General features: G+C 37.6%; 1 protein-coding gene across 1 annotated transcript; it reads right to left on the bottom strand.

Moving 5' to 3' along the window:
• Window positions 1-46,249: 46,249 nt before the first annotated feature.
• On the bottom strand, window positions 46,250-46,906 carry LOC129243520 (IQ motif and SEC7 domain-containing protein 2-like). Its single transcript, XM_054880591.1, has one exon. It carries the CDS (start codon window positions 46,904-46,906, stop codon window positions 46,250-46,252), a length of 657 nt encoding a protein of 218 aa, XP_054736566.1.
• Window positions 46,907-72,089: the final 25,183 nt, after the last annotated feature.

Here is a 72,089-nt window from a genome sequence, read left to right as displayed (position 1 = left end):
AAAATATATGGGCAATACTTTCTCAATCGGGTTTCAAAAACAGAAGATAGTTTGACAGCGCTAAAAGCCTTAAAAGTGCGATGGTTGTCGGATGGTCAAAAATTTAACAAAATTTATAAAAAGTACATTTTACTACTGATCTTAGTCCAGTCAATGTCGAACTATTATAACTCCACCTATTAAATACCAGTATCTGAACTAGAATGTTTACCTCCTAGTTTATGTTTTCCCTGCAGAGTATGTGCCTATATATGTGCGAGTGTTTGTGTATGCCTGCTAATCTGACTTAAGTTTAGTAAATCAAAAACACCTGTTGTTGGCTGAAATGTGTTCAAACCATTCAAAGTTAGTTGCCTCATTTCACAGACTAACCACAAAAACAAACACTAGTTACAACAACTAGCAATACAGCTATTTACTATACATACATACATATATACAAGACTATCAAACAGCTATGCTTTTCAAGTTAACTGTATACTTAACCCAAACACTCCTGATGAAACTCAACGTACGGATGCACGAACAGTTGGCGAAAGGCGAAAGACCTTTGAGTTGTTTTACTTGCTAACAGCAAAAATCAAAGCGAAAGGTACAGAAAAGGCGCATAATAGTTAGGATTCAACAACAAGAGCGCGCCGCCAGCCCAGCAAAATAACAAAAAGGTGTCAAAATGTTGGTCGTGTTACACCAACAGTTGTGTTGTAGTTGTTGAACTTTGGAGTGAATGGAAAACAGGAAAGGAAAAATGAACGAAACTGCTTTGGATAGGTTAGACTTGGGGAAAGGATTTTGCTTGGCGGACTGGTTGTCAAGTTGGCAGTCTAATAGGCTAAAACACTAAGCTGCAGCTCTCAAAGCAGTCGTTCTATACTTGCGATATAAACAAAGGGTATTTGTATGTGAAGGAAAATTAACTGGAGGCATTTCATGGATGCAAAGCAGGCTGCACATTTATGCTGGTAATTGCAGTTGAGTTTTTTAACGCAACAATAAAAACTGTAAACGAGAAAGAGAAGTTGCACGTGAAGGTGGCATAGAAACAAAAGGAAGGTGGTTTTACTACATTTGTAGGCCTTTTCATTGAAGTAATCGTGAGTAAAATTGAGTATTGAAATCATAGTTTGGAGTGACAGTTCTTTGCAGTTATTTGTGGTTTTCGTAACACAAAATAGTAGAACTAATATATATACACTATATAACATAGGAGGGCCATTCCAACTCTCCCTGAATATTTTAATTGAAAATTTTGTTGTAATTCGGTAATTTTGTTGCACGTGGTATGAATTTGAAGTGCGACAAGTGGTTTTGCAAACTTAATTTGTTTTTTGGTTTTTAAGTTATGGCTTTAAACTTTTACATAGTCTTTTGGTTAGTGAATTTTATCTCGTAATCTACTGTTCCAATAAACACATTTGTTAACGAGAATTGAAGGGAATGAATTAAGGTCTTATAATATATTTTTTTAAGATTTTCATTATATTATTTAATAATTTTTTTTTAAGATTTTAGTTATATTTTTGTGAAGGTTTTAACTATATTTTTAATACATTTTTTTAAGATTTTAAATTTATTTTTTAATGTATTTTTCTAAGATTTTATTTATATTTTTTAAGATTTTATTTATATATTTTAATATTTAAGTTATTAAAAAGAATTTTGTTTTTTAATATAGCTTTTAACAAAATTTTTAATATATTTTTTAAAATTTCATTATATTTTTTTAAAATTTTAATTATACTTTTCTAAGATTTTAATTATATTTTTGTAAGATTTTAATTATATTTTTTTAAGATTTTCATTATATTTTTTAAGATTTTTTTTTATATTTTTCTTATATTTTATAAAATTTTTAATACATTTTTTAAGATTTTAATCATATTTTCTTTATATATATTTTTTGAAGATTTTAGTTATATTTTTAATATATTTTAGGATTTTGTTATATTTGCGGTATACACTTTTTTTAAGATTTCAAGCATATTTTAAATATATTTTTATAAATTTTAATTATATTTTTTAAGATTTTCTTTATATTTTTATTATATTTTTTAATATTTATTATATTTTATTTTATTTTTTTAAATTTTATTTATTTATTTATTTTAAGACTTTTATTATATTTTTTAAGATTTTGTTTATATTTTTATTATATATTTTAAGATTTGTTATATTTTTTTAAGATTTTAGTTATACCTTTTAACACATTTTTGATAAAAAAATTAAATTATTTCAAAAAACTCTTTACTATATTTGTCCTAAATATTAAAACAAAAGTGTAATTTTTAGAATGTGTAAACATTTATTAGAAATAATTTTTTTGAGAAACTATATTTTGTTCTAAAAAGTTAAAAAAATGTATAAAAATGTTCAAAAGAACCGAAAATACTTTCACTTTAAATAACTCTGTATTAAGAATTTAATAATTAAAAAAAAATTTTAAATATATTTTATCCAAAAATGTATACAAATTTTCAAAAGAACGGATGAAACAAATTTTTAGGAAAAAATAAAAAAAAAACGGTAAAAGAAAAATTTTTAGGAAAAAATAAAAAAAAACGGTAAAAGAAAAGATTTTAGAAACATTTTTTTCACTTTTTTTTTAAACTAATATATGTATAAAATTGTTAAAAATGCCGAAGAAAAAAGTTAAAAAAATTTTTTTTTTAACTATATTTGGTCCTAAAATGTAAAAAAAAATGTTTAAAAACGAAAAGAAGAACCGAAGAAATTTTCACTTTAAATAACTCTGTACTAAAATTAAAAAATAAAAAACCAAAAATTATTTTAGCTATATATTATCTTTAAAAAAAATAAAAATTTGTACAAATATTCAAAAGAACGGATGAAAAAATTTTGAGAAAAATAAAATGTATTTTTAAATAATTTTTAATTTTGAAAACTTTTAAAAACAATTTTTTTTTCACTATGTCTTGACCTAAAAAGTAAAAAAAAATAAAAGAATTTGCAAAAAAGCGGAAGAAAAAATATTTTTAGAAGCATGTTTTTTAACTATGATATATTCTGTCCTAAAAAGCAAAAAAAATGTATACAAGTTTTCAAAGGAACGCATGAAAAAAATGCTTAGACGAAATAGAAAAAAAGCGGAAAAGAAAAATTGTTAGAAACATTTATTTTGTTCACTTTTTTTAATGTATACAAATTGTCAAAAGAGTCGAAAAAAAAAATTTTAAAAAATATTTTTTAACTATTTTTGGTCCCAAAAAATCAAAAAGAAAATTTGTAAAAAAGTTCCAAAAACCGGAGAAACTTTCACACTAAATAAATCTGTTCTAAAAATTTCAAATTTTGTTAAATACAAATCTAAAAATTAAGATGTTTTTTCACAGTTTTTCTAATTTTATTTCTTACTAGTGTACCCGGCGCGCGTTGCTACGCCAACTACTAAAATAAATTTAAGAAACATAACTTTAAAGAAAAATCAGTACACAAACATTCCATTCATTCTAAACCATTTTATTGGTTTTGCTTATTTCGTAAATTTTGTGACATTACAAAGTTTAGTTTGAATTCGATGTTTATTGAAGTGCGTGGGATACACAAAATTTCTTGTTTTTCCATCTGGTGCATAGACGAATGAATCAGAAGGTTTTCCGACACATGAGCAAGCTACATAGAGCTGGCCATGTGAGAAGCGTGGCTTCTCCAAATTTAATCAACACACTTGTAACGATTGTCCTTGTGCTTTGTTAATAGTCATTGCGAAAGCGAGTCGCACCGGGAACTGTAAACATTTGAATTCGAATGGCATATCTGTCGGAATCATTGGGATATGTGGCAACAGTACGTCTTCACCTTTGAATTTTCCAGCTAAAATTGTTGCCTCGACAACATTATTCATCATTTTCTTGACTGAGAGTCCGTTACAAACTCGTGGTGGATTTATGTTTCGAAGAAGAATGATGGGTACGCCAATTTTCAATGTAAGAACGTGCGGTGGCAAATCAAGCGAATTCAAGAATTCAGTTGAAAACCTCGTCTTGATGCTCCACTGTATCGATGAACTTATATGTTGTCGTTTCACTGGGTATTCCATGCTGAATGGTGAAGTTGATGATATTGGCATCGATGTTTTTGGCTGCTAATATAGCACGCGCCCTGAGCCACTGATGGTTCTTGTAAAGCGTTTTTCAGTAAGAGCGCTTCAACTTTTTTTTTGAATAAAACACAAACGGTTTGACTTTTTTAACTAATTTTTTTTTATTATCGAGTTTGAACATATACATTTAAGTATGAAATTCGATTTCTTTTGCATGACCACCGCGTGCACGTTTTACGAAGTCCAATCGTTGAACCCAATTTTCGACCACTCTTTTGCATAAATCGGCCGAAATTCCAGCAATTTCGCGTTCAATATTGGCTCTGCGCTCACAAATCGTCACCCCAAAAAAAATAATCTAGAGGCGTCAAATCACACGAGCGCGGCGGCCATTCGACCGGTCCATTTCTGGAAATAATGCGCTCATCGAACTTACTCTTCAACAAATCAATTGTAGCGTGTGCTGTGTGGCTTGTGGCCCCGTCCTGTTGAAACCACATGTCGCCTAAGTCCATACCATTCAATTGCGGTCAAAAATAATCGTTTATTATGTCGCGGTATCGATTTCCATTCACAGTAACGTGGCGATCGTTCTCGTCAACGAAAAAATATTGGCCAATTACGCCGCCGGCATGTAAACCGCACCAAACAGTGATTTTTTCGAGATGCAATGGTGCCTCATGAATCACGTGTGGATTGCTTTCTGCCCAGTAACGCATATTTTGCTTGTTGACAAAGCCATTGAGCCAAAAGTGAGCTTCATCACTGAAGATGATTTTTTGGAAAAAATCTGGATCATTATTTTTTTCTGGACGATTATTTTCATAAAAAATTTGCACGATTTGCAATCGTTGCTCAAGTATGCAGCGTTCCAAGATGAAATGTATACTAATGAAGTTTACAAATGACAAGTGAAAAATAAAAAATATTGCGTCGTTCGCCCTCCCTATCGGAAAAAAGTTGAAGCGCACCTATTGAAAAACGCTATAGTTTTGTGCAATGTTTAGGAAAACTTTTTGCACCAATTCCTCGATCTTACAGAAGTTTACTGGCAGGGTGATGCATTGTGTAGATTCATCAATTCCATTCCAAAGTTTTTGCTGATGTTGCATGTTGGTGGCTCAGTGTTTTGCAAATTCAACGGCAGTTTCAATGCTGAATGCGCTGTTCGGCCACCATCCAAAAGAGTTGCCCCAATTCCAGATAATGCAATAGCCAGTGCAATATTATTTTGTGATCGTATGGTTGCCAAAATTAGTGTAAGAAGAAAAGAATTAGTCTAGGAAAAATAGTCCACCACTTTGTTCTGTGATTGCATGCATAAATCTGTCAAACGCAAAGCGTTGTTCTGGAGTCAACTTTGTTCTAACGAATGTCCCCAGTTCGTCAGAATCATAGTGTGTTTCTCCTCTGTGTAAAAATACATGGTCATACTAATTTTTATGACAATCGGTTGAACAGAGCAGAAGTTGCTACCCTACAGCGCCACCTGGTGGCGAGTGGTATCAATGAGAAACCTTCTCCGTGGAAAAATACATATATATATCAATTTTTATAATAATCGGTCCAGTAGTTTTTGAGTTTATCGATGTCATACAGACAAACATTCATTTTTACATACCTATATATAAGCTCAAGCCTACAAATAAGTAAATTTGTATAAAAATCGATGTGAAAATATCCAAAATATTTGGCTCACTTTACACGAAATCACTCCGCTATTGCACGCAAAGGCTGATTGTAGTGCGACGATTGTCTCGAATGTGTTAATCAAATGAATTACTTAATTTTGAACAAAAAAAAATGGAAAAATCAAAACAAATAGTTAACGTAACCTAAGGCGCTGAAATAAAAAACACCAAACTACTAAATATAAAGAAAAGTGTTTGCCAGGATACGGAAATAATCACTGACACCCGCGCGCGCAACTACACTTTGCTGCCAATACAATAAATTTAATATTCACCACAAGGTAACGCATGTCACATGCAAGCAACTCCATTAATTTTCAGGTCGCTGTAAATGAGTTCACCTATCGCATTTCCAGGTTAGCTGCTCTACATAATTGCGAAGTATATAATTATTCTCATAATACAGGGTAGTGCGCGTCCCTTTTTCTAAGTTCAAATTCAAGTAGTGTAGTGGTGGATACCGTAACTTGACACTTCCTTATGGGAGCACACGGAAAGCAAATGAATTTTTTATAAAAATTCCACTATCGCAGCTGTAGAGATGAGAAAGAGTTGAGAATCTTGAATACTACTCGTACCACTGCCATGTCGCTGCTCTCGCTAAAAACGCTATCTTAACAAATATTTCTTTTTCATAAACGAAACGCCTTGATAGTTACTATATGGCGAAATACTGGGATAGAATTAATGCCTACGAACAATAAGGTTCTGTTTCACCATTATACCGACCGAGAATATTCTTAACTTTATAATTCTTTTTTTTTAATTTTTCTAGTGTATTAAGTTATGTTCATACGAATTTCAGACGAATGCGAAGTCATTTTACTAAATCGTAGAATTTCTACTCAAACATAGAGGCCAGCGAACTATGATAGCTGACAACTGTTTTTTTGTCGGGTCAACTAGAAAGTGCAGAATACAGGCACAATTAGGTCCCTTTTCATTAATTAATTAAGTCCCTTCACAATTAATTTCCTTTTAATTTTCTTTAAATCTACCCCATCTCCGCAGAAATCTGAGTAGATATTGTGATACCAAGGAGCCAAGTCGTCCACTGTCTCATCCTTCCCTTCACAAGCTGGTCAGAGTGCACTGTCTGAGACGCCTACCTTTTCCATGTGCTTCGCCCGCAGAAAGTGGCCCGTCATCAGTCCAACCAGCTGTCTGCAGTCCCTTCTGCTTAATGATAAGAGGATTTGCGACAGTCGATCAGACATGACAGGTAATATCAGTTTATCCATCTGTAGCCTCTCTCAGGTGTTCTGCTATCAGCCACCGTCTTCCTCCGCTTAAGTCGAGAGCGAGACATTTTGGGAGCGCCGGTGCCCACTGAGGACTCGGTGGCTTCTGTGGGTGTCACTTCCGCCGATCGAGGCCTTTGGAAGACACAGGCACATAAGGGCCGACAGACCCGCTTGGGGATTTCTGCCGAATGAGCTTCCCCAGCCGCATTCTCCTTTCCCTGCTGGCCACGCTCTTCGAATTCCCGGCTTCTTTGGGAGGCCGTGATGCCACCGCAGTGACATCACAACTCAGGCCCTCCGAAACCGGGAAACGTTTTTCAGTCTCTGAAGAAGAGGAGATTGCGATAGCAGCAGCCGTCTCCTCCAGAATGAGCTTTCGCTCATAGAGCTGAGAGACTTGGGTAATGATTGGGGCCATCAGAATCCCGGGGCATGGGGAATCCCAAAGCGGGTGGATTGCCTTTTGTGTGGGTTCGACCTGGACTAATCAATCCTTCGTTTTCCATTACCTTTTCGGTTTTTGTTAGGGACTCCTCCCTAGCCAGTTTGGTTAGCGGATGGTACCCTGATTCTATGCCAATTTTGAATCATCAACCCACCAGTTGGGTTAGGTAACTGGGGGGGCCACTATTGTGATGCCAGCGCTTCCCTATTCACCACCTGGAACGCGCCCGACGGGAGATCAGGCAACTCCTCACAGCGTATGACAATACGAAACACTGTTAAAAAAGAAACGCGAACGTGACAGACCCTGTATTATCTGTTTCCGCTAAGCGCATGTCAGCAACATGCACGGTATTTGTTTTGCATTAACAAAATGAGCAGATAAATTAAAACTGAATTTAACGCATATCCATGTCATGGCTTATAAAGTGTAGATTGCTATCAACTGCCCGGGGGATTTACTAAATATATTATTGCACGTGAGTGGATTAGTATTTGTTAGTTCTAGTTATGCGCAATTTCATGATATTCAAAATAATATCCAAAACGACTGACTAATAAATGTCTGCCTATTTGACAGATATTATGAGGACGCATAATAGAAAAATCTATCGACGGCGGCAAAATTAATTACATAATTAAAAATCACTCATACGTCGCGCAGGGGCAAAACGAGCTTACAATTTCAAATGCAATATTTTGTATACAAAATCCTGGTGGCTGAAATTGTGTATTGTAAAAGTTTGTATTGACAAAATTGTGAGACCTATACGAATGGTGGCTGCCGTATCTGAATGGGTTGATGCGCAACTATCGCTGGTGCGAAACACCAATTGAAGGAAAAGGCTTTGCCAATGGCGGTTACGCCTCGGCTGCCATGAAAACGGAGACAACGTAAAATCCTGTGTCCTCCAAAGGTCCAAACTAAATTTGTATGCGGAATTTTTATACCCAGAAAATTATTTTTACATTACTTGAGAGACAAGATGTTGAGGCAATGTCATCATCATCATCATCAGGCAGCGTTAGAGCTCATCGTGAGGTTTATCTTATTTCACAATTTTCTATCAAGCATTACAATTTTTGGATCTTTCCCCCAGTTGTTTACGTGCATCTTTTTCACATCAATGATGTCTTGGTCCAGCCACCGCACTTCAAGGCATCCTTGTGCTTTCGAAACAAGCGTCAATGGTTTTTGTAGGCGGTTATTGCTCTTGCGTTCAATATGACCCAATCAACGTGGTCATTCATCCTCTTCTTAATGTGATTAATAACATATTTTCCTTTGTATCTTTGAAGCGTCAGCCGACGTTGAATGGGTAATATATAACCTTAGAAGTAGTCGAAAAACTGACCACGAAGGTCTCGCCTTAAAATTGCTTCATAGCATCTCGCCCGCCAGCGAGCAACACGCGGTCATAAGCAGTGCCTTTTTGTACCGAATCGTCACGGGACATGAGAAATGGTGCCAGTGCATCGGAATGGAGCTAAGAAACGAGCGGGTGACTCCAGAAGATACGCCAAAGACGAGAGTCAAGCCGGATCTTCAACCAAAGAAAATATTTAAATGTGTTTGGTGGGACTGGGAGCCAACGAGGAGCTCTACATTTCCCAGCTATACCACGTGAATGAGGCTATTCGCCTGAATAGATCTGATCGACATTGCATAACTTTACTCCTTCACGACGACGCCAGGCCCCATGTTGCACAAGTCGCCAAAGTCGTACACCAAGAGCTCAAATGGGAGGTCCAAATTATTTGATAAAACCTCCGGACCTTGCGGCGACCAATAACCAACTTTTCCGCTCACTGTCAAACCATATGAAGAGTATTACCTTAGATAACAGAGACCACCTTAAAAACTGGCTCAACAATTTCTTTGTCACCAGACCAGGCGATTTTTGGCGGAACGGCATCAGTAAATTGGTCGAGAGGTGGGAAGTGGTTATAAACAGCGACGGTGAATATAGAATTGATTATTTATTGATACTCGTATATTTACAGTTTTTGTTTAGTAAGAGTCTTCGGTAAAAACACTATTCCCTAACCCAATACTTTTACGTGGGCAGGTGTAAATTGCTCGGCTTGCAGAGTTTGGTAGATAAAGGAATAAATTTTTCAGTTTTATTTGTATGTAATCTTGTAAGTTCTAATATTGTTTTTTTCCTTGTTCACTCATCTCGGGATGATCGAGTCTCGACAAGACTCTGCCTTGGGTTGGTTTCGTAAATCTGTTTTGACTTCAGGCAGAGTAGCTGATTAGCCTGCCGCTGCCAGTTCTAAGTGGTGGGAATGCCACCTGTCGTTGCTTAGGAACAACGTCTTCTTGCTGCTTGGAGCGCTATCTGTGTTTCACATTTTTCTGGCAGAAGGATTGCACAGATGGTTGATGACTTCGCTACATTTTTTGGTGTGTCAGCGCTTTTACCGCGGTTGCCGGCTTATTCTTCCTGGCGCCACTGATGCAATGTGTTTGCTTGTTTTAGCAGCCACAATGCAAATAATGCGCTGACTATTGTGCGAGAGTAAGGGTGGAAAGGGTAAGTTTTTGGGTTTGAAGCACGAGATTTTTTGTTTTGTTTTTTGTTTTTAGTAACAGGTACAATAGGTAAATTTGGAAAAGTACAAGGACCGTGCGTTACATGGAATTCGAAATCACAACCTCAAGGTGGCAGGTTAGTGCACTTACGCTAGACTACCGAGGCCACCTAAGTTCTATGTTAATATTAACTGTTCACAATTCTCTGATATAGTTAAGCTTGAAACCCCATACCGCGAATTAAGTAGAAATCGTTTGTTCTTTGAAAAGGTACGCACGACTAATTATGAATTTAATGAGCCAAACATAAGATGCATTCGCATTTGCAATGAGTCTGCTAAAGATCTAGGCTTCGAAAAAGGTAACTTTAAGTTACATTTGTAAGAAATTGTAACTAATGTTTAGTCTGTAAGAGTAAACAGCCGACAATAGAGAGTTAAAGAAATTTCCCGGTGTGGTACAAAGTCTTAACATAATTTCGGAAATACAGAATTGTGACCCCCAGGCTGTTTAGAAATAATTTCAAAGTTTTTCAGAAATATTAAGAAGAAAAAGAAGAAATATTTAGAAGAAGAAAGAATTTGTTAAAGCAGGATTTAGCGCCGCTCTCAACAAACATTAAAGTCCTGAAAGGAAAAATTTCTTGCTTTTGTATAGCGCAGCACTTCGGGCTGCACGTGGTCTAATCAGTCGAGTATTATCGAGTAAAGTAAACTTATTCTCAGTTTCGCCGATGGTTTGACGAATAGTGTGTTCGATAGGATGGTTGTGTACACCATAACTTGGCCTGAGCGCGCGATGAACACTTTTCACAGATCGTCGATTTTCGCAGTCTTTCCATGATTAAATGTGAATGACTACTGAATAAAATTATGTATTTAGTGCGACAGTAGTCACGGGGGATTTGTCAAGAAAACGCTGTTGAAAAAAGTACCTCCAATCTGCTCACCTTTTATTTTTATTAATTCAACATTTAGCCGTTATTCCTATGCCGAGGCCATTTACTATAGAAGTCAGTCATAACCTAATATGAATGTCCCCAAAAATAATTTTTTTTTTAATTATTCTCATCGAAATTCTTTGTCGACTTACTTTAGAGCTAAATATAAAAGAATCTGCTCGTAGCATATTTATTGATAAATTGCATTGCTTTAGATATTCACAGCGCCAACTTTCTGTCGGTGCTTCATTAACTAAAAATCTGTTTTTTTTTTTTTATCAAGATCATAGTTTTGTATCATATCGTTTGAACAGTGCTGGACAAACTGTGAGTATTTGTTATTGTTATGTATAAATGTGCGTTATGCAAATTTAATGAAGTAATGAATGACAGGCATGACGGCCAAGACACAAAATCAGACCCTCTTTCAATAAAAATCATATGAAAGGCATCTAAAATATTTCGAAAATTTCCGCCATTAGAAAATCACTTCTCGTTGACACAATCTGAAGGTCACCTGCGGACAATCTTAGTTTAGATTTGCATTAACCCGCAAAATATGTCCACCAGCGAACTCTGTCGCCCCTGCCCAAAAGTAACCTCCTTCTGACACGCTTGCATCAACTGAGTGCTGCCACATGTAACACCTGCACGTACGCATAAATATTATATGAGTCCTGAAAAATCAACCCTAATCACGCCATTCATATATTATAATCCATTTATCAGCCATATCAAACTTGCTTCATGATTCCATGATTTATTTATAAATTTATATATTCGACGGAACAGAGGTTACAATTGAATTCAATCAAAACCACCACGCAAACTCCATTAGTAAATTAAGGAAACATTTTAAAATTTTAAATTCCAACAATATTCTATGACAGTTAAAAAATTGTTTAGTGCATTTTCAGGATTTTATTCGCAGCAAATCGATCGCATTGAATGACACACACACAAATACAATAAGACTTTCAAAAATTGAATTATTTTATTTTTGCCATACTGGCAGTGAGCCTGCAATCCAACGCGCATGCCAGTCGAGTTTCCATCAGCATTTTACCTCCGCACATACCGCCGTTCAAATTAAATATGATTTTATTGAGTTTTTCAGCTTTTGAACGGCTTTGGCAGGCTTTCTAATGGAAAGCAAACAAAAACGGATACTTGCGCGGATAAATCACGAAATGTTGTTGAAAAAGTAATTGTATCTGCTGAAGGTATACCAAAATCGAGTAAGCGTATTATGCCTACTAATTCTTAGATGCGTGTGTGTGTGTGTGCGTGTAAAGGATAGCGGGAATATGCGGCATGAGCGCGGTGCAAAATAAATTGGTGTTTAAAGAATGGTTGGTTGATTGAGGGACGATAAGGTTTTTGTATTTACTTCTGTTTTTTTTACTTGAAAACAAAACTAGAACTACTACAAAAACAAATTTTTTACCACTTATTTTTTGCCGAGTTATGTTAGGGATACTGCAACCGAAACATAACCAAGTATGTAATTAAATTCAATTTTTCTAACATTTTTTTAAATATGAATAAAAAATTGAATTAACTTAAATCCCCTTAAAAATTTGTTTACAAATACAAAACTGCGTGTCTAACTCATAGCATTTAGGAATTTTGGATAATTTTGCGTGGTCAATCACTAACAATCGGGCCTTCAACAAAACATACTTGCTTTTTTTATTATTCAATTAGAAAATCAAAATTTTATATCAAGAAAAATATCAGAGGGCTTTTTTCGTACATACAGTCTGTTACATTATCAGAGCATCCTGTTTAATTTTCTATGCCATAGAGGGCACCTCAGTCCTTCACGTTTTTTGCAAAAAGTCAGCTGTCTGTCAAATTTAGTCTTCAACTGAGTGGTTTTTCGAAATGAGTGCTGTTTACGTCTCTCGCTTTGAGGCAATTTTTCTATGTTTGCACGAAAAAAGACCCAAATTAAGGCAAACTGCTGCTGCGAAATATATGGGAAAGTTGAAGAAGTTCGTTAGCAAGTGGATAAATCGCTATAAAAAGGTCAGTAACGTTGATGACTTTCCTGATCCCGGAAGTGCAAGCAAAGTCCCAAAAACAGACGAAAAAAAGGATTCTGGCATTGTTTTGGAAAGATCCAACTTTGACTTTACGTGGAGCTGCTGTAAAATTGAAAGCAAAACGTGTTGTCAAATCTTACGAAACGATTCGAAGGCACTTGCTTGCCAATAAACTGAAATATCGCAGTACTTTGAAAAAAGCAATGTTGAGTGCAAAACACGTTGAAAAGCGAGTGGAATGGGCGAAGGATAACTTCGAATGCGATTGGAGCAGCGTAATTTTTTCTGATGAATCCTCCTCCTGGGCATTTCCGAGCATCAAACACGTCTGGACAACCTCCACCAGTCAAGGCGCATGTTTGAGAACAATGAAAGCTGGGTGTTTCAAAAGGGCAACGATCCGAAATATGGAGTCGAGCGTGTAGCGAGTGGAAGGCGCAAAACGGAGTTGTCACTTTGGATTGGCCATCTCAGTCACCGGATGCAAGTCCCATAGAAAATGTGTGGTCTCTGATGAAAAAAATCGTATTACAATTTTGGGGATTCTAGATTATTAAATTTTGTACGGGCTTATATCACGGCCTCGATAGTCTGCGTAAGTGTACCAGCCGGCCATCACAGAGGTTGTGGGTTACATCCCACGTAAAGCACGGCCTTCGCACTTTTCCAAATTTACATACTTTCCCTATTTCTAAAAACAAACAAAAAATCTCATTCCTCAACCCCAAAAACGTATCCATTCCATTCTTACTCCCGCACAATACAATAGTCTGCCTATTATTTGTATTGTGATTGGTAAAAAAAGCAAAAAAAAAAAAAAACAAAGAAAAACACCCAGCTACACATTGCATCTGTGGCGCCAGCAAGAGGAAGCGGGCAACCGCGGTAAGAGCGCTGACACGCCAAAAAATTTAGCGAAGTCCTCAACCATCTGTGCAATCCTTCTGCCAGAAAAATGTGAAACACAGATGGCGCTCCAAGTAGCAAGAAGGCGTTGTTCCTAAGCAACTACAGATGGGCATTCCCACTACTTAGGACTGGTAGCGGTAGACTAATCACCTACCTTGTCAGAAATCAAAACTGATTAACGCAACCAACGCAAGACAACTCTTGTTGCGGCTGTATACTTCCGAGTGGAGTGAACAAGGAAAAAAAGATATCGAAAAAAAGTAAAAGAAGATTTATAAAGTATTTTTTTTTAATGTTAAAATAAAGCAAATCAGATTTTTTTTTATATCTAAGAGAAGTATTAAAACATGCCTTATTTGTTGTTTCTTTATTCTTTTGCAAATCGAAGTATTTCGAATTGTGACTGTTTCGAGAAAATTAGACTTTTTTTCTTTCTCTTTTCTCTTTCCCTTAAAAATTTTGAGGATTTAGAAAGTTTTGAATATCTTATGGGTTTTATATCTTTATTATGGAAAAACATGTATTCAAATTTAAGGAATTTCAAGATTTTTGAATTTTGTATGTGCTTATTATCAAAAAAAAGTATTAGATTAGGATTCAATTATTTATTAATTTTTCTTTTAATTTTAAAATAAAAGATACCAGAATTGTTTTCATATTTTTTCTTTTCTTATTCTTTTGCAAATTGAAGGAATTAAAAATTGTGAGGAGTTTGATGTAATTTGACTTTTTTCTCTTTTCTTCCTCCTTTTTTGGATTTCTTATTTGTTTTCAGGCAAGAAAAGAGAATACTAGTTTTTTTAATATTTTAAGTATTTTTTATTCAAAAAAATAAAAGAAATGAAATTTATAAAAATCCTAAATGGAACCGAAGTTTTTTCACATAACAAGCAATATACGAATATTACCGAATGATTTTTTTTTTTTTTTAAGTTTTAAAAAAAATTTTTTTTTTTTAATATAAAAGAAAAATAATTTAGAGAAACGTTAAATAGAACCGAAGTTGTTTCACATAAAAAACACTATACAAATATTACCGAATGATTTTCTTCCACAAAATTTTTTTTTTTTTTAAGTATTCTTTATTCAAAAAAGAGGATGTCTGTAAAGTCGGTTTACTGAAGATAGTTTAACGTGACAACGTCATCAGAAAACACTGATGGAATGGTTTCATTTTTCAAAAGATAGATAGATATTTTGTATGGATATAGAGAAGGAGGTAAATGGAATCGCAATGGAATAGGTCAAGTTATATTTGCACAAACGTGAAAAATTACGAAAAATTTATCAAATTCATGAAAGATATGTTCAATTTCGATTGTGCATCAGAAGTTAATAAGTCAACAACACTAAGAGGCAACATCATCGATTTGCCTATTTCAATACACTTTACACTCGAAACACTCCCTTTCATTTCCTACTTTTCCTATCATCGTCCTATTCTCAAGAGAGAAATGGTTCATTACCATGCACACAGGAAGAAGGCATATGAAAATACAATAATCCTTCAATAAGATGTGAAGCTATACGTCAGATCGCTTAATGACATACCGCGTTGAAGCGTCAGTCCAAGCAGATTTTTACCATGGAACAGTACACGCCACGCGAGCGCTCTCAAATTGTGGAAATTTACATTCAACAAAAGAAGTCAATTGTGAAAAGAAGAAGAAGAACATTGTGATGGCAATTATTCGTCGAAAGCGTATGAGGCAGTTCTGGTTTCAACAAGACGGCGCTCCACCACACACAGTTCGCACCACAATCGATTTTTTGAAGAAATTGTTTCCTCGTCGTTTGATGTCGAAAAATGGCGATTTTGACTGGCCACCGCGTTCGCCCGATTTAACGCCACCTGACTTCTTGTGGATTTATTTAAAATCAAAGGTTTATATTAATAAACCAAAGACAACAGAAGAGCTCAAGAACAACATCCATGAGGAAATAGCCGCTATTCCAGCCGAAATGTTAGCTAAAACAATGGAAAATGCTGCAAAACGGGCGCAATAACCCGTACAGGCTCAAGGCGACCATTTGAGAGATATCATATTTAAAAAGTGATGTCAACAAATCTACTTGAACCAAATAAAATGATTATTATCGTCAACATCAAAAAAATTGTGTTTTTCTTTGATCTAAAAAAAAACACATGGGTCCGTCGAATATGGGCAACCCAGTATATGCTCACTCAAGTAGGAGGGAGGCAGATGTCGAACGTTACCGAATGCGGGGGCCGATTGTGCCTCTTTGTCGGTCGTTCCGCGCTCTCGCTTGTAGTTCAAGCAAGGGTACGACGCATTTTTTGGTGCATGTAGCCGGCTGACATCGAATTATAAGACGTTATCCCGTCAAAAGTATTTTTTATTCAAAAAGATAAAATTTATAAAAATGTTAAATAGAATTGAGTTTTTTTAACATAAAAAATAATCTTCGAACATTTGAATAAATCACAAAATTAAAGTTGTTTTTTTTTCAAAATTTTTCCAGTTTGCGTCTTATTATCATATAATAAAACCTACAAATAAGCCAGCTTTTAGAAGTATTGACGACAATCTCCAAAGTACTTGAATCACTTGATTTGGAAGTACTTACTTTATAATAATTTTTGGCAGAATTTTCCATTCCACAGCTTGACGTGAAAGAAAATAATTAATTAATTCTCTAATTTATTATAGTCCCAAATCCATTGCACGCTACCCAATTGAGTGAAGTACATCTTCAGAAGCAACAGCGTGGCATAGCAGAGCTGCGGGCCAAACAACACACTTGACCGGTCATTGTTAGCAACCAAAAGGAGCAATCAATCATAATTTGTAAATGTCATTTCGTTGTTTTGATGATGATAACTGATGATGTAGTTTTACTGCAGTGAATACGACAGCCCTCATCCTTAACACATGCGTCTAAGGACATTACTTGTATGTATGTAAATTAAGAAGAAAACAAAAAACTACTCTTCATAACTGCTTGCCGGGAACTCTCTAGGGAAGTATCACTATCGCTACCTGTCTGCCACACTCTTCGACTACATGCGCTGGGTGCGTAGGTTAACAAATTCGTTGCGAAAGCTTAGCATTTATCTGTTGCTACGTTTTGTTAGGCAATTCGCATATTTGTGTCCTTTGTGAGCCCATTCAAGTATTGTAGCAGCAGGTAATGACTGCCCCAACAAAGAATGTCACTTTTCACTTCTGCTTTTCCGCTTTGCTGCCCTTCTGCTCCTCTGCTTCAGTAGCATGTACTGCTTTGTAGGCTGAAGTTGGTTGATTGCTTAACTGACTTATCGGCAGGATTGACATCATTGTCAGCACAATGTAGACGTATCACTGTCGAAATTATTCAACGCGTTGACAAATGAATGCCAAATGATGTTAACGACATAAGCAGGACAGGTGGATAGGTGGAAAATAATGTCTAATAATGTAGAGCAGAAAGGTTTTGCTGTTAAAATGAAAATTTTGTTCCGGGAGTCTATCAGCAGTGCAATGAAAACTTAAGAATTTCAGTGAAAGACTATGTTTTTTGTATAGAAAATTTTAGGACAAGAACTCCTTTTGGTAAATTCAGCCTGAAATATTGTCAAATTAAGAGTACAAAGAGAACTAGCAGTTAGTTTTGTTAGTTAAACTTTGAAATTTTGAAAATATATTTTGAAGTGGTTAAGGTAGTGTAGGAGCTTCAAAAATTGATTGGTTTTTTTGCCTGAAGAATATTCTTATATGAGTACCTTAAAAATTATACACTTAAATGCTTTATTTGGTAAACATTAATTTTGAATTTTGGTGCGCAGTGTATCGAGTTGGATGCGTATCGTACCGAACATTTTAAACCCGCTTTTTCTCGAAACTATAGTTTTTATGTAAGTCCACGGGACTCATAACCCGTACAAATCTTGAGAAATTGACTTAAGGGGTTCCATAGATTTCGTGGGTTCAAAAAATCAATCCTGTTTTGGCTTATTAATTTCTACAACACCTAAAGAATATTATCCTAAATTTTCAAGTCGATTTGAATAATAGTTTCGGAGATACAGCCTTTGGAAGGTTTGCGCTCCAATCCACTTATGTTTTCGAAAACTACTCAGCCGATTTGATGAAATTTTACACAGGTGTTCGAGATTCAATTTACTCGTGCTTGGACGAAGGATTTTGTTTTTTTTTTTCTCAATTACAACTATTTAAAAAAACACAAAATGTCAAGCAAATTTGACCGAAATTTTCATTTTTTTGGAAAAATGTTTACTTTTTTTTTCTTTCCTTCCTTCAAACACGAGTTTATGGTCTTACCTCAAAAACTTATTTTTGTTTTTTCATTTTTGATGATCCTGTCAAGAGTTATGCTGACAACGCGGACGCACCTTGTTTTCGAGGGGTCACCGTAAATGACGTCACAATGGAGGAAATTTAATTGTATTTGCTTTTTTGAAAACTTCAGAAATTATTCTTTAAATATGTATCTATAGACAGAAACAAGTTTGAATTAAATGAAAAGTTTTTTACATAGAAAAAAAAAATATTGAAAATTGGCCTATTTTTACCCGCCGAAACCCATGTGACCCCTTAAGTATTTAATTGCATATTCGTAATTATATTTTAAATAGAAGTAAAAGGGGTAAAAAAAAAAAATTTTAAAAAGTTAAAATATAATTTTGAAAAAATTAAAAAATAATTTTGAAAAAATAAAAAACAAAAATTTGAAAAAATTAAAAAAAAAGTTGTGAAAGCATTAAAAATAAAAATGTGTATAGTTAATTTTTTTTTCTCTCTTAACTTTTTTTTTTGGTAATACTTCAGATAATATAATACTTCATTTGAAAAATTAAAAAAAAAAATTGAAAGAATTAAAAAAAAAATTTTAATTAAAGTTAAAAAAAAAAATTATTTAAAATTAAAAAAAAAATAATTAAAGAAAGTTTTGAAAGCGCTTAAAATAAAAATTTGCATAGTTCAATTTTTTTTCTTCTTAACATTTTTTTTTGGAAAAACTTCAAATAATGTAGAACGGCAGAATTGCGGCATTATTCAGAAGAGAAATTTTTTCCTTATATCTCTCATTATAATTACACTCATAATTATATTTTAAATAGAAGTAAAAGTGACAAATTATGAAAAAAACAAATTTCGAAAAAATAAAAAAAAAAAATTTTTTTTAATTAAAATCAAAAAATGTTTTTTTAATATATTATTTTTATTAAAAACTAAAATTTTTTTTACATATAAAGAAAATTTTCTATCAGCATAAAAAAAATGTGTACGTAAAAAATATTTTTTTTTTTTAATTTTTACGTAAAAAATAATTTTTCTTTTTTTTTTTTACTTAAAAAATAATTTTTTTAAATTAAAAAAAAGTTGAAAACATTAAAAATAAAAATTTGTTTAGTTAAAATTTTTTTCCTTCTTTACTTTTTTTTTAAGCATCAGCTAATTTACAACGGCAGAATTACGGTGCTATTCAGAAGAGACATTCTTTTCTTATAACCTTATAATTACACTTATAATTATATTTTGAATAGAAGTAATAAGGGACAAATCATAAAAAATTAAAAAAAAATTTTGAAAAAATAAAAAAAAATCTATTCGGTAGTACCCGAGTAGAAATTGTTCCCCGAGCATTTTGTTGCACTCCTTGACTGGGAGCATTTGTGCCTCGTTATGTAGATGTTGTGCTGGGGATATCAGGAGCCATCCCGTGCCTATACTGATTTCAGTGTTTTGGCATGTCTGGAGCTTAGTCCACTGCGAATCACTTGTTCCAGGCGACCAGACAGGCGCAGCATAATTCAGAACGGCCCACACTGGGGATTTAGCGGAAAAAAGTCAAATTTGCAACACACCACCTACGCAATGTTTAATGGTATTTCTAAATTCCAGAATAGAACCAACAGTAAAATCAAAAAGAATTACTAAACTCCGACTTACAGTTTTTTTTTTATAGATATGTCAAAAGAATAATTTTTTTTATAGTATTGAACTGACTAAGAAAAAACTTCAAAGCCCAAGGTGGTTTTTTTTCCTTTTGCTTGAGCCGACTTCCAATTTTTTATTTTTCATTTAGGGTACGATATTTTTATATATTTTAGCCGGAAGAACAAAGACTGTGAAGCATTTGATTATCTATTTATAATTAATTTTACGAAAAAAAAAAATCATATTCCTTCATATTCTTAGATCTGCAAGTTGAGCTACATTTACCTACGGTCAGAAACTAGTATCAACGTGTTGCTTAATAGCGTCTCTTTCAGTTTTAATCAATTGCAGGTGCCACCAGGCGCCACTGATTATTTTTTGGCAATAATAATAACTAAACGCTTTCTAGTGTGTGCATAATGATAACGAAACACTTTTAATTTTGTTTTGACATTTTGAGGGTAATTCGGAATTATGAACTTACATGTATCCTGTGCGTAAATATTTGCTGGCTTATATTAATAAAAAAAAAAAAAAAAAATTTATGAATTTTAAAAAACATTGTTTTTTAAAATTTTTTTAAAAAATAGTTTTTAAACATGTTCTTTTTATACGCAAATATATACAACTTCGTTAGTAGTAAAAATGTAAATATTTTTTGGGATGTATACTTTTTTCCGCATCTCTGTACAAAAATCCCCAGTGTGCGGCCGGCCAATTGCTTTAAATGTCACCAGCAACATTTCTTTGCCCATATCCCAAGTATTGTTGGCTACCGATTTGAGGACCTTTTGACTGTTTTGGACTTTAGTAGCAATTGTGGTTATGTGTGCAGTGAAGGAGAGCAAACTATAGAAGATAACTCCCAAACATTGGGTTGTTTACTGTCGGTATTAACCTTAAGTTGTAGTTTGACCTCCTTTGTCCGGGTGGCAAAGAGGGTGGTCTTTGATGTTGATGATTGTGTGATTTTAGAAAATCGGTAGAATTATCCCATAAAGTCTTTCGTTGGTTCTTTTTTACTTCTTCTTCTTCTTAATTGGCGCTATAACCGCTTACGCGATTTTGGCCGAGTTTAACAAAGCGCGCCAGTCGTTTCTTTCTCGTGCTAACCGGCGCCAGTTGGACACACCAAGTGGAGGCAAATTCTTGTCCACCTCCTCTCGAATGCAGAGGAGGCCTTCCTCTTCCTCTGCTACCACCAGCTGGTACCGCATCGAATACTTTCAAAGCCGGAGCGTTTGTATCCATTCGGACGACATGACCCAGCCAACGTAGCCGCTGGATCTTTATTCGCTGCGCTATGTCTATGTCGTCGTAAGGCTCATACAGCTCATCGTTCCATCGTCTGCGATATTCGCTGTTGCCAACGTGCAAAGGTCCAAAAATCTTACGCAGAATCTTTCTCTCGAACACTCCAAGCGTCGCTTCATCGGATGTTGTCATCGTCCAAGCTTCTGCGCCATACGTTAGGACGGGCATGATGAGAGTCTTGTAGAGTGTTAGTTTTGTTCGTCGAGAGAGGACTTTACTACTCAATTGCCTACTTAGTCCAAAGTAGCACTTGTTGGCAAGAGAGATTCTACGTTGGATTTCAAGGCTGACATTGTTATCGGTGTTAATGCTGGTTCCTAAATAGACGAAGCCTTTTACAACCTCGAAATTATAACTGTCTACAGTGACGTGGGTGCCGATACGCGAGTGCGCCGACTGTTTGTTTGAAGACAGGAGGTACTTCGTTTTGTCCTCGTTCACCACCAGACCCATTCGCTTGCCTCTTTATCCAGTTTGGAGAAGGCAGAACTAACAGCGCGGTTGTTAAGGCCGATGATGTCAATATCATCGGCATACGCCAACAATTGCACGCTCTTATAAAAAATTGTGCCTGAGCGATTAAGTTCTGCGGCTCGTACGATGCTCTCCAACATCAGGTTAAAGAAGTCACACGACAGCGAGTCACCCTGTCTGAAACCTCGTTTGGTATCAAACGGCTCGGAGAGGTCCTTCCCAATTCTGACGGCGCTACTGGTGTTGAGCAACGTCATCTTACATAGCCGTATTAGTTTTGCGGGGATACCAAATTCAGACATCGCGGCATACAAGTAACTCCTTTCCGTACTGTCGAATGCAGCTTTGAAGTCGACGAAAAGGTGGTGTGTGTCGATTCTCCTTTCATGGGTCTTTTCCAAGATTTGGCGTATTGAGAATATTTGGTCGATGGTAGACTTTCCAGGTCTGAAGCCACACTGACAAGGTCCAATCAGTTGGTTGACGGTGGGCTTCAGCCTTTCACACAATACGCTCGCTAGAACCTTATAGGCGATATTTAGAAGACTAATCCCGCGGTAATTGGCACAAATTGCAGGATCGCCCTTCTTATGGATTGGGCAGAGCACACTTAAATTCCAATCGGCAGGCATGCTTTCATCCGACCATATTTTGCATAGAAGCTGATGCATGCACCTTACCAGCTCCTCGCCGCCATGTTTGAATAGCTCACCCGGTAGTCCGTCGGCGCCCGCGGCTTTGTTGTTCTTTAGCCGCATTATCGCTATTCTCACCTCGTCATGATCGGGTAGCGGAACGACAATTCCGTCGTCAACGATTGGGGTATCGGGATCTTCACTTTCTCGGTGACATGCGCAGCTGTCACTGTTTAATAGGTTCGAGAAGTGTTCCCTCCATAATTTAAGATTGCTCTGTACGTCAGTCACCAGTTCGCCGTCTTTGTTCTTACATGAACACGCCCCGGTCTTGAAACCTTCTGTAAGCCGCCGAACTTTCTGATAGAATTTTCGGGCGTTGTTCCTGTTGGCCAGCATCTCAAGCTCTTCGCACTCACGTATTTCGGCCTCTCGTTTCTTCTTTCGGATAATACGTCTCTCTTCCTTTTTCAGCTCTCTGTAGCGATCCCACATGGCTCGCGTTGCGCCCGATCGCAACGTGGCTCTATAGGCGGCATCCTTTCTTTCTGCGGCAGCATGACATTCCTCGTCGTACCAATTGTTTTTTCGGGCTCGCCGGAATCCGATTTCTTCTTCGGCGGCGGTACGTAGAGAACGAGAAATGTTGCTCCATTGTTCGTGGATGCCGGTTTGTTGGGCAGTGCTCTCCGAGAGCAGGAGTGTGAGTCGAGTGGCGAATCTTCTGGCTGTCTGTTGTGATTGCAGCTTTTCGATGTTGAACATTCTTTGCGTAGGTAGATGCACGTTTTTTGCTGCACAGAGGCGGGTGCGCAGTTTGGCTGCAACAAGGTAGTGATCCGAGTCAATGTTGGGTCCTCGGATCGTACGTACATCTAATACACTAGAAGCGTGTCTTCCATCTATCACAACATGATCGATCTGGTTTCGCGTTTTTCGATCAGGAGACAGCCAGGTGGCTTGGTGAATCTTCTTATGCTGGAATCTGGTGCTGCAGACTACCATATTTCGGGGCCCGGCGCAGTCGATCAGCCTCTGTCCGTTACCGGATGTTTCGTTGTGCAGGCTGAATTTTCCGACTGTGGGACCAAAAATTCCCTCCTTGCCCACCCTGGCGTTGAAGTCGCCAAGCACGATTTTTATGTCGTGGCGGGGGCAGCGCTCATAGGAACGTTCCAGGCGCTCATAGAAAGAATCTTTGGTCGCATCGTCCTTCTCTTCCGTCGGGGCGTGGGCGCAAATTAGCGATATGTTAAAAAAACGTGCTTTGATGCGGATTGTTGCGAGACGCTCGTCCACCGGAGTGAACGACAGTACTTGGCAACGAAGTCTCTCTCCCACAACAAATCCGACACCGAATTTGCGCTCCTTTACATGGCAGCTGTAGTAGACGTCGCAAGGTCCTATGGTTTTCTTTCCTTGCCCCGTCCATCGCATCTCTTGGATGGCAGTGATGTCAGCCTTTACTCTCACGAGGACATCAACCAGCCGGGCAGAGGCACCTTCCCCATTAAGGGACCGGACATTCCAGGTGCATGCCCTCAAATCATAGTCCTTATTTCGTTTGCAGGGGTCGTCATCAGTATAGGGAGGTCTCATCCGAGGCTTTTTTAAAGTTTTCATTGGGCGGGATTTTTAAGTGGCGGGTCCCAAACCTAACGCACAACCAGCTATCCTGGTTCTTTTTTACTGCTATGTCATAATTGGCTATTATTGTGGGTAAGAATGGCACTTTCATTATAAGGTGCCTAATGATGAGTTTTTAGCTGCAGTGTCTGCCAGTTCGTTGCTGGATATGCCGAAGGGGGCTGATATCCATAGAACGGTTATTTTTTTACTTCTTATAGTTCGGTCCAATGCAAATCGTCGAGATGTATTGTCCTGCCCGTAGAGTCGACAACACTGAGTCTACCTGGAGATATTAAGGCGCTATTACTTCTCTTTATTGAAAACTTTACTTCAGCTAACTCGGCATTGTAGACTCCGAGATAAGGTCAAAGTAGAGCTTGTTGGATTATGGTTAACGAATCGCCCGCTTGTTTTATTACAGCGTATGATGATGTTGTCTCTAAAGAGGTTCCATCGATAAATGATATCCGGTGATGGACTCTATTCTCATACACCAGAGATTGTTGTTTGAAGTATTTGCGGACGTGTCGCTCTTTTTCGTGTATTTAATGATATGCCTTTTGTTGGCTTCCAGTTACTTTGGTTTCTGTCCGGTGGTTTTGTTGGTATTAGTGAATTTACACTTGATAAGTTTTGGGTGATGCGCTGTACGCTGCCATATAAGTCACATAAGAACTCAAAAGGCAATGGAAAATTTTAGAATCTTTCCAGCAAATATCGTCATTCAGAGCCCTTGAACTCGACTTGCATATTAAGCCATACAATTTTCAAAATATATTTACAGCTTTTAATTACTCTACCTCCTCCGGCACTTTCTTGCAATTTAACATGAAATGGCGACGCTTAAATGGAAAACCCCACACCAAAATTATATCTCTCAAATACAAAAGTACAAATAATCGCTTCATGTAACTGCCACGAGCAAGAACAGCAATTTACAGTGATTACCTGAAGCAGGATTAACAGCAATGAAGTGGAAAACTGCAATGACTTAATATTGAAAAAAAACGAATACAGAAAATAGAAACGAAACAAAGAAAAGGAATGAGAAATGAAAAACATGAACTTGATTGGCACTGAAGGCAATGAAATGAAATGTCATTTGTTGAGAAGTGCTGAGGGTGAAGGATGATGTGGCCGAGCTATGCTCCGCTATGCACAATGGCTGTGTCAACAGCAATCGTAATAATTGTTACTTGTACATTTCAGTGCCAAAGCAAATAGGATACAAGACAAGACACAGAGACAGCAACAGAAATCAAGTATACTCAGAAGGGACTTACTTGTGCAAAAGCTTATGAATTCTTAACGTCTACCTATGTGTGTATGTATGTATGTGTAGTATATAAGTAGTCACCTGCAAGCTTCATACATAACCTTGTCCTTGTGCTTACAGCCAGTCTTCTGAAGTCTCACTTCTATTTCTTACATTTCTGCTTATTTCGCTCTAATACTCTTCACTCATTCTTTTCGTTTCCTACATGCTTCAATAGACACTTTCACACACACGCACGCACACATATATTCACATCCCTCCATGCATGTATACGTGTGTGTGTGTGTTCATACGTCACCTGTCCATGGCTGCTGGTTGAGTGAAGAGCAAACAAAAGTCTAAGCGAAATCAAGTCGTCAAGTAATGTCGCGCAAATAAGCCAGCAGCTCGGAGCAGACAAAAAGTCAGTTGGTAGTTGGTGTAATTAAGAAAATTACGGGATTTCTCTGTAATGCCAACAATGTACTTGAGTGAGTATAAAAAGCATTTTTGAGCGTAAAATTCATACTGAAGTTGCTTTGAATGACAAATTCTGTGAGTATTTGCGCAATGGAGTCAAGCAGCATAGAATGGAAAGTAGAGAAATATTTATCTTTGAATCTTTGAAACAATTTTCTTTTTATCTATGAAGTAAAATATTTGCTTTACTTTTCTAAAGCAATGAAGTTACACTGGAAACAAAGCGAATGCGGAAGAAAAAAAGTGGGGTGTTTATTGTTGCGTATTCTAGTCGCCTAAGTCTTCGTTAATATGGTTGTAGAGGGTTTAGAAAAGGGTTTTTCCCACATTTATGTTCTTGGTAACTGTATTCCAATAAGGCTTCTAAAGATATTACATAAAAATAAATAATTGGCGCGTACACCCTTTCTGGGTGTTTGACCGAGCTACTCCTTCTATTTGTGGTGTGCGCCATGATGTTGTTCCACAAATAAAGGGACCTACAGTTTCGAGCCGACTCCGAACGGCAGATATTTTTTATGAGGAGCTTTGTCATGGCAGAAACACCCCCGGAGGTTTGCCATTGCCTGCCGAGAGGCGACTGCTATTTAAAAAAGGTGTGTTTGAGGTTTCAGGCACGGAGTTTCGGACCTACATGCTTCGAATCGTAGTCACTCACCGCAACATACAGCGACCTATGGCCTATATTTGGAAGCTTCTGAAGAATTTTAAACCCTTCCAATCTCATTGTTCCATATTACTAATGAACTTAGAGTCCTAGCACCTAGGCGAGCAAGTATTTGTTTTGCGAAAGCTACGTATTCGCAGAGGATGTGCTCTGTTGTTTCATCACCCAGCGAACAAAAACGCTGACACTTGTTTCTACTAATCTTTCTTATTCTTCTTGATTGATGAGATAACAGTGCAAGCGATTTTGACTGAGTTTAATAAAGCGCGCCAATCGTTTCTTTCTTTTGCAAACCGGCACCTAGTAAATCCATCTCCTTCCCTACCAGATCCTTCGAGCACAGAGGAGGCTTTCTTCTTCCACCTGCTAGTAGCGCATCGAATACTTTCAAAGCCGGAGCGTTTGTATCCATTCGGACGACATGATCCAGCCAATGGAGCCGCTAGATCTTCATTCGGAGGTCATACAGCTTATCGTTCCATCGCCTGCAACACTCGTCATTGTCAACGTGCAGAGGTCCGAAAATTTTCCGCAGATTCTTTCTCTCAAACACTCCAAGCGACGCTTCATCGGATATTCATCATCTAACAACCTTAGAGTGTTGGTTTACTATATCTAGTTAATCTGCTAATTCTAGCTTCCTGAAATGACAACAAATACTACTTAGCACGTATAGTAGCCAGTGCGAGTGCGGAAATCCTTATATCCAAGTTTGGCAGCTTATTTAATGCTCTTCTAGAGAGAAGAATAAATTGTTTAGCCTGCCTCTGTCCTAGACTCTCTATTCAGTTTGATGAGAGTTCTCTATCTTCTCAGTCTTTGATAACTTTGGGCATTGGTAGGCCGACAAAAGAGATATGGTCATGGAATTTCGATGTAGAACCCAATTTCGCTAGGCAATCCAACCATTCGTTGTTATATATTTCAGCACAAAAAACGATATTCGTGCTCCCAGCATGTTAAACACTCCTCCACTCCATGGATTTCTGCCCATGGGTATCGTTCTTCGGTCCAAAAATACCCGCACTTGCAAGATTCTACCCATCTGTGTACCAGATTTTCGAGTCGAATTCAATGCATGAGCTACCTGTCTGTCAGAGTGGCTGATGTGAAATAGACATCTTTGAGATACGCAGGAATTATTTCATTACCGAATTGTCGATGAATTTTATTGCAATTTCCATTTGTCCTTTCTTGACTAAGTCTCAGTACTCCCGAGGTATTAAGTATTTTTTTCTTAATTTCATTTTTGAAAATCGCTCTTATGAAAAAAATGTTGAGCTTCAGCGGTAAACAGCAATTGCGACAATTTACAATATTAAAGCGGATTAAAGGGAAAAATAGAATGCGACTTTGATTTGACTCAACTCTAGAGTAGACGTGTAAAAGTAGAGTGTCAAAATAGCAAATATTCGTAAAGAGAACAGAGAAGTTAGGTCAGATTAATATAACCAAAGAAAATAAAGAAAGAAGACAACATCGTTTTTCTTCTACAAAAATCTATTGCTATTTCATGCTTCTTCTTCTTCATACTTCCCAGCTAAGGCTTCGGTAAAGATCGCGAAACAGCATCAAACAAATTTGAAGTTATTCAATTACAACAAGTATTGGATGAAGACGCATGTCGAACCCTTGATAATATGTCTAAAGAGTTGGATGTTGACAGATCAACCGTCGCTAAACGTTTGCATGCGATGGGAATGGTCCAGAAAGCAGGTAACTTAGTGGCACATCAATTGAAGGAGAGGAGTATCGGGATATCGAGAGACGTTTGGTGATGTGTGAGATGCTTCTTGAGATGCTTGAGAAAAGAAAAGTTTTTCTACATCGCATCGTCACTGGCGATGAAAAGTGCGCCGAAAATGTTGGAGCCTGCCAGGTGAATCATGTCCATCGACAGCGATAAAAAATATTCAAACTTCAAAGACTATGTTGTGTATCTGGTCGGGTCAGAAGGGTGTCATCCATTATGAACTCCTTAAACCATCTGAAATTATCACTAGCGAACGTTACCGACTGCAGCTAATGCATATGAATCGAGCTCTTAAAGAAAAGCGGAAAAGGCCGGAATGGGACGGTAGACATGACAAACTGATTTTGCTGCATGACAACGCCTGGCCATCCGTTGCTAAATCGGTCCAGAAATATTTAGAGGGACTGAATTGGGACGGCGCCCGCCATAGCCGAATGCGTTGGTGCGTGACTACCATTCGGAATCCACAGAGAGAACGTAGGTTCGAATCTCAGTGAAACAACAAACTTAAAAGAAAAAGAAAAACATTTTTCAAATAGCGGTCGCCCCTCGGCAGGCAATGGCAAACCTCCGAGTGTATTTCTGTCATGACAAAGCGCCTCATAAAAAATATCTGCCGTTCGGAGTCGGCTTGAAACTGTAGGTCCCTCCATTTGTAGAACAACATTAAGACGCACACCACAAATAAGCGGAGGGGCTCGGGTAAATACACAAAAAGGGTGTACGCGCCAATTATATATATATATGTATATATTGGGAAATCTTGCCCCACCCGTCATATTCCCCAGATATTGCACCTTCGGATTGCCATCTCTTCCGATCAATGCAGCCTGCCCTTATTGGAGAGCGTTTCACTTCTTACGACAGCATCGAAAACTGGCTCAAGGAATGGAGCAAGTCAAAAGAACACGAATCTTTCGTCAGAAGAATCCATATGCTGCCTGAAAGATGGAGGAGAGTTGTAGCTTCCAATGGCATATACTTCACATAATATCATGTAAATAATTCGTAACTTTGGCTAAGAAAGGACGGAAATTTATTCCCATATTGTGTGTTAGGCCGAGCTTCTCCTTTTTCCACAAAGAAAGAAACCTATAGAGAAACCTGCCTCTGGACGGCAGATAGGTTTTATAAAGGGTGTTTTTTTTTAGAGGTTAGGTTTTCAAGTTGGCACTACTTTTTTCGTAGATGGTCTTTTTGACAGCTGTCACTTGATTTATGCTCAGTTTGGTTTGCCATTTCATAATGACTAGACTTACACCTGAACAACGTTTGCAAATCGTGCATTTTTATTACGAAAATAATGGTTCGGTTCGCGCGACGCATCGAAGAAAATTTTGTTCAGCGATGAAGCTCACTTTTGGTTGAATGGGTATGTCAATAAGCAAAATTGTCGCATTTGGGGTGAACATAATCCACAAGCCATTGCTGAGACGCCGTTACATCCTCAAAAAGTAACTGTTTGGTGTGCTCTATGGGCAGAGGGAATCATTGGTCCATATTTCTTTAAAAATGAAGCCGGCCATAATGTTACAGTCAATGGAGAGCGCTATAGAGCCATGATTAATGACCTTTTCGTGCCTGAATTGGACGATGTTGATGTGGACGACCTTTGGTTCCAACAAGACGGCGCTACATGCCATACAGCCAACGCAACAATCGATTTATTGAAGGAAACTTTTGGTGAGCGCATTATCTCGCGCCGTGGACCTGTGGCGTGGCCTCCAAGATCGTGCGATATAGCACCGCTGGACTATTTCTTGTGGGGCTATGTGAAGTCGCTTGTCTACGCAGATAAGCCCGAGATGATTGACGTCTTGGAAGAGAATATTCGGCGCGTTATTGCTGACATACGGCCCCAATTGCTGCAAAAAGTTGTCGAAAATTGGGCCTCTCGGCTGGAATTTATTCGAGCCAGCCGCGGCGGCCACTTGCCCGAAATCATTTTTAAAACATAATGGCAAACCCTTATCTTTATAATAAAGCTAAATTCTTGGCCATAACATTAAATTATATACGTTTTATTTCATCTTGAAAACCTAACCTCTAAAAAAAGCACCCTTTATGAGGCGCTAATACACTCCAAAGTTTGCCATTGCCTGCCGAGACCGACCACTATTAGAACTCTTTCTATCACTTGGTGTTTCATGGCCGGATTGCGCGCTTCACGTACCAACCCACTTAGCTACTGCGGCCACTGCTATATCTATTTTACTGTAAAGAAATTATGGAAGTGGTGCAAAAAACCGAAGATATTTGATTTGAGAAAAACTCTATACCAAAATGATTCATTTATTTTCAAAATATTTTCAGTTTACCTTTTATAAACCAATTTTCAGAAAGCGCTAAGAACTGCGTCCAAAATACTTAAATTACTTGACTTGGCATCGCTCATAAGGCGTCGTCAAAGCCCGTAGTAGTTATGGCAGAGCATGGGCCTAGCCAACAACAAAAACAAACTTTGTGACGAAAAAATGTGCGACTGTATATTTTCATGAAATGCCTCCAACCGCTATTCGAAACTCACAGCATCTCTATTTTTTCAATGAATGCCGTGCGTAGCTTTGTGCGAATAATGGATGGCACTGATGGAAATTTATTCATTTGGTCAGTGAGCCGTAGCGAGCTGGGCTACAGAATTATGCAAATATATAGTTACAACAACAAATACAACGGTGCTGACGAACCAGCAAAGCGACTGACCAATTCACTATAAAAGAAAAAGAAAAAAATCAAAAATAGAAGAAGATAAACCGGTCCAGTTGCTGGCGCACGAATGTGAGTGCGTGTTTGTCTATGGTGATGATGTTGTTGTTGTTCTTGTAGTGTGTGAACGTAGATGCCATTGAGTGAATAAGCGGTGATATGCGGTTGGCAAAAAAAAGTTAGTTTGTAGCGAAACTCGATGAATAGTGAAGCCGACGACGATGACCCATCAGCGGCGCTATTGATGTTATGTTGTTGTTGGATCTACCTCAGATATTGTCTGTCTGACCATTGACATGTCTATGAATAAAATTTGATGAAAATTATGACAAGTTTGAAAGGCATACAGAAAGCGGTGGCATGAGTTGATGCCACAAATGGGTGAACTCAATAAATTTACATAAGAATAAACAGATAAGCAGTTGTAACGAATCTCAATATGACAACGGTATTTTTTTACTGCTAAACATCTGTCGTACACAGTGGTATAAACTACTAGCAGAGTTTTAATGTGGCCCAGAAATGAATTTTCTATTTTTTCAAATATTTATTAGTGTACAGTTAGTTACTATCATACAAATGTGGAACGGCGGTAAAAATAACTAATTTGTATACCCAATGCGTAATTGCCTATAGGGTTTTCGTAAAGGGCTACCAGTGTAATCAAATAATGTAAGTCGAGTGTAAATCACGTAAAGACCTCTTCTCTTCTCTGCGGCGCAATGAACTGGAGTCTGTGCGTTAGTCTTCTTTGTCACATCGACAACTTCTCATTTTCGTAGAAATATTCTTGAGAGTATGAGCACTGGGTCGAATATTTTGTGTTTCACGTGAACTTAGAACATTTCTGGTTTTGTTTGCATACAAAAGGTATTGAATAAATTAATGTAAAGGCAGGTTTTTTTTTCTTTGTAAAACATCAATAGAATGTGAAAGTGTTGAAAAATAGATGAGACCTAAATTTTCTACGCAGCTTTGTTTAGACACCTCATAAAATTGTGCTAAACATTTCAATTCGGTTTAGTTAGAATAACAGCGCATGCGCAAATGGTTTGAAGACTGAATGTGTAAGGTGAAAATATTCAGTGCGCACGCAATTCGAACAAATCATGAAATTGCATGGAATGCATTGGATGCGACTGCTGATTCTGCTGCAATTGGCGAAGAAAATTGAAGGTAGGATAAAAAGTAGTAAAATGCATATAACAAATTCTTTAAAACATTTGAAATTATTACAGGCAGGTCACTTTTTACAAAAAGAAGTATTGCGACTAATCATGAGCTGCCTGTGAAGTTGGTCGATCACTTAGCATACGAGGAGGGTAATAGAGCCGAAGGTGTGGAAGGCCAGCAGGAAGCAACCAAAAGAGTGAAAGATGTAGGGGATCAAAAGAAAGTACCCAATGGAGCCGAAAATATTGAAGACAAACAAGAAGTGCCTGAAAAAGCCAAGGTTTTGCAGGACCAGGACGAAGCGCGCACTAGAGCCAAAGATGTGGAAGATCAACAGGAAGTCGCTAATGATGCCCAAAATGTAGAAAACCAGATAAAAGTGCCCAAAATAGTCCAAAGTTTAGACGACCAGCCAGAAATACGTATTAAAGCCAAAGAAGTAGAAGATCAACAGGAGAGTTTAGATACAACCACGGATGTAGAAGAACAGCTGGAAGTGCTCAAAACCAAAGATGTGGAAGATCAACAGGTAGTGTCCAAAACCAAATATGTGGACGACCAGCAAGACGTCCCTGACAAACTCAAGCTTGTGGAGGACCAGCAGGCAGTACCCCATAGATTCAAAGAAGTGGGAGACCAGAAGAAAGTGCCCAATTGGTTCGAAAGTACAGAAAACCAAGACGACGTGACAGGAAGGGCCAGAAATGTAATTGACCAGCAAGAAGTGTCCAATAGAGTCAAGGATGTGGGATACGAACTGAAAGTTCCCAATGGAGCCAAAAATATTGAAGACCAACAAGAAGTGCCTGAAAAAGCCAAGTTTTTGGAGAACCAGCACGAAGCACACAATAGAGCCAAGGATGTGGGAGATCAACAGGAAATCGCCAATGATGCCCAAAATGTAGAAGACCAGATAAAAGTGCCCAATAGAGCCCAAAATGAAGAGGATAACCTAGAAGTACCTATTAAAACCAAACAAGTAGAAGACCAACAGGAGAGTTTAAATACAGCCAGGGATGTAGAAGAACAGCTCGAAGTGCTGAAAACCAACGGTGTGGAAGATCAACAGGTAGTGTCGAATAGAGCCGAAAATTTGGTGGACCAGCAAGAAGTGCCTGACAAACCCAAGGTTCTGGAAGGCCAGCCGAAAGTACGCCATAGATTCAAAGATGTGGAGAACCAGCAGGAAATGTCTAATGGTGACCAGCATGAAAAAGACCCACAGAAATTGCCCGATGGAGCCATGAATGAAGAAGATCCACAGAAAGTGCCCGATGGAGCCAAGAATGAAGAAGACCCACAGAAAGAGCCCAATGGGGCCGAAAGTACTAAATATCAACAAGAAGTTACTGAAAGCGTCAAGAATGTAATCGACCAAAAGGAAGCACTCGAACAGAAAGTTCCCAATGGAGCCGAAAATATTGAAGACCAACAAAAAGTGCCTGAAAAAGCCAAGTTTTTGGAGGATCAGCACGAAGCACACAATAGAGCGAAGGATGTGGAAGATCAACAAAAAATGCCCAATAGTACCAAGGGAGTAGAATACCAACAGAAAATGTCCAGTGGAGTCGAAAATATTGAAGACCAGCAAGAATTGCTTGAAAAACTGAAGGTTTTAGAGGAGCAGCAGGAATCACTCAATAGAGCCAAGAATGTGGGAGATCAGCTGGAAATGTCCAATGGTGCTCACAATATAGAAGATCTACTGAAAGTACCCAAAGGAGCCCGAAATGAAGAAGACCAGCAGGAACTACCTGGAAAAGCCAAGCTTCCAGAGCTGGAAGCACTCAGTAGAGCCAAGGATGTGGAATACCAGCAGGAAGTAATCAAAACAGCCAAAGATGAAGGTGACCAAATGCAAGCGCCTGAAAGAGTCAATAATGTAGGAAACCTTGATAGTTCAAGTGGAACCCAAAATGTAGAAGAGAAACAGAAAAACTTGAATAGAGCACAAAATATAGCAGACCGAACGACGGAAGAAACTGAAGTAGCCAAGAATGTAGAGCACCAGCGGGTTATGCCCAATCGAGCCAACAACGTGGAAGATCTTAGCTTAAAAGAAATCATGGAAGAATTATTATTGAAAAGCCAGCAGACAATGGGTGATAAGGCGCTCGATGGACTACTCCCATTAAATGTTTACAATAAAACAAAACCAATGGCTGAAAAAGAAACAAACTCAAAACATGCGACAAAAGAAACTACAGATACGCGACCTATAAAGCACACGATAACCGCTGAAAATTATGCAGCCAATAAGGGTTTCGGTGAAATACACAAAGATGAAAGTGCACGAGAAAATTTGATGAAAAATAAACTGGCAGCAGATATTAATGGCACAGGGACCAAAAACTTGCATCCACAGGGTAGTATAACAAATGAACCGGTTACCGGTAGCGAACAAGAAGAGGAGTTAGCTCTAGCTAAGAAATTGAAGAGTCAAAGTCTGTATGACTTCGAAAATTCTGCAAACGTAAGCAGCTTTAATGCCAGCTCACATGCGCGTATTAGCGAGCATTCCTCAAGTGACGCTCTCATCAACACCAATAAAATGCGTGAAGTGCAGCAAAGGCATGCCACAATACCAGTCCATATATACAACACCGCTGAAGGAGCTGACGCTCACCCAATCGAGGGCTTGAGCTTGGACATTAAGAATATTGGTAGCAATGAAACGCTCCAAGAACAATTGGACTTTTTACAAAATAATGCAGAGAATATAAAAAGGCAGCAAGACATAGTAGATGAAGGCGACGTTAATATAATTGAGCGAACCGAAGGCGCTGATAAAGTAGCAACATTCGCAACAAGAAGTGTAACAATTTCTGGTGCTCAAGATGGCTATAGGAAACCAGCAGTGCATCCAAATCAAACAGAAATCAACCATAATAAAATGGAAGCGAGCGTGAGCTCAGAGCTGTCTATATCTCCAGGTGAAGCAATTGAGTTTAATGAAGAGACAGTTGCTTCATATACGAGCGAGTTTGCACCGAGCCATACTGAGCCACATGAGAGTCTCAGTCACGCCACTAGTAATTCAAATGTCATAGAAGTGACAACAAAGAAAGTGCATCAAAATGTTTCCACAGCGGCTGGCGTTGCGGGCATAGAATTACAAGACAGTTTCATGAAATCTGCCATTCAACCGTTAGTATTACCAGCACTCAATAATAAAGTGCATCATATCTCATCGTCTAATGAGAGTTTGGAGCTACCCAAACCTCTGCGTCAACCCAATGAATCTAATGAGCAGGCAGCTGTTGCAGACACGAGCGAGTTTGGTTTCGACTCTACTAAGGTTTCGACAAATCAGCATAGCTCCAACGCCGATTTAAGTAAGATAGAAGCCTCAACGCAGAACAGCCGCATTGCAGATGCAGCTGCTGGAAGTGAGGCAGTTTTCAAGGAGTCTACAAGTAAACCATTTGCGGTTGCGGCACATAAAACTACATTAAATTATGCTACTTCAAATAATACGAGCCTTGAATTTAGCGAACCCTTACGAGAAGAGATTGAGACCAATGAATATGAGTTCAATACAAGCCTGACTAGGCCATACATGGACCTCATCTCACTTAAATTGGAAACAAATTTGCCACAACCAGTTGACTTCAAAAACACTAGTGCCACAAAAGTGGATGCTGCATATTCAGACTCAAGCACAACCGCTGCAGTTTCAGCGCTGGATGCTTCAGAGCTAGCAAATTACGCGAGTTCACCGCAGCTCTCTATCTTAACATTCAATGCAGAGGACGCTTTTTCGCGTCTAACTGAAATTTTTGACGAATACTCCATACCCATTGCAAGTGTGGTGCAACAATTGTCGAGCGATTATGAAATAACTCCGGTAGCGAGCGCGAGCGCTGAGTCAATAGAGCCCACGAAGCTGAGTGGGAGTTCACACTTTGAGGCTAGCGAACCAGTCACACAAATACATGAAAGACCAGATGTCGTAGTTGATGGTGAATCAGCTGATGCGGCAGACTCCGAGGAAGACGGTTATGGATCTGGTTATACGATCTTACAAAGTCAGGCTTATTTCGTAAACTATGCAAATTTAAGTAGCTCAGCTGAGCAAGCAAACTATGAGGAAGTCTACGACGAAAATCAAGCTATAGAAACGCCGTACAGTCAAGAAGCATATGAAGAGGAGTATGCAGAGCAAGAAGAAAATGCAGTTGAGGCACAATTAATGGGGGCTAACGAACAATCAATGCCAGCGGATTACCAATCGGTCGCAAGCGTTGAAAGCGAGGAAAGTGAATACGTAGAAGATGGGCCATCAATAACAGAGGAAGCGATTGCAAATGCTAAAACCACAAAAACTGTATTAACAAAAGCAACAACTTCTGCAATTGTCGCAAGCGCATTATCATTGCCAGTCAATTCACAACCGACTGCAAATGAGCAAACAAACTATTTAGAGTATCTGAAAATGGCAATTGAACAATGTTTAAAAAAGGAAATTGAAAATATAGACAAAACCAATGAATCGCAAGTGGAATCTATCCACGCTGACCACTCCAATTATGCTGATGGTCAACTGCCTGCTGAGAGCACAAATGATATGCCGACTTGGGGAACTACAGCAACTGGATTACAACACATCAGCGCAACACATTGGCCGCAACAGAACAAGCATGGAGCAGCAGTGGGAGTTAAGGGCGAGCTGATGAGAGAGCAAATGCCGGAAGTGATGTGCAGCAAAACGGGGATAATTAAAAGTGAACAATACAACAAAACCAATGAAAATGGAAATGGCAACGAAATTGAAGTTGAAGTTGAGGCTGCAAATGAAAATGAAAATAAAATAGAAAATGGAAAGGAGAAAGCAGCAATACCTGGGCGTGTGTTGCTCGAACGATCGGTGAGTTACACGGTAAGCTGTCACATCAAACTACACGACCAGCCAGAGACAATAACATCGGCCGTGCACGGCACAAACGATACTACCGATGATGGAATTGACAATCTTCAACAGAAGACAATAAAAAATCATGAGCAGTTGACAATTACAAGTGCCGCTGACAGCTCACAAACATTGCAAGTGCTGGATGTTGAACACGAGCAAGAGGGAGCAGAAGCTAAAGATAACAAAGAGCAAATGGGGTGGCATGCAGTTATGGACAGCAGCAGTAACGCAGTTTACAAGGCGGATGAGAACAACAGTGATGAAGGTGTGGTCGTAGCTGTCGATAGCGGCGGTGGGAATTATGATGATGCCAGTACTGAAAATAGTGAAGAAGAAAGCGGTGAAAATTTCTATGCGCAGAGGCATGGGATTGAGTCTGAAATTTATGATGGTGATGCCTATGCTCCAAGCCATGAAGACAGCGAAGCATCATTACCCGCTGCGGGCATTCAAAGTCGTGTGAGACATGATGCTGCTGCTGATGTGACAGCATTTGTGCAATCACCAATCAGTTTAGCAACATCTAATGACAAAACATACGAGTACTGGTACCTTGCCAACCGACGACAGCCACTCCAAGGTGACGGCGTAACTGATAAGAACGCCACTCAAACGAGTGTTGGCAACAGGCGTATGGCAACAGGCGTCAACAGTGAAAATACGACTAATACTAAGCCAACTGACAGTGGTGATGCTGTGGGCGTCGTTGCGATGGCTGATGAACATGTGACCCATGATTATGAAAGGGATAATAGCAGCGACGGTCGACATGCTGCAGCAATAGCAGGAGTAGCAGCAGCAGCAGCGCATGTTGGAAAAATTGACAATCGAGCTGACGTTGATGCTACAATCAATGTTGATGGCTTCTCACAAATGTCACACTTGCACAGACCAACGGATAAATGTGATATAAGCGATGATGATGCCGTTGCTGATGATGTTGATGAGCTGCATTACGTAGTGGGCGCGGGGGCAGAAGCTATGAAACTATTGAAAATCGAGACAAAATCAACAGAATTGGAAAATGTCAGCGCACAAGATACGGATGCCAATAACAATGGTGGTGATGAAGCAGACGACAACATAGTTGCTGTAGGTGTTGCTGCTGAAGTTGGAGCTGCCGAAGCTGTTGGGGCTATCGAAGCTGCTGCTGATATGTCGGATGTGAATTGGGTAGCTGCAAATGCTGATACGGATGCTGATGTTGCGACGAATGCTGTCACATACGCCACTAAAGCAAATACGCCAAACGATCACAGAGAGTAATGCATGATGCTGCCGCTGACATAGCTTCGAAAGCGGATATTGCAACGACAAATTGGTGGCATACATTGACATCGACGGAAATTAGAACATTTCTAAATGGTGTCATATTCAGCAGCAAAGCGGTGCCCGCGCAAACCACTATTACTACCACTACTATTGTACTATAACAGATGAACATTTAGGGGAGCCGGAAATCGCGCGGAAATCAGAGGAAATGCAAAGTGCCCAACCGGAAGTGGCCGAAGGCGTTGAAAAGTTAAGTGCGGTTGCAAGTGGGAACTTTGATGACCACTAAGTGAACATTTCGAATATGTGTATGTGTATGTGTGTATGTGTGGGTGTGCATGTTCGTGTATGTGTGTGTGTGCATTACTTTTAGCAAATAGACTGATTTATTTTAAGAGCATGGGCGTGTGCGCAAAAACCGTACTTACCCTTTTGGTTGTAAACTTTCACTTTAGTAAATTGAAGAACCCAAAATCAAAGTTCAAAAAAGAAAATTCTCTATTTAAAACCAGATTGTGACTTTTATTTCTATTTCAACATAAACGTTTACTTATAATGATTATTTACATAAAATTCCAAATACTAAGCGCGCGCACTTGCGCTCGCCCCTTTCACTTTTCACTCCCACCTCGATTGAGTTCTGCTGCCGCTGCCATTGGTCGTTGCTCGTGCGTCACACGTTGGTAGGCAAGGCCAATATTTAACGATGGAAAAAGTGCCAGTTTATAGGTATTGCGCGGCAATAGTTCGCTGCCATTGTAACGCTGATGCGCACTCTGCACTTCGCTAATGCGAAATTCACCTTTGATTTCACTCAATGACAACTTAGAAAGACGGCGCAAGAATTCTTGATCTGTGGCTGTGGATTTTGTTTGGCAACTAACCAGCAATATTAAAAATCCTTGTAGAAATATATAAATTTTATGCGAAAACATTTTGTCACAAACTTTGAAGAAATTTAATTTGTTTTGAAAATATTCAAATTATCGAAGTCAAACCAAACTTTGCGTTGGATTCCAAAAATAAAACTAAAAATCGCGACTCACTTTCTTTAGGCTAATCGCGGCGGTCACAGATTGAAAGCGACAGTGAGAGTGCCATGGCTTGGCTTTCCCTTTCACGTTTCTTTCGTATTTGTTTTTCGCATATTTTGCTAGTATTAGGGATGTCAATTTTTAGGCATCAAAAATCCCGGTATGCGTTGATATGAATACCGAAATAATTTACTGATACTTTTGTTAAGTTAAAGTTTAGAGAAAGATTGAACTAAAATCTTATTGAAAGGGGGTAAACATAAATTGAAGTTACAAGATTATTCCTTATTCATCTGCAAAGTGTCTATGTATGTGCATTGTGCCAAGGCTCTCACTAAACCCCTTGACAACAAAGGATAACTTTCGACAAAAATGATCTAGTAATGTTGTGCTTAAGTGATTTTTTAAATACTCTCGAATTACTGCGCTGTATTTTAAATAACTAATTTGGGTTTACTTAAACCACAGTGAAGCTAATGAGCGATTCCCTGTCAAGTGATCCTGGTATATTGGACATTGTCGTTAAGGGCTCCCGGTGGTCTAGAGCTTGAAAGTTTAAAAAATTTACAATAAAAGAAATGAGAAACGATATTTAAATATCTAAGGCTTTTTATTTAACTTCTTTTATATAACTGAATAACTTGATAAAAACTCGAGTTGAACCTTCGGTTTCAATGTCAATCTTTATTCTATCCTTTTACTTAAATGCTTCGCTCAATCAAACCACAGCTTGATGGAATTTCACCAACGTTTTCCACTAGGCCATGTAACTCATAATTCATTAGTTCTTCCTCAAAACTGGTTTTGAGTAAAGTATGAGAGCAATGGTTGTTACTGCGCATGCTCCATCATAAAGTCGCTCGATCTTGGTCTCGTAGGCAAAAGTAGCGTAAGCTGAGCTTTAACAAATATATAACATCAGGTAATTGTACGTAATTAGTGAATTTGTGCGGGTGGCCTTCACTTATACAAAAATGAAAAAAAAAATGCTTTTTTTTAATTGTAATAACTTTAAAAGTGGCGCTAAAGTTGACCCTCCTGAAAAATTGGAACTGGACGGTGTTGTCCACTTTGGCTCTTCTATTTATCTGGAACACAAAAATCAAAAAAATTATTAATCAGTATGACTGTGGCTATGTCCGGTACTGGTTGGTTGCTTTGTTTAAGTGGTGATTCTTCCAGAATCCAACTAGCGCTTCCGCATCATTTTGTTGCCACATCCTCGTTACCAACTTGTTTGCCAGTTATTTACAGCATGACTATATCCAGTCTGTGCGGTTCAGGAACCTTATCAATTTACTGACATCTCAGCCAGACAGCTGTTCCAGACTCTCGAACAGCGGTTTACCCAGGGGTAACATTCTGTCCTTCCATAGGGCAGGGCATTCGCAGAGGAAATGCAAAATTGTTTCCTTTTTCTCCGGTTGTTTACAACTGTGACAGTTGTATTGTGAGGAATGTCCATTTGGCGACTTGTTCTCCGATAGGCCAAAAGCCAGTTATGACTGCCGTTAGTCTCCAGGCGTCCCGTCGTTTCATGTTTATCAATGTCGACGATTGCTTGAGGTTGTAGGGCGGCCATAACGTTGTGCTAATTTTGCATTTTGTCTGGTCTCTCCACCTACAGTCCGCGATTCGGAGTTATTTTTGGGAATTATATTCTTGACTGCACCTAATGGCGTAAATACCTATTCCGCAAGAGAGTTATTCATGGCAGATCCGCTTCTTGCCAGTTCATCCGCTTTTTCATTACCCTCAATGCTCCGATGTCCCGGGACAGAGATTAAAGTAACTTTATGGTTTTCGCTCAAGGTGGTAAGTCTATTCCTGCTTTGTTCCACCACTCTAGAGGTTGTAGTAGCCGAACCCAGTGCCTGGATTGCAGCTTGGCTATCCGAAAGAATAGCGATATTGCCCTTAAAAGAGGGATCTTCGATTAGTAGCCTACAAGCTTCCCCAATTGCCAGTACTTTCGCCTGAAAGACACTGCAAGCATTGGGAAGACGCACAGATCTTTCAATTCTAAGTCTATGAAAATATAAAGCAGCTCCAATGCAACAATCCATTTTACTGCCATCTCTATAGACTGTAGTGTCGAAGTTGTTTAGTGAGAATTCCTTATTCCATTCTCCATGTCTGGTACTAGAATAAAAAAAAAGTTTGACAAAATGGCGCGGTTTTGCATTTGACACCCTAAAAAACCGGCTTTTTTCAGTTTTTTAATCAAAAAAATACGAAGTAATTGAAATAATAATTATAATTATAATTATAATATGATTCTAGTATGGGCGATAGCCACTGATGTTGTGAACAACATATTGAAATTTCGGACGATTCGGTTGAATAGTTTTTTTTTTTGGGTTTACAACACCAGGCCGAAAAAAGTCGTTTAAAGTTTGAGGTACAGAAGCGCGCGGAAAGCTCTCCACCTAGTTAATAGGCTGTAGAAGCTATAACATTGGGAATTTCTGCTTGAAAATTTCAGAGTATATTCTTAAAGACCTATACCTTCGAAATATCGTAAAAACGCAAAATCGATTTTTTCAAATTTCCAACGGGTCCCCTAAATTCTTATAAAAATTGATAAGTATATTTGTATGCCTCAGTATGATATGAAGACAACTGGAAATAAAAAATAAAAAAAAAATCAATAATTTTGAAATTTCTTCAGTCTTGAAAATTTTGGCCTGGAGTTTTTAAGTCAAATATCTTCGTTTCTTTTAACATTTTTTGTGTTTTTTTTTAATTATTTAGAACAAAATCTTTTTTTTTGAAAATTTTGTTGTTACAAATTTTTTAGAAATTTTTTTATTTAATTCTTGAAAATCTCAAATGGTTTTTATTACTAGCTGCGACTGAGAAAGAAATCCAATAATTTTGAAATTTATTCAATTTTGAAAGCTATGGCATAGAGTGTTTAAAGACAAATATATTCGGTTTTTTTTTATTTAATATATCATTTTTATATATTTGCTTTTTTAATTTTTTGCAATAAAATCTACTTTCCGAAAAATTTTTTTTGGGATTAAATTTATTTCTTGTATTAATTGTTTTGGTAATTTTTTTTTTAATCTTTCTAAAATACCGCTTTCAGATTTTTTTCGTAATAGTAATACTTCCCATATTCTGTAGTTACAGAAATTTTCACAGTGGGGCTCAATATATTCAAATACTTACAGCGAGCCAATGAAAATTCACTGGAAATTATTTTAATGAAATTTTTTTTTTGTTTTTTTCCCCCCCTGGTTCACTCCTTACGCGAGCATAGGGCCTTGCGTTGGTTAATCTATTTGATTTCTCACAGGGTAATGATTAGCCTCCGCTACCAGTCCTAAAGAAGAAGAAGTTCCACTGATTTTAAAGACCCTCAAACGTTAGAATCTCTCTAGTACGATCTCGCATTGAGTACTGTTCACTAATATGGAACCCATACTATGAGGTTCATTCGAGGAAAATCGAAAATGTACAAAAGATTTTCACAAAAATGGCATTGTTAAAAATGGGCTGCCAATATTAAGATGCCGTAAATTACTTGGCTTACAGTTATTACATGGTAGGGGAATATACTTTTCAATAATATTTGCTTACAATATCATTAATAGTAATATCGAGTTAGTTAATGTAAGGAGTTATTAAATCAACTTCAAAGCCATATTTCATTTTATAACCTAAGAACTAATCGTTTATTCAACATTTTTAATAATACCACTAATTATGCAGTGTAACAATTATTGTAAAATCATTAACTTTAATGATAATATTGTAAAATTTAGGCTCGATCTGTTTACCATATTTAATTAAGTGACTTAGTCTGTAAGAACATTTTCTCTAGACTGAAGTAAATAAATAAATAAATAGCGGGAATGCCACCTGTCGTTGCTTAGGAATGAGAAATTATCTTTCACAAAATTATCTCAAATGCATCGCTTATATGTACTTAAACACAATTAGCTTAATCCTGAGAGATCTTTTTTGGTTATTGCTAGCTATATCTGAAAATCTGTTACTGTTTTAATTCATATAAACTGAAGTATGATTGAGCAAATTTCTCTGCTACCACCAGCTGGTACCGCATCGAATACTATCAAAGCCGGAGCGTTTGTATCTATTCGGACGACATAACCCAGCCAGCGTAGGTGAGCAACTTCATCTTGCATAGCCGTACTAATTTTGTGGGGATACCAAATTCAGACATCGCGGCATACAAGTAACTCCTTTCCGTACTGTCGAATGCAGCTTTGAAGTCGACGAAAAGATGGTGTGTGTCGATTCTCCTTTCATGGGTATTTTCCAAAATTTGTATTGTGAATATTTGGTCGATGGTAGATTTTCGAGGTCTAAGTCCACACTGATGAGGTCCGATCAGTTGGTTGACGGTGGGCTTCAGCCTTTCACACAATACGCTCGCTAGAACCTTATAGGCGATATTTAGAAGACTAATCCCGCGGTAATTGGCACAAATTGCAGGATCGCCCTTCTTATGGATTGGGCAGAGCACACTTAAATTCCAATCGGCAGGCATGCTTTCATCCGACCATATTTTGCATATGAGCTGATGCATGCGCCTTACTAGCTCATCGCCGCCATTTTTGAATAGCTCAGCTGGCAGACAAGACCATAGTGGCCTACATGGGTATTTCAGATGAAAAAATATATATTTTTGTATATTAATACTTTACATACAGCAGGCTTTCTCACTTTTCAATATTAAAGTACAAAAAAATTAATTAAAAAATTTTTTTTTTTATCAACGTCTTTGACTCCTTCAAATATTTTGATGCATACATTCTGTCAAAAAAATATCGACTATTCTTCATTTAGAAAACGCGCGTTTCTCATATGCCTAAATTTTTTTTTGCTGGAATGTTGGTACAACTGTCCTCAATAGTGTCGCAAAGTTTGAGCTGATATGCCAATTATCTTGATTTTGGCATTTAATGACAGTCAACCGCAGGTGTGCTCTGCGATTTTCACTATGGATAAAAATATCGAACAAAAAATGTGTCTCAAATTTTGTGTTTTGCACGGGATTTCGTGTGACGAATCGTTGAAAATGCTGCAGAAAGCTTATGACGAGGGTGATCTATCAAAAACACGGGTCTACGAGTGGTGTAAAACTTTTGCATACGGCCGAGAAGTCCTGGAAGAATTGTTCCGATCTGTTCGTCCATCAACGTATTCAACGGATGAAACCAAAGTCGTCGACAAAGTGAAGAAAATGGTGCTGAAAAACCATTATATAAATTTGAGGAAACTAGCTCGTGTCCTTAGCGTGTCTCTCGAATCAATTCGCAACATTTGACACCATCCATTGGGCATGAGACGCGTGTCTGCTCGACTCGTTCCAAGAGATTGGATTTCTTTCAAAAAATTCACGAGAAGAAGGTGGCTTGAGCAAGTCAATTCGGACCCAACGTTGATCCAGTGCACCTTATATGATGAGACATGGGTTTATGAGTTTGATATGCAAACCGGTCAACAGGAGGCTGAATGGCGCTATCCACATGAGCCGAAACTCAAAACACCACGTCAAAGTCGGTCAAAAGTGAAAGTCATGCTAATCGTTTTCTTTGATTATCTTGGCGTTGTGCACTCAGAATTCATTCCAAATGGTTCCACGCCAAATAAAGAATATTATTTGGAAGTTATGCGACATTTGAGAGAGAGAGAGAGAATGTGCGTAGGAAACGGTCCAAATTGTGGAAACAAAACTCTTGCACCACGATAACGCACCGCCTCAGAACGTTAATTTTGTGAACGCTTTTTTTACCAAAAACTCGACAAATATCATCGAATAACCACCGTATTCACTGAATTTAGCCCTCCTCTGTCTTTTTCCTTTTCCCAAAACTTAAATTGCCACTCGGCGGATGCCGTTTTAAGCCGATAGAAGCCGGTAAGGAGAATTCGCTGAAGGATCTGAAGAAGATCTCTTCAAACGCGTTGAAAAGGTGTTTTGATAACTGGACTGGCATTTTTGTGTTGCTTCAAATGCAGCCTATTTTGAAGGCGACAAAATTAATTTTGATGATTAAACAATTATTTTGCGTTTTATTGAATAACTCCCGGTACTTTTTTGACAGAATGTATGTGACACTTTTGCGGCTTTGCTCAGCATGAACGGATTGAGGTTGTGGTTTTCTCTCGCAGCGTTGACGTGAATTGCCAATATTATGGAACTTGACCCCACGGGACTTGTTCGTGTGTAATTTTCTGAAATTGCTTCTATGAATGTCCGTAACCAGCAATCAACTCGGTCTACGTTAGGTAATATGGTGGTTGTTGATGTTTTAACAGTAATAGAAGCCCCGTCAGTGTAGGGTATATCACCGGTCGTCTTCGTCTAGCTCATCTAAAGGTAGGCCCAGGAATCACACTGTTTCGACGGGTTGGGTCTAGAGGGAGAGGGGTATTAGATAAGCAGGTTTAAGGGGGCATGTGAAGAGGTGGTTAGTGTCGTGCGGAGTATCTTCACATGCCGGACATTTGTTTGGTATGTCGGGGTCAATTCTGGATAAGTAGGAGTTTAACCTGCTACAGTATCCAGAACGTAATTGTGCCAGTGTTACGCGTGACTCACGGGGAAGCTGGAGCTCCTCATCTGCAATAGGTGGTGGTTGGTCTCCGATTACAGCATTCACAGGGCGGAGCTTAAGAAGGTGGTGACGGTCTGCCGGTGAATGCCGTTTATTGACTGTCTCAATGCTGTCATGTGGCGGTCGTTGAAGACACCTTTGGTTACTCCGTGAATAAAACACCAAATGATGGAAAAAGTTTTTTTGTAATAGCGGTCGCCCCTCGGCAGGCAACGACAAACCTCCGGGTGTATTTCTGCCATGGAAAAGATCCTCATAAAAATCATCTGCCAAACACCCCAAAAGGGCCAACTGTTTGTTGTATTTCAATGCATCGTCAAATTGCACTTATCTTTCTAAAACCTTTTCAATATCAACTTAACTTAATTAATGTAGTAAAGTTTGTCCATACGAACTCATTGCCGAACATTTTAGGCCATAAACAGAATCTGAAAGAAATTCCTGACTGCACATTCAATCACAAAACTATTTTCAATCATCTTATAGTTTTATTAACATAAATTTGAGTATACTTTTGTCCAGATAGAAAAATTAGTTAACTAAAAAATATATCACAATTGCATGCTTGGTCTCACTCCTCTTCTTCTTCATTATCCATGTCATAATCTAAGGCTTCACTATCAGCTTCCACGTCGTTGTAAAGTCTCGGCGTATTACGAAATGTTCGTGCGACGGGGTAATATGTGTTATTGTAAAAGATGTATTGCGGTTGACCATAGTAAGGATTGTAAAAAGGTTGAGCTCCATAATATCCATAATTTGGTGGATATGCACCAGATCCATATTGTGGTGCTGGTGCAGGTGCTGGTGCTGGTGCTGGTGCCGGTGCAGATGCGGGTGGCGCAGTGTACCACGGATTATAGGGCCATGGATATCTGTAAACCCATGGTGGTCTAGGATAGTAATAATCATCACAATCATATTCATCGTCATCGCAATCGTCGCCATGATGTGGTCGACGTTTAGGTGGCCTTGGCGGTCTTTCATTATGATGATGATGGTGATGATGGTGATCATGTGCAGATGCTCTTGGCGGGTTGGTTGGCTGTAAAAATGCACTTAGATCGCGCCCACTAGGAACGCTCGGCAGCCTTAGGAGTACTGATCCAACATTGCGCGACTGATCTGGTGAGTCCTCTTCATTGGCTGAATGTCGACTATTTTTACTTGTCACTGCATTTAAAAGCAGCGCCACTAGAAGAACGCGTAATGAAATTTTCTGCCACATTTCGTTAATCTCAGCAAAGTTCACCACTGGTGGCACTTATGGTGGCAATAGTATGACTAACTGATCGAATTTGATAATGTCGCATATTTATATGAGCGCAAATGTTTGAATGCAGGTGAATGGCAAATAAAAGAACTTTTCTATAGAATGAGCGGCTAACGGTTGGCCCGTCAATGAAAAGGTTTTTGCGCTAGTTTTCATAAATCGCTTTATTGGCTTTGTGTTAATGTTTGTTTTGTTTGGAGATTATGTTGAAAGTGGCTGACTGATCAGTTGCTAGTGTGTAAGTAATGGAATTCTATACAAAATACTTGAAGATGAAATATCAAAAGATTATTTCGGCAGGCAATAACCAATCTTCGTATTTATATGAGAATATATTTATACATAATATTAAGGTCGCTGTACATATATCCTGCTATGCATATAAAGAGCCGAAAAAATGCAAAGCTTCTTGTTGACCGCGGCATTCTTTTCGAGCATTTCCCAGTGCATATTGCCCTCCCAGTCCCATCAAATACATATCATAATCTCCTTTGGACGAAGATCCATCTTGACTCTCGGCTTTGTCGTATCTCCTGAAGCCACCCACTTTTTTCTTTACTTCATTTGCTCCAAATTGATGAACAGACACCACTTCTCATCTCCCGTAATTGTTCAGTACAAAAATCGCTGTTTATGACCGCGTCTTGCTCGATGGCGGGCGAGATGCTGAGAAGCAGTTTGAAGCCCACTTTCTTGTTTGTTTTTTTTGTAGAGCTCGTGAGGCACCTAGGCTCTTAATTTTTTGATAAATCCCGTTGAAAGAAGGTGATTGAGAATCGTTATGGGATTGCAATTCATTTTTTCCGCCAACTCATGACTGGTTTGGCGACCTGTTTGGTTCTCCTTCAGAAGTGTTTTGTGACGTTCTTCATCGAATTAGGAACGTATTCCGTTGCTGGGCGTTTCAGCGACGTCATTTTTGAACTTTGCATACCATTTTCATGCTGCAGAGTTGCCTATAACTCTTTCTCCATTAGCGTCGGATATGTCCCGGGCTACTTCAGTAGCTTTTTGTTCTCGATGAAAAGCAAAGAAGAGCAGCTTTCGAATATGTTGATTTTTAACTCCTGGGTATTTCATTTCTCAGCCTCAAAACTAATAAAAAATTAAATAACTCAAAAATACAATTAACATAGTTTTTTAGAGCAGAAAGAGTTCTATCGAATGAATACTTACTTATCCTTTACCAAACAAATCGTTGTAAATCGTTGGGGTGTAGGGCAGATCGCCACCGCGTGGTGCACCCTGGGTAACGCCAAATGATCTGCGGCCTTAACGGCCTTAAACTTGAATGGAGATGACCCTACATTCTCTTTGGCTACATTTATACTCTCTGGACCTGAACTTTTATTCCTGAGCTGGTGGTTGCGGCATTCTGCCACCTGAGTACGTTGAGGTGAAACTCAACCGAAGTGGCTGGTGGGCCAATGTCGTGACTGCCCCCGTCCCGCTAAAACCCTGGCAGGCCTCGGAGTATGTTCCAAACTCGTCGCCATTGGGTTGGTGGTGTAGGTGCGCTTGAGATGACTCCCGTGGGGGAGTATTTACGCTTCCGGACCACTGTAGTATTTCCCAAGCGGAGGTATCCGCAATTAATGAAGTGGTGGACTGGTTGCTTACCTCGGTAATTACCGTTAAGGAAGTAAATATTTACTCCGATAGCCAAGCGGCAATAAGGGCCTTGGGCTCGTTGTTTGTGCTTTCGAGATTGGTCGGGGAATGTCAGGCTTCTCTCTCGATTGCATCCGAATACTTCGACATCAGACTGACTTGGGTTCCTGGTCACAGCGGCATAGACTAAAACTGCTGGGCTGATGAGCTGGCTAGACAGAGAACTTTGGAGACGGTTTCGTCGCGAAATGAGAGAATTGAGGTTCCCTTAAGAACCTGTGGTCTGCTCCTGAAAATATGGGCCTCGAGTCAACTCAGCGAGCGCTAGGCTAGTGCGCAAACGTGCACGGTCGCGAGATCCTTCTGGCCACAGGTAGGTCGGGGACGCTCAAGGAAACTCCTAAGGCTAACAAAGCCCCAGATCTCAAATTTGGTGGGCATCCTTACCGGATATTGTCCATTAGGTGTTCATGCCGTGAGACTTGGGATTGCCTCAAGTCCGTTCTGCAGAAGCTGTCTGGAGGACGCGGTGGAATCATCTCAACACCTTCTTCTCAGCTACCCTGCTCTCGTCTGGCAAAGATTTAGACATCTAGGCTCAAATATTTTTGCTAAATATCATAAATTTGGTGGAGTTTATCAGTAGCTTGTTGCGGCTATCTACGAACGCAAATCAGCCACCGTCGGCGTCGTCGTAGAATGCATGGTCATCATCGTCTCTAATCCCAAGGCTCCTTCTTCCTTCCCTTCTCCTTTCTGCTCTCCTCTGTATGGCATGACAACGGACGAATTTTCAATATTTATCCAAGTGCCCCCTAAGCTAGGGTAGCCATTTAACCTAACCTAACCTAAAATAAATAAAAAATACAAAAACGCTATGAACTTATTCCCCACCCCAATATATAAAATGGGCGGGTGCGACCAAACAATTTGTGTGATGAACAAGAAGAACGCTGAATATGCTAAGGCGTTAGAATAAAATATGCACTAAATATCAAAATAGCTCACTTTAGCGGGATTAGCGGCTTTTGTTAGCATAAATAGGAGTATGTATGTATTTATGTAAGTATAACAAAAAAAATCTAAAAATACCTGATTGTTTATTTTTGCTCTTTCTTCTTAATTGAACTTATGATATTCAAATGAATTGTGTTGAATTCTATGTAAATGAACTCATTCCTACGTTAACATTCTCTCTCTGTCTCATTCTTCTGGCGCTTTGATAAGCCTTCTGCACAAGTGTCTGATCTTCATATTAATAAAATGCGAATTTGAATCAAATTTTCTTGCTTTTGTATTCATTAGTAATTCTAGGTCATTGGCCTGCCAATATTTGGGTTAGTAAAATAGTAGTTTGGCAAATAAAATACAGGTTGGTTGAAAAGTATTGAAAGCATAAAGTACTAATCAGTATAGCCATTTCAAAAATTCAATAATTTTGAACTCTCAAAAGAATTTATTTCCATTTGTCAATTCACTCTTTGCTTAAAACCCATTTGAAGTTGACATGTCGGGTAAGTTTTGTATGTTACCGAGACTGAGTATCGAGCAGTGTTCAATTTCTTTGTATTGGAAGATTTGCCAGGAGCCAAAACTCATGGAAAATATTGTGAAACTGCTAAGGAAAGCTGCGTTTTTATTTCTTACTGCATATGAAGGGTTTAAGGAGTTCCGGTGGTCTAGAGCTCAAAAATTTAGACTATTTTCAGAATTTTTTTTTTTTTTTACAATAAAAAATGAAAAACGATACTCCAATTTTTTAGGCTTTTTATTTCACTTCTTTTACATACAAAAAAAAAAAGATTTTTTTAATTTTAAAAATGATGATCCAGGTCCAGGGATGGTGTTGTCCATTTTGGCTCTTCTATTTATCTGAGACACAAAAACCCAAAAATTATTAATCAGTACGACTGTCCCGTACTACAATAAAAAGAAAAAAAATTGACAAATAGCGCGGTTTTGAATTTGACACTCTAAAAATCGAGCTTTTTTCAGTTTGTTTATAAAAAAGAATACGCGCGATAGCCATTGATGTTGTGAACAACATATTAATTTCAGACGATCCGGTTAAAACTTTTTTGTTTGACAACACCGGGCCGAAGGAAGTCGTTTCGAGATAAATGAGTATAAAGTTGGAGGTACAGGAGCGCGCGGACCGCTCTCTACCTGGTTAATAGGTTGTAGAAGCTATAATATAGGGAATTTCCACATGAAAATTTCACAGTATATTCTTCAGATACTCTACTTTCGAAACATTGAAAAAACATAAACTCGTTTTTTTGAAATTTCTAGACCACCGGGTCCTTTTAATGGGCATAAACTGGGTGTAAGAACACCAGAAATCATTGAGCGAATGTACACTTGACAATCAAAAAGCTAGAAAAAATTAAAGGGGTCTTTTTTCAAAAATTACGATAAGAAATTAAAATTTTTCAGAATAAAAAAAAAAATAACGAAAATATTTCGCAAATTTTCCAAAATTTTAACCAAAGGAATTTTTTTTTTAAATATGTATTATATTTTATCCTAAAAAATGAAAAAAAAAATATTTATTCTGAAAAATTATAAATTAGAATTTATATATATTTTTCATTTTACTTTTTATTTAGAAATAAATTTGTATGTTTGATACAAATTTTAAACCGATTCTTTCACTTTTCCAAGGAAAAATTTTTTTTTCTATTTATATTTTACCCTAAAAAATAAAAAGATAATTTATGTATTAATATTTTATCCCAATGTGACAAACAAATTTTATTTACAATATTTATATTTTATCCTAAAAATTTTTGTTTTATGAAATTAAAAAAAAAGAAATTCTAAAAAATTTCGAAAAGTTTCCAACATTTTTTCCAAAAGGAACTCTTTTTGAATTATGTATATTTTATCCCAAAAAATAAAAAAATAGTGTTAATATTTATTCTAAAAATTAAAATGAAAATTAATATACATATTATGTATGTTTTATTTTACCTTAGAAATAAATTTTTTTGTTTAATACAATTTTTAAACCGATCCGTTGGCATTTAACTTTTTCCTAAGAAATTTTTTTTTAACATATATTTTATCCTAAAAATGAAAAAGAGGAAATTTTATTTACAACATTTATATTTTATCCTAAAAAAAGTTGTTGTATAAAATTTTGAACCGAATCGTTGATATTTCACTTTTCCCAAAAAAATTTTTTTTTTCTAAAAAATTAAAAAAAGAATAGATATTATACATATATATATACTCGCACACATTTAACATGAAAAATAACAAGTGTGAATGTGCAAATGGTTCAATTTTGTGTTACTAGGTTGACTTGATTAACCCTGCAGGTTCTATATTATACCTAAATCCAGATCACACTGCGTGCAAGGGAACCAGAACTATTTTTTATTGTCAGAAATCAAGCATTTGCTATAAGTGTCGCATTTTTTAACAATTTAACAAAAAACTGAGGAGGCTTATTTTGCAGAGTTTACGCTAAACATTGCGGTGAATGATTACAATTATTGGAAAATCACGAGGATAATGGAATTGAATTTGACCTTAATTATTTTGATAAAAAAAAGGAAGAAAAATTAATCAGATTTCTTAATTCACATTCTTCTTTGTTTAGCATTCAATACTTTTCTATCAGCCTGTACAAATTAAAATGTTTATATTAGTCACCCAAACAGTAGCTTTCTTCCGAATACTAGTTATACAGGGTGGTCCATACAGTGTTTCGTTTCTAATTTAGTAAATCATGCATGAGAGATTCCAAATCATCCAAGAATTTTGGATATTGATATCCGTTCCTCTAAAACTTGGTACCTAGTGTTTGTAGATTTCAATATAATAAGAAATTAACTGAAAAATACTTAAAAAAAGTAATAATTTCGAGATTTATTCAATGTTCTAAATTTTAGCAAAGAGTTTTCCAAAGTGGTATATCTTCGGTGCATTTTTCCTTTATCAGTGTTTTTTCTAATTTTTTAGAATAATATTTGACAATTAAAAGAAATGTCTTCCTCATCAAAAAATTAAACTTTTTTGTACCAACTTTCTGGGAAAACAACCACTTTTGTAATTTTTGAAAAAAACACCCCTTCTCAAATTATTTTCCAATTTTTTGTTATTACTCGTACTAGCTGAGATTATCCTCAGCAATCCTTGGAAGTTTCGTAGTGGGTTCCGTAAACTTTTCGTATTATATTCAAATACCGTGTGCATAGTGTGGCTTCAGCTGATTTGCGGGTGAATATAATATGTATTTATGTATGCAAAGCGCTTCGCTAGATCAGTTTTTAGCATTGAATTTTTTCCAGTTCGCTGAACATATTTGAACATGACTCGACATAAAAAAAGTTTGAAAAAATCAAAGAGGCAGTTTTTCAAAAATTACGAAACGAAATTTGTATCCTTAAAGTTTTGAAAAAAAAAAATTTTTTTTAAATATCCAAAATTTTTTCCAAAAGAAATTTTTTTGAAATATGTAAATTTTATCCTGAAAAATGAAAAAAAAACTCACAAATTAAGAAAAGAAATTTGTTTTCTTAGCGTTTTGAGCAAACAATTTTTTTTTTTTCAAAAAAAGTTTCCACAAAAAATTCCAAAAATGTTTCACAATTTTTTCCAAAAGAAATGTTTTTGAAATATGTATATTTTATCCTGAAAAGTGTAAAAAAAATTTCAAAAATTACGAAAAGAAATTTGTTCCTAAGAGGTTTGACCAAAAAAAATTTTTTTTTTCAAAAAAAGTCTCCAAACATATTTAAAAAAAAAATCGAATATTTTGCAAAATTTTTTCCAAAAGAACTTTTTTTGAAGAATGCATATTTTATCCTGAAAAATGAAACAAAAAAATGTCTTAATAATTTGTTCTAAAAAATTAAATTAAATAAAAATGTATGTATTTCTATTTTACCTTTTAAGCCGAACCGTTGAAACCGCTCTTTCGAAAAACATTCAAAGAGAAAGCCCAAATTTATGTATTAATACTTTATCGCAATGTAAAAAACAAATTTTATTTACAATATTTATATTTTGCCCTAACGAGTCACAAAAATAATTTATGTATTTATAAAAAAACATAAAAAAAATCAAGGAAAATTTATGTATTAATATTTTGTTCTAAAAAATTAAAATTAAATGAATGCATTAATATTTTAACTCAGAAATAATATTTTTTCTTTTGGTTCAATACAAACTTGAACCGATCCGTTGACATTTCCCTTTTCGAAAAAATTTTTTAAATATAATATATTTTATTTTTTTAATTTTATTAATTTTATTATTAAAGCAAATGTTATTTACAATATTTATATTTTGCCAAAAAAAATTAATATATTTATGCATTTACAGGTAGATACCTATGAAATGAGCCTTTCAGCTATTAGGCCATAGATGTCGCTAGGAGTATTTTTAAACCTTCCCAAATGTCTTGCTTTTTCATCTGTCATCTGTCAACAATATTCAGTTCATTGTTTGTTACGTTTCATACAACAATGCGTTTTTGTCGCTCTTAAAAATGTCGAATTTCATGCCTTCAAACTACGATTTGCGGACATCGTTGATTTTCTGTTATCAATTGAAGAAAAAACGCTTCTCAAACTCATCAAATGCTTATAGAAGTTTATGGTGAACTTGCTCTAAGTAGTGCTCCAGGTGGAGAACGAGGACCGTGGCCTCCCACCAAGAAAGTTTGAGGACGCCGAATTGCAAGCATTGTTGGATATGGATGATTGTCAAACGCAAGAAATGATGGCAGAGCAGTTGGGAGTGACCCAAAAAACCATTTCCAAACGTTTGAAAGACATGAGCATGATTTTAAAGGTCAGAAGATGGATGAACTGTCAGAAAGGCAGCAAGAGAACCGAAGAACCACTTATGAAATGCTGCTCTCCCGGTTCAAAAGGAAGTCTTTTTTGCATCGAATCGTTACAGGTGATAAAATATGGGTTTATTTCTCCAATCCCAAGCGTAAACGAGCGTATGCAAAAACCAAATCACTTCGACCGCAAGGCAATTTCTGTATGATTGGTACGCGCTATTAAAACCAGGTGAAACAGTTGACGGTGCACGATACCAACGACAAGTGACGGGATTTGAACAGCTCTATACACCGAAAACGTACACCGCCACATCGAACAAGAGCGACCCGGGAATTGGTGGAGACGTACGATTGGGAACCGCTGGTGCATGCGGCTTACTCACCAGACTTGGCGCCTTCCGATTATGATTTGTTTGCATCGATGGGCCACGCACTTTCCGGGCAGCGCTTCAATTCTCACGAAGAAGCTAAACAATGGCTCGATGATTGGTTTGCGGCCAAAGACGGCCAATTTTTTTTGGCGCTGAATCCACAAATTGCCTGGGAGATGGGAAAAAATGTGTCGCTAGCGATGGCTATTATTTTGAAATTATTGAATTTGTAACCATTTTTTGTTAATAAACGTTTGAAATTGAATTGAATTTGAATTTGAAAAAAATTCTCGCTTCATAGGTATATACTTGGATTTATGTATAAATATTTTATTCGAAAAAAATTTTGTGTTATAAAATTTTAAGCCAAACCGTTGACATTTCACTTTCGCCAAAAAATTTTTTTTTTCCAAAAGATGTATATTGTCTCCCAAAAAATTTAAAAAAATTGTATTTACGTTTATCTTAAAAATATTTTTTTTTATAGAATTTTAAACTGAATAGTTGACATTCAACTTTATCCAGACAAATTTTTTTTCTAAGTATGTATATTTTATCATGAAAAAATTAAAAAAATTTTTGTATATAAATTTTACCTTAATAAAAAATGTTTTTCTGATGAAAACTTTAAGCCGAATTGTTGACATTTCACCTTTTCCAAAAAAAATGTTTTTTCAAATATTTATATTTTACCCGAAAAAATGAAAAAGAAAATTTATGTATCATTGTTTTATCCTAACAAATGAAAAAAAGCTTTGTATTTATATTTTATAAAAATTTTACGCCGACCCATTGACATTTCATTTCTTCCAAAAAAAAACATTTTTAATTATGTATATTTTATCCAAAAAGAGACATAAGAAGAAAATTATGTATTAATATTTTATACAAAAAAAATAAAAATAAATTATATTTGACATTTATATTTTACATTAAAAATTAATTTTTTTTTTACAAATTTTCAAACCGAACCTTTGCCATTTCACTTTTTCAAAGCAAATTTTTTTCCTAGTTATGTATATTTACCATAAAAAACTAAAAACAAATTTTGTATATTTTTATTTTATCGCAAAAAAATTTTCTTTTTATAAATTTTTAAACCGAACCATTGACTTTGCACTTTTTCCAGACACATTTTTTTTTCTAAATATGTATATTTTATCATTTAAAACAGTTTTGTATATGTATTTTGTTTCAATAATAATATTTTTTCTGACAAAAACTTGAAGCCCAATCGTTGAAATTTCACCTTTTGCAAAAAAATGTTTTTTCAAATATATATTTTCCACCTAAAAAATGGAAACGAAAATTTATCTATCAATATTTTTTCATAAAAATTGAAGAAAAGCTTTTTTATTTATATTTTGCTTTAAAAATATTTTTTTTTATAAAAATTGTTTTTTCCCAAAGATTTTTTTTTAACTAAGTAAATTTTATTCTAAAAACTTAAAAATAAATTATATATTAATATTTATCCAAAAAAGAAACATTAAAAAAAATGTATATGTTAATACTTTATCATAAAAATTACGAAAAAGACAAAAGTTTGAATAATATTAAAATAACAGTAGATATTTATTTTTAAGAACTCTGTAACGAAATTTTCAACATTGAATCTCAAACATTTTTTCTTTTAACCTTTTCAGTTTATTTCTTATCATACTCAAGCCTATAAAATAATTTTCAGAAAAATTTGCCATCAGGCCACACAGTTTGTTTTAAATATGATAATTTCCATTCTGTCAACCCAATTTTTCAGTGCACCTTTATCATATCGATATTTACTTGCATATCAGCGCGCTCCGATTTTCTACATTCGATTTGAATATTCCCGGACTTTGATCAAGCAAAAAGTCTGGAATTTTATGAAAGGCTAACTAACAAAATTTGTAAGGCAGGCATTTAACTTTACTTTTTAAAATGAAACACAACAACAAGCTGAATGGCCCACCCTGCACAAAAACCAACAATCATTATAAATAGCACTACAAACGGGTGGCTTTGTTCAGTTCTTTGTTTGCATTGCAGTCTTTCGAAGAAAATGTGTTGTTCCAATCGAATTTCTCTCTTACTTTGTGTAGCGATATTATCCGCGCCGTGTTCGTTTGGTCAACGTGTCGTCTCCACCACCACCACCAAAGCCGGTGGACAACCAAAAACTCTATTTTGGCTAAGTCTTCTGCCACTTGCTAACCGAATTCAGGCGGATGAAATCGCAGCCTCAGCAAACAATAATACGAGTATATCATCCACTCTAGCAGACCTTTACAATTCGAATGATGCCATTGCCGCTGACGAAATCTCACAAGCACAACCAGATTTGTATCCCTTATTGTTGTCGCTTTACCAGCCGCCATATGCAGCTCCGTACGCTCCCATAGGCTTAAGACAGCCTTACCTCTCCGACGAGGCAGATGCGGATACTGTTATACGCACCGAATTCATCAAAGGTGTTTTGCAGGGCCTACAAAGTGGTAACGGTGCGACATCTGCCATAGCAGCGGACATGGCAACAAGTGATTCGAACGATTCGGAAAGAAATAAGCTTTTGAGATTTAGCTCGCGAAAGTTAAGTGAAAGCTCTGCAAGTGGTAAAAAACACAAGCGAAGAAAGCTGCCATTTGTTTTACTAGATGATGCGAAGTTTGACCAGAAGGCTGGTGAAGCACAGAAAAAGCTTGCTATTAACACTGAGCGCGATTATAACATCTTCGAAATTCATGTTGTTTAAATAAAGTAAAATTGTGTATTTTATTGGAAAACTATAACGGTTTTGCGCATTTTCTGCACATGAGAGGTGAATGCAATTTTTTTGTCAAATAAAAAAGTTATGAAAACTGAACGGAATTTTTGAGCAATTTTTCTCGGATTGTGGTTTAGCTGAATTAAAGCCCAAACACATTTCGTCAACTTGTAATGAAAACAATAAAAATTTAGTAAATTACATTATTAGCAATAATTGGTATTTAAGATATTGAAGTGCAAAGCAAAAATTTATTTTTATTTTATTTCTATATTATTTTATTATTTATTATTTCATTTTATTAACCTGAAGCTTGAACTATGCCGCCCACTTCAACTAGGTGCTGGTTACAACACAGTGTAAGTAGAAAATTTGGACAAAGCTTTCGATAGTTGATCTCACTTAATTAGGGCGTTATCAGTTCAATCATTGCTTGTTAAACTCATCCAAATGGTTTGCTGCCTGCAGAAAAAGTTTGACTTACAAAGAAAAAACAAAGTTTGACTTACCAAAGTTTTCAATTGTCAATTTTTAAAGCAATTACACTGCTTTCGGATTTAGAATTTTTTTTTTTTGGTAAAAAGATTTTGATAGCCGATTTTACTTCACTGGAGCCTTCTTAATTTAAAGGCATTCCCTGTTTCACTCCCGTTGTGCCCCTCATCAATGCAAATGTTGGTAGCATTCTACCATCAGATGAAGCCCGATTTCACCCTTTAGAGGAGTTTTTCAAAGACGACGTTAGCGTTATCGAATAGACGATAGCGCACATAGAAATAACCCTAATAGGGATATATCCATAGATACCCCGTTCTTTGAGGAAATCTCAGAGGGCCGAACGATCTACCAGCCGAACTTCTCAAATATGGTGCCATCATTATTGCCCACGCGCTACATCCCATCACACAATCAGTGTGGACAGTCGCCATCATTCCTGGCAAGTGGAAAGAGGGCATAATCATTACCATCCCGAAAAAGGGTGACCTGGACCAATGCAAATATTGGCAAAAACATCTGCTACCTCTGAAGCCAAATCACGTCTTCAAACGTTTGCCAACAATAGCCTGAGTATTTTATGTGATATCTTTTGGCCGAGAACAATCTCCAATATGGACCTTCCTTTGTTTACTAAACTACTACCCAATTAATTCCGAAATAAAAAGACGAAAATAGAATTGGATTGGACGTACTCTCCGCAGAGAAGGCGATAATGTTGCCAAAATGGTTTTTCAATGGAATCCGCAAGGGAGTCGACGCAGAGGTCGCCCACGTCAAACACGGATGCGCACAATCTCTCACGAGAATCCTCCAACCACCATCTGGAACCAAATCAGACACATAGCGGATGAAGAAATCGTTGGAAAACATTTGTTTCCGCCCTCAGTTCCGACTAGGAGCGATATAATATGCATTATGATATAAGGTTGTCAAAAAAGTCTTGCGGTATTTTTATTGAATTTTCAATTGTTCATAAAATTGGTTATAATAATGCGATTTAAGTCAAATATGCACTGTTTTGTTCGATGACGAGTTCCCAACGAGATGCCAACTTCATAATGTCCCTCTTATAGAAGCTCGCTTCCCTATTGTCAAAAAACTCGGAGAGCCAATTTTCACTGGACTCTCTTGTGGACATCTTCCGACTACCAAGCTCGTTCGCCATGGACAGAAATAGGTGGTAATCACGTGGTGCGAGATCCGGACTATACGGTGGATGCAAAACAACCTCCCATCCAAGCTCCCGGAGTTTCTGGCGCGTCACCAAAATGTGTGTGGCCTGGCGTTGTCCTGATGGAAGACAATTCGGCCTCTGTTGATCAAAGATGGCCTCTTTTGCATGAGTGCTGCATTCAAGCGGTCCAGTTGTTGGCAGTACAGGTCCGAATTGAGCGTTTGGCCATAGGGGAGCAGCTAATAGTGGATGATTCCCTGCCAATCCCACCAAACTCACAGAAGAACCTTCCTGACCGTCAATCCAGGCTTGGCCACCGTCTGGGCAGCTTCACCGCTTTTCCACCACGACCGTTTGCGCTTCACGTTGTCGTAAGTGACCCACTTTTCATCGCCAGTCACCATCCGCTTCAAAAACGGGTCGATTTTGTTGCGATTCAGAAGCGATTCGCATGCATCCATACGGGCAAAAATATTTTTTTGCGTCAAGTCGTATGGCACCCATACATCGAGCTTCCTGTTGAATCCAAGCTTCTTCAAATGTTTTATAACGGTTTGATGACTCATGCCCAGCTCTTGGCCGATGCTACGGCTGCTACTATGCCGTGGCGCATCTTCGATCACCTCTGCACCAAAACAAAAACGTTGAAACCACCGTTGTGCGGTGGAAATGGAAACTGTATCGGGTCCATAAACTGCACAAATTTTATTGGGAGCATGAGATGCATTTTTGCCTTTATCGTAGTAGTACTGTAAAATATGCCGTATTTTCTCTTTATTTTGCTCCATGTTTGGGACGCTATAACTCACGAACGACTAAAAGCAAACAACAATTAATCAAACACGTGTTAGCACGTGAAAAGAGCTTTCCAAAAAGCTCTAGCGTGAACCGATGCGACGAATACAACTAGAACTACGCGCTTGCAAAGACAAGCTTGCGGAAATACCGCAAGACTTTTTGGCCAACCTTATATTTTTCTATACAGTTTGTTTATTTTCAATTGAGAGTGCCATCTAAACGTATAATTTATCAAGATTGAGTCATAAGTAAAAATTGGTAATTTCTCCGATTTTTAAAGTTAGCTACCGATTTCGAGACATGGGTCTTCGAAGTTCAAAATAAGAGCTTTAGTAAAAAATTTAAAATCAATTTGTGCAAAATACTGAAAAAGGAAAAATATGTTTGTGATCCATTTACGGGGACAGATACCTGTAAACGGCCATATTTTCCCTGATTTTCGTTAAAATTATTAAAATGAAGAAGTCAATATATTTTTGTCAAAATTGGCATACAGTTTATTTATACGTTAATATAATATAATATAATTTTTTTTTTTATTTTAATCATTTAAAATGGGGGATGTACCCTCAATACTTCCAAGAAGGTTGCAGCGGGGCTTCTCAATCGGCGGGCAATGTAGCATCGGCGTCAGTGACCTGAATACAAAAGACCAAAAATTTGTTTGTTTATTAATAACAACTATTCTCGCTAATCCAGCTAATTGGAGAAGAAGACTGAAACGCAGAAAGCCCAAAGACTTAATGTACTAACCACACCTTAGCGTTAATTGTTGTATATATCTTATTTTCTAAATTCTAAACAAATTGCTCATTAGTTAATAAATTTTTTCTTTGTAACTAGTCGGAATGTAAAATAATAAAAAAAAATAAAAATAAAAAAAATAAATAACAACAATTAAATAAAAATGCAAAAAAATCGCGGAATAAAATGCTTCAAAAACAAAAAAAATTAATTTTGGTTCGAAAAAATAATAGAAAGTAATATTATAGAAAAGATGTATGTAAAATGTCAAGGAGATCGGTCAACAACTTTTCGGGTCATCGTGTACGCCAATTCGAAAAATGTTGAGTTCTAAATACAACTCTGCAAACCAATCCTACTCTCTTGTACTTCACTTACATGAAACTTTATACTTGTACAGTTATACGTTAGATAGTAGGCGATGACAAAAAATGTAAAAACGGTAGTTAGAATAAAAACGTCAATTACATCGACACGAGTTTTTCTTGCTCTGCGCGGAAATACTGCTTCAAATGGTTATGGGCCCAGGTATCGATTTGGGTTTCTAAGTTCACGGTCAACATACATAAATAGAAGTTCTAATAATTCGGTTGATTTGCTTATCCGGTGTTAAAAGCAATAGTCGCGGTAAAATGGCTAACGCTTTAGCCAACATCGAAAAATTAAGTGGGGAAAATTATACCACTTGGTGTATTCAGTTAAAGAGTTTACTGATTACTCTAGATTTGTGGAGTGCAGTAGTGGATAAGTGTCCGGAGGAGGAGCCTGGAAAGACCAACTGGATAGTATGCGACAGGAAGGCTCTCGCTACTATAACGTTGAGCGTCAAGCCAAGTGAACTGATACATATTAAAAACTGTACCACAGCAAAAAGTGCATAGGACACGTTGAACGCGCTCTACAAGGCAGATACAGCGTGTAGGAAAGTTAACCTATTTAAAAAACTGATCCGATTTCAATTCAGAAGCAGTGAGAAGTTTTCAGCTCAATTGAAGGAGTTTTGCTGTATTGTAGATGACTTAAAAGAAGTTGGCATATCCATGGAGGACGACTTTTTGTCAATTTTGTTGCTTTGCTCATTACCAGACGAAATGGACAATTTTGTGGTGGCAATCGAGAGCAGGGACGCATTGCCGAAATTGGATAATCTCGTCGCGAAGATTCTGGAAGAGGAGCAAAGGCACGGCGACAAATGCAGTAGCGCAGAAACGGCTTTTTCGGCAAACGAATCGAAAAGGCGCGTTGGAATTTTTCGAAATAAAAGCAGCGTCGGCAGAGGCGTAAGTAGTGAGATTGGTGTCGGTAGCGGCAGAGGCGCTGGCAGCGGTAACAGCAGCAGAACAAGACAAACGGAAAATGGTAGAGCGAACGAAAGCATAACTTTCAGTAGGTACAACAACAATATAAAGTGCTTTAAGTGTGGACGGAGAGGTCATATACGTTCTCAGTGCAGTTTTCAATCAAATAATTCACTCGTAGATGATAAAGCTTGGTCGTTAGTAGAGAAAAAGGAGAATTTGAGCGAGACTTGGATAATCGACAGTGGCGCAACGTCTCACATGTGCAAAGATGCAAAATTGTTTAGTTCTCTTGTTTGTGTGAAACATAGAATAGTTTTAGCTTCAGGTGCTTGCGTTTATGCACGCGGAAAGGGCACGGTTAATCTGAAAACAAAGTACACAACTGTTAATTTGAGAGACGTTTGGTATGTACCTGATCTACATTCCAATTTTTTTTCAATCGCTAAAGCTGCAGAGAGTGGAAATGTCATCACATTTACAGAAAATAATGCCATAATGCAAAACAAAAACAAAAAAACAATTCTTACTGGTGCATTGGAAAATGGCATATATGTTGCTAACGTTTTAGTGAGCAAAAGTGCGGACTGTGTAAATGGTGTTAGTGATGACGCGAGTGATTGGCATAAGCGGTTTGGCCACATAAATACAAATGATTTAAATAAACTTTCAAGAATGAAGATGGTAAATGGTTTGAACTTTAAAATTTCAAAAAAACATTGAATGCTTTACGTGCGCGGTATGCAAAATCCATAGTAAGCCTTATGTGAAATATAGCGGCATTTATACAAAAAGTGTATTAGAACTTGTACATACGGACTTGTGCGGGCCTATGGGTGTGAATTCGGTTGGCGGTGCATCGTATTTTATATCATTCATAGATGATTACTCGCGATATAATGCAGTGTATTTTTTAAAAAGAAAGTCCGAAGCATTCGAAATGTTCAAAATTTTTGCTGCGACCGCGGAGAAGCAGACTGGCCGCAAAATAAAAACAATTCGTAGTGACAATGGGAGAGAATTCGTCAACTCTCAGTTTAAAAATTGGTTACGAGAAAAAGGCATTCGGCATCAAACCACTGTGCCGTACAGCCCTCAGCAAAACGGTGTGGCTGAAAGAGCCAACAGAACTTTGGGGGAAATGGCGCGATGCTTATTAAGCTCTTCTAAAATGCCACAATCATTGTGGGCTGAAGCGGTAAGCACGGCGGTATATATTAGAAACAGGTGTCCTACGAAAGTTTTAGGTGCAGTTACACCTTACGAGAAATGGCATGGGCGGAAACCATCGGTTGCACATTTCCGTACGTTTGGTTGTGATGCAGTGGTTCTGCAAAAGGGGCCAAGACCACGCGGTAGTAAGTTTTTGCCGAAAGGGGTTAAGCTAAAGTTTGTTGGCTATCACCCAACTACGAAAGGTTATAGATTAATTAACTTACAAACGAATCAAATCACAATTGCACGTGATGTCATATTCTTCGAAAATTCATTTGAATTAAATTTAAGGGACAGTGATGTCAACGAAGAAACATTTTTTGTTGAACTTCAAGCAAAACCGAGTAGCGCTGAAGAAGTGTTAGTAAGCGAAGACAGACGTGACGAGCGTGAAGACGAAGGCAGCGAGCGTGAAGAACATGAAAGAGCTGAGACTGAGTCTGATTACGAGGAGGCTGTTGCTGTAAACAATAACAAGAGAAAGCGAGGAAGGCCAAAAATGGTGCGTACAGGAGGTGTAGGAAGGCCGAGAAAAGTCTATTGTACAGAGGCTGGTCCGGAGATGCTGAACTCTGTTATTGAAAATCCGAACACGGTCAGTGAGGCGCTAAACTCTAAAGATGCTGACAGGTGGAAAGAGGCAATGAGAGTAGAGTATGAATCGTTGGTGCGGAATGCAACATGGGACTTGGTGGATCGACCAGCTCATAAAAATGTTATCGGCTGTAAATGGGTTTTCGCAATAAAACGTAATCCGGATGGCTCAATTGAGAAGTTTAAGGCGAGGCTAGTTGCGATGGGTTGCGCACAAAAATACTACGTGGATTACTGCGAAACATTTGCTCCGGTGGTACGTCATTCAACAATTCGCCTAATTTTGGCATTGGCAGCGAAACACAAATTGCTGGTTAATCACATAGACATTGTTGCTGCATACTTGAACGGCGATTTGGAGGAGACGGTTTATATGTGTCAACCACCCATGTTTGGAGATTCGAAAAATGCTAATAAGGTATGCAGACTTAAAAAGGCTTTATATGGCCTGAAGCAAGCCGGTCGAGAATGGAACCGGAAAGTTACGCAAATATTGCTGAAGATGGGATTCGTAAGGTGCAAGTCGGACCCATCGGTTTATATTCGTCGTGGTAATGCGAATGTGAGCATTATTGCTCTCTACGTAGACGATATGATCTTGGCATGCTCAAACAAGCATGAGATGCGGAGTATAATAGAAGCGTTGAATCAATACATTGAAGCGGTCGATCGCGGGCAGATATCATTTTATTTGGGGATACATCAGAAGCGATATGTCGAGCAACTTCTTCAACAATGGGGCATGGAAGATTGTAAACCAGCGGCAACTCCATGGGCTCCAGGCACGGTGCTTCATAAATGTGACAAGCAGTGCAGTGACTTGAAGGCGAAGGACTACCAAAGTCTTATTGGCGGGCTTATGTATCTGGCTGTCATATCTCGTCCGGATATCGCGCATGTGGTGTCAAAGTTATCTCAATATAACTCACATCCGCATACAGAGCACATGCAGGCGGCAAAATACGTTCTTCGATATTTGAAGAAAACACCTTATGGTAAATTAACTTTTTCTGCTAATTTTGAGAATTTTGTGTGTTTCACAGACGCTGACTGGGGTAGCGACAGCTTGGACAGGAAGTCCTATACAGGTTATTTTGTTACAATGGCTGGTGGAGCAATAGCTTGGGAGTCGCGAAAGCAGTCTGTGGTTGCGTTAAGTTCGATGGAAGCTGAGTACATAGCATTATGCCAAGGTACTAAAGAAATAGTTTTTCTTCGTGGTCTGTTGAATGAGTTGGGTTACCTGGAATATACAAGAGGCCCTACTTTGATTTTGTGTGACAACCAGAGTGCGCAATTTATGGTGAAAAATCCCATGGTGCAGAAACGAAGCAAACACATCGACATTCGATACCATTATATACGGGAGAAACACGAATGCGAACAAATTGAGGTCGAGTATGTTCCGACAAATGAGAATGCAGCCGACATACTTACCAAAGCGTTGGGGAAGCAGAAGCATATTGAGAATTGTAACTTAATGAATATTGAAATGTAAACTTGAATTTTTAAATGTACAGGCTTGGTTTGAAGGGGCGTTTGTTGAGTTCTAAATACAACTCTGCAAACCAATCCTACTCTCTTGTACTTCACTTACATGAAACTTTATACTTGTACAGTTATACGTTAGATAGTAGGCGATGACAAAAAATGTAAAAACGGTAGTTAGAATAAAAACGTGAATTACATCGACACGAGTTTTTCTTGCTCTGCGCGGAAATACTGCTTCAAAAAATATAATTAGTTTTGAGAAAAACGCGTCTAAAGTTTGAATATATTATATGAAAATTCCTCTCCCAGCGCTCGAACGCAAGGAATAGAGTCGTCACGGTTGCCGATCTATAATAAAAAAAAAAACTTAAATTTACGTTCTAAGAATTTTTTAACATATTCTTAAAGGATTATATTAACATTTAAAAAAAAAAATTTTTTTCTCGGGTATCTGTCCGTTTAACTGGTTTCATAAGTTTCTACTAATAAAATGATTACTAAATATAAGAAATTACAACTCTTTTCCTTATTAACCAACCAAAACACAAGGGCGAGAAACTATTTTTTTATAATGAATAAATTATGTAAATTTACTTAAGCGAAACGAATTTATTTTAAATGTAACAAAATTACCAACAATTTAGGTAAAAAAAAATTGTATTACCATATTACAAACAAAACTGGATCAATTTAGTTATATTACAGGAAAAGAACCATAACTCGCTAGGTAGCTGAAAAAAAGTGGAGATCTTTTTAAATAAAATAAAAACAACAAGAATTCAAATTATATGAATACGCGCTTAATTCATTTGAAAGCAAGCAACCGCAATTCATAACTAAAAGGGCTGACTAGTCGCAGCTACGCAGTAACGAAAAAATTACTTAGAAGCTCGCTGTGTTGAAGAAGGCCCGCATTTATTAGTTAAAAACTTAATCGAGCAAAATAAGACTGCCCGAAGAAAACAAAAACAATGTACGCAGAAATTTTTGTAAGTCTTCTGTTGGCACTCATCGCCACCAGCATATCAGCGAAAGCGTTAGAAAAAGACTACAGCGGGCCAACTATGCACGACGAGGCAACGCAGCCGCTCGTAATTTTAAAGCTCAGTGATGAGTCTGATGTTTTGCCAAATATTGTTGAGGAATCGCCAAGCGGACATCAGAATTTGTCACTATTGCTACTTCAACGTCAGCAAGTTTGACAATAACAACAACAGCAACTTATTTTACAATTGCATCAAAATCTATAGCAATTAAAAGAGAAGTTAGAGCAACAACAAGAGCAAAGCAATCCAACTGAAGACTCGAACGCTAACACCTACTCTGTTGTCATAAAAGATCTTATTTCGAGTCAAGTGCTGGCGCATAAATATGACATACCAATGGAGCGTTCATATCGCCATTAACGAAATCATCATCCCCATCACTGGCACAATCAACATGAAAATGAATTCAATAGGTATAATCACCATTACTACCGTCCGTGGCCCCAACAATAGCCATATTATCCGCCGTATCCATATTACGACAATTTCGATGATGGCTCAAGGCCCAACTATTACAGTCACACCCATTATCCATATTATTCACCTTACAATGATCCTTCAAACAGTTACGATTACGGCTATCCGCAGGGCAGTGTAACTCGATGAATATGCGAATTTAAGTAACAGAAATAGGCTTTAGAGCTTCAATTGGGTTACAAAGCGCGGGTGCGTAGCAGAGACCTAAAATGAAAGCTGATAACGAAGTTCATTTAAAGAGTGTTTAAATTTCAAGGGCCAATGTTGAATGTGAACCACAAATAAACGTCAACGACACGGTTGGACTTCTTTCTTTGGGGTTATTTGAAAAAAAAGGTGTACTTGATAAACCAGGAACAATTCAGGAGCTAAAGAATGAGATAATTTGGCACATTAACAGCATAGAACCTCAATTATGCCTCAGTGTCATCGAAAATTTGGACCACCGGATGGAGGTGTGCCGCCGACGCCGCGGCGGCTTGTTGACCGATATTTTGTTCCATGTGTAATTGAGCCATACCAATATTATCAAAATAAAGAGAAATGATAATAATTTACAAAAAAATTGTATTTTATTCAAAATCAACACCAGCCTTTAAAACTTAACCAACCTTTATTGGAGAATATTTTAATATAATTTTTTTTTGAATTTTGCACTAAATTATTTAGAACTTTCATTCGTCAAGTATAGGTGGACCACCCTATTTGAATGTACAATATTATAATAGCTAATTATTGTAAATTTTTAATAAATTATCGATTAGTCGATTACTTTTGATATTCTTGATTATTGCTCATTTTCGACTAATTTTCTTTTTATTTCATACGTTGAAATGTAACGGGTATTTAATTTACAGTCAAGCAGTGGAAGCTAATGTAATTTTAAGCACTTACAAGAGCATATATTTGAAACATATGCGTACATTTATATACCCATAACTATATACATACCCTTTAATCCACCTTAAGATAGTAAAATTTCAGATTTACGTAGCAGCTTCAGTTATCGCTTCACTCACCGATTGACGTACGTGACGAGCTGAAGTTGATCGCGTCTGCTTTGCTGCCCCAGACAGTTTCTTTACGACTTTTGAGTGGATGCGGTATATAAATTTAATGTCAACATGAAAATTTGCTTTGATTGACAGGTATTCCGAATCTGATTTCTTAGATAAATTATGTGCTTAGCAGTTGTTGTTGCTGTGCCATTAAATAAGATATTGCGCCTATGAGTTAGTAAATAGTTAGTTTTGCCATAAGTTCCACTACATGTTTTTCAAGATGGTGGGTTATTAAAATTTTAAATTGAATGTTCACATTACACCCTCTTCTTTTTTTTAATATTTTATTTCATATCAAATTCAAATCAAATTCAAATAAGTTTGGTTTCAGGCAAAGAAGCCCATGTGATTGTATTGCCAATCAAATGGGGAAAATCTGCAAATATCTGACCGTAGCATCCGCCGCATACTGAAGAATGATCCCAAAGTCAAGCTTTACAAGGTCCAAAAGCAGCACTACATCGCTGGCCACTACTTTTTCCCATGTTTCCGGTAGATCTCGTATACCGTCGCGGTAGAACTGTTCATCTTTTGAAATAATCCACGGATCAAGCCACTTCTTCATATCAAAGGACCTGCTGGTCAGCTAGACCAAGTGCCATCGATTGGGACAGGTGATAATCGGACGGCGCAATATCTGGAGAATATGGCGGGTGGTGGGGTAGGGCTACCCATTTCAGTGTTTCCAGTTAGGCTTTAACGGGTTTGTCATGCTGTAGAATCACTTTTTCACTCTCTCCGCGTTTTGCACCCGCTTTTCGCATAGTGTTCGGCTCAATCGCATCAATTGAAATCGATTCCGATCCCTAGTGATGGTTTTGCTTGGTTTTAACAGTTTATAATGAATAACACCAACTTGGTCCCACCAAATACATAGCAAAACCTTCGTGAGAGACTAGAACAGCGTGAATATTCGGCCGAGGCGACGCCGTAGAAGCATGACCGGGCAGTCCCCATGACTTTCTTTTCTTTGCATTGCTGTAATGAATCCATTTTTCATCATCCGTCACGATGCGATAAAGAAAGCCCTTCCTTTTTTGCCGCTGAAACAGTTGTTCACAGGCGAAACGTCAAAAAAACGACGTTCAACATCCCTTGGTTTTAACTCATAAGGAACCCAAGTCCCCCGATTCTGAATCATTCTCAAAGCATGCAATCGCTTGGAAATGGATTGGCGGGTAACTCCTAATACTGAAGCAAGATCTTCTTGCGTTTGACACGGATTTTCATTGAGCAATGCCTCCAATTCAGCGTCTTCGAAGGTTTTTGACCTTCCTTCCCGCGGACGGTCGTCAACATTAAAATCACCATCTTTGAAGCGCCGGAACCAATCTCGGCACATTGTTTCATTTAAAGCAGCAGCTCCATAAACTTTTTGTAGCTCTCGATGCGCTTCAGCCGCCGTTTTTTCGAATGAAAGAGAAAAATCAAGACTTCCCACAAATGACGATTATTCGACACAAAAGCAGACATTTTCACAAAACCAAAAGTATATGATAGCAAAACAAAATCACTAATGTGTCGAAGCAGGTTGTTTACCATATGTCTAAGCTTGGGTTATGACGTTTCGGTTATGTTATAATCGACTAGCACACACTGCTGGCCGCATCTATTGGGCAAACAGCGGGAACTTAGTTGCGCACGTAATATTTTTGAGGAAAATACACCTTTAGGGCATCCGACAACAAATTTTCAGCAGTAGTGTTGGCTCCAACTATTTGTTGTATTTTGTTAAGACTTTTAGTTGAATTCCGTAATGATTGAAAACTACTTGATTAAGAAGTGACCACCTTGACTCCTTGGCACCACAAGATCTACTCAGATTTATTCGGAGGTCGAGTAGATTTAAAGAGAATTAAAAAGGGGGCCCAAGTGCAGTACGAGGGGTGCCTTTTATGTGTCGGGGTTAGTGAACAAAAAAAAATTTTAATCATCGAAAATAACTTTATTGTTTTTCAAAATATTCCCATGAAGATCTATACACTTTTGCATGCGTTTGAACCAATTGTCGAAGCACTTTTGCCACTCTGAATGAGGTACCTCCAAAACATGCATTCTGAATGCCGCAACCGCTTCTTCAGGTGTCGAAAAACGTTGACCTCTCAGTTTGTTTTTTACGTACGGGAATAAAAAGAAGTCATTCGGTGCCAAGTCAGGACTATACGGCGGATGACCCATTAGTTCGATGTTTTGGGTGCTCAAAAATGCAGTTGTTTGAGCCGATGTGTGAGAGCTCGCATTGTCCTGGTGAAGAGTGATCCGTCTTTGGCGATTGGTTTTCCTAATTTCTTGGAAGACAGCTGGCAAACAAATGATTGCGTACCACTCAGAATTTACTGTTCTGCATTGTTCTAGTGGTACGGTTACGGCATGTCCAGTTTTTCCGAAAAAACAGGCGACCATTTGCTTGGAAGTGCTTCGTGCGCGAACAACTTTTGTTGGATTTGGCTCATCTTGAAACACCCATACAGTCGACTGCTGTTTACTTTCGGGCTCATACGCGTAAATCCATGATTCATCACCTGTCACGATGTCATAGACGTGTTTCGAAGCCCCGCGATCGTATTTTTTGAGCATTTCCTTCGACCAATCGACACGAGCCTTTTTTTGAGCGATTGACAAATTGTGTGGGATCCAACGCGAACAAATTTTTTTGACAGTCAAATGTTTATGCAATATTGAATGTATGCTGGTCCCACTAATGGCTAAGATTGTCTCAATCTCACGAGAGGTCACATGACGATCTTGCAATATCAGTTCGCGCACAGCATCAATGGTTTTCGGAACAACAACTGATTTTGGACGACCTTCACGAAATTCGTCTTGGAGTGAACTACGACCACGATTGAATTCACCATACCATCGATAAACACTGGTCCTTGATGGAGCTTCATCGCCAAAAAATGAATTAAGTTCATCCATGCAATGTTGCTGAGTTAATCCACGTCGAAAGTTGTACAAAATAATTGCACGAAAATGTTCACGATTTAATTCCCTTTATGGACCGAGGTGAATCTTCTAGTTACTATAGTTCTGAGTACGTAAAAGCCAAAAAATGTCAAACTTTGCGATACAGCTGTCAGTTGCCAGATTGCAACACCAGGGTTGCCAAATCCGGCCAAATAAAAGGCACCCCTCGTACAATCGACTTGATTGTGTCTGAGTGCTGTACTCGCTAGTCTGTCCCGACAAAAAAAAAAAAAAATCCCACTACTGGACAGAGGAGTGCAGCTTATCTGAAAATTACAAGTAGTATCGGTGATCATCGAGTGACGCTTTTAAAAAATTGTGCTCCTGGCATGAATAAAGGTAACCAGATGAATAAAATTTTCTTCGAATTGCAAACCAAAAATTTTTGATTTTTAACGCCAAGGCCACTTGGTTTTTTTAGTTTGCATTTACTAACCCTACTAAGGCATTTGTGTGAATACTTAAAAAATTTCATTCCTATTTAAATATCTACTTTAAAGATCCCATTTCGGTCTGTCAATCCATTCAAGTGCAACCACACTGCCACTCGTACCACACTCCGCATCATTTTTATCGTACATGTGAGCCATGCACATACGCTTCGAGCTTCTTAACTTTTCACTACTCTCACCACGCTTAATCAACCCGCATTCTAAGCGTATGCTGGCACATAGCACACAACACACAACTCACTGCAGTGGCGAAGGGTATCGGAGCGTGCAAATCCAGGCTGACTCATTCTGCTGCTTCAGCTACATACAGCAGCCGAGCTACTCGACTTGTTATGTAGTTGTCACCATGTAACAAATTTTTCTGCTTATTTAGTCATCTGTTTGTTGTTGGTGTCGTCTTCTTTTAGCTGTTGACATTTTTGCTGAGTGCATTAAGATGCAGAAAAGAACACAAGTTGAGGCTGATTGACATGTTAGATAGTCGCAAATTGAAGTGGATTGGATTGATGATTTTGCGAAAATAGGAATAGAAATCTTTCGAAAGAGATAAATGTGGTGGAAATATGTTAAAAGAGTTTGAGGTATAAAAAAAAAGTAGAAAAACTGAATATCGGTACCTTAAAATCACGCAAAATTAAAGTTTCACAATTATTTGTTCTTCTCACGCATTTGATCCATAAAAATAGTAGAATATTATTGAAAAATTCTTAGAAAAATACGCACACAAAAAGCTTATTACCAAATGAAAACAAAAATATATTAGTTTTGTGCTCGCTAACTAACTGTTTACTG

The sequence above is a fragment of the Anastrepha obliqua genome, chromosome 4 (assembly GCF_027943255.1).
Source record: "Anastrepha obliqua isolate idAnaObli1 chromosome 4, idAnaObli1_1.0, whole genome shotgun sequence".
Taxonomy (NCBI): Eukaryota; Metazoa; Arthropoda; class Insecta; order Diptera; family Tephritidae; genus Anastrepha; species Anastrepha obliqua.
The sequence above is the reverse complement of the archived record's forward strand: the minus strand, read 5'-3'. Positions and strand labels throughout refer to the sequence as shown.

What these genes read in the sequence shown, in the direction of transcription:
- LOC129243520 (XM_054880591.1), bottom strand. Translation starts at nt 46,906, where the DNA reads ATGTGGCAGAAAATTTCATTACGCGTTCTTCTAGTGGCGCTGCTTTTA.